Source organism: Glycine soja, chromosome 5 (assembly GCF_004193775.1).
Source record: "Glycine soja cultivar W05 chromosome 5, ASM419377v2, whole genome shotgun sequence".
In the NCBI taxonomy this organism is placed as follows: domain Eukaryota; kingdom Viridiplantae; phylum Streptophyta; class Magnoliopsida; order Fabales; family Fabaceae; genus Glycine; species Glycine soja.
This window is the reverse complement of record NC_041006.1, coordinates 29,777,250-29,849,338: the sequence shown is the minus strand read 5'-3', so window position 1 is coordinate 29,849,338 and position 72,089 is coordinate 29,777,250. Positions and strand designations below refer to the sequence as shown.

At 37.2% G+C, this 72,089-nt stretch overlaps 3 protein-coding genes across 5 annotated transcripts in view; 1 reads left to right on the top strand and 2 right to left on the bottom strand.

Annotated features, from left to right (window-relative positions):
- Positions 1-40,888: 40,888 nt before the first annotated feature.
- On the bottom strand, positions 40,889-41,872 carry LOC114411273. Its single transcript, XM_028375004.1, has one exon. It carries the CDS (start codon positions 41,870-41,872, stop codon positions 40,889-40,891), a length of 984 nt encoding a protein of 327 aa, XP_028230805.1.
- A 21,586-nt stretch (positions 41,873-63,458) lies between these two features.
- LOC114411500 (calcium-transporting ATPase 2, plasma membrane-type-like) lies at positions 63,459-68,454 on the top strand. 2 transcript variants are annotated; one of them, XM_028375159.1, is made up of 8 exons: positions 63,459-63,802; positions 64,328-64,382; positions 64,639-66,298; positions 66,521-66,581; positions 66,690-66,848; positions 67,124-67,295; positions 67,434-67,732; positions 67,907-68,454. In XM_028375159.1, the coding sequence occupies exons 1-8, from the start codon at positions 63,626-63,628 to the stop codon at positions 68,144-68,146; spliced, it is 2,823 nt and encodes a 940-aa protein (XP_028230960.1). In that variant the 5' UTR covers positions 63,459-63,625; the 3' UTR covers positions 68,147-68,454. The 2 variants fall into 2 exon arrangements, with proteins under 2 accessions (XP_028230960.1, XP_028230959.1); XM_028375158.1 differs by having other exon boundaries at positions 64,639-66,581.
- Positions 68,455-69,467: 1,013 nt separating this feature from the next.
- Positions 69,468-72,089, bottom strand: part of LOC114412478 (formin-like protein 6) — a 5,309-nt gene continuing 2,687 nt past the window's right edge. For both annotated transcript variants that reach the window (XM_028376394.1, XM_028376395.1), the window contains 2 exons: positions 70,990-71,231; positions 69,468-70,881 (listed from right to left, as the gene is read on the bottom strand). In XM_028376394.1, the coding sequence (XP_028232195.1) occupies positions 70,087-70,881; positions 70,990-71,231 (1,037 nt within the window). In that variant the 3' untranslated portion in view covers positions 69,468-70,086. The remainder of the gene's footprint in view (positions 70,882-70,989; positions 71,232-72,089) is intronic.

The following is a 72,089-nucleotide window of genomic DNA, read 5'->3' as shown; positions in this document are numbered from 1 at the left end:
TAAATGAAGAAAATATTAAATTATTTTGTCTAGACATTCTTTTAGGATCTGTCGAGTCCTATGAAGAATAAATAAGACCAAGTTTTGAAATTCCTCAATCGCCATAAAAAGAAGAGTTCTACTGCACATACTTGACACAAAAGAAAGTGCTTTCCTGCCGTAATGTTTTTAAATGCCAATGATGAAGAGTGATTTTGCAACATGAAGAAGTACATCCATTTAATGCACACATTTAATGTCCCAACGACCACATTAAGCTTAGGAGAAGAAATATGTACATTTAGAGACAATATATACTTGATTGAAAGAGACCTATAAATACCAAAAGCTTTGAAGACATGAAGTGTGAACTGAAGCACTCATTATTCAAATTATTTTTGTAAAAGGATCTATGTAAATTTTTGTACAGTTTAGAAAAACTCTCAAAACACATTGTTCATCTTAAGAGAAAAAACTAAGTACTGAATTTGTTTATCCATCGGTAAGGCATTAGAGTGTTAGTCATTGTGCAATCAAACCAACAAATCTTCTAATTTGTGTTAGAGCCAACAATTGCTTGATAGGACAAAGAATACTAGTTGTAACAAGTTTGGAGAAAAGCTTGAGTGAGCCAAAAGTGGCCATGAAAAATACTTGTAACTTGTTAAAATTAGTGGAACTTGGCGGTTTACCAAGAACTAGATGTAGTCTTGGTGGTTGAGACGAACCAATATAATTTTTTTGTCTTATTCTTTTTATTTTCTCTTATACTACTTGAATTAAGCTAGAGTTTGAATTTGATCTTTGTTTTTGAAAAACTTTGTTGGTTTTATAAAGATTTGAAACTATCGTCTAATTCACTTTGTAAAAGTATGATATTTGTTTTCTTAAGTCTTACTTCATCATACGATGATTTTGTTGTTTACAAAAAGGATTTAAATTTAGTAAAAATCAAAATTCAACCCCCCCCCCCCCCCCTTTTTGTGATATTTGCCTTTACAATCTAGATTATCTCTTCCTATTGTGAATTTGGACAAGGTTTTTAACAAATACTCATTTTTTGATTCAAGTCCCTTGCATATTTCACATTAGGAGGGGGAAGATGCGAAGATAGTTTTGTCATTGCAGGAAGAGTTTCCTAGTGCCTTTTCAAGTTCTTCATTTTTTTAATTTCAAACCAGATAACTCTTTTTGACAACTCACTATCTTATCCACATGCCCTCTCAAATTTCCCTTAAGAAAATTGATGGTTTGAGATAATTTTTTAGCCTTTTCATGCATCTCATTGAAGGCATCTAAAAGCTAATAATAGTTTTCATCAAGTTCAGCTTCAGATTTGGAAGAACTTACCGTGCTTTCAACTTCACCATCCACCATAAGACAAGAATTTGCCTCTTCTTCATTTCTTGAATCGCTTGAAGTGCTGGAAGTATTCTTGTTGCACGCTATGCGAGCCTTCTTTTCTCCTCCTTGTTGTTTCTTTAGAAAGATTGAGCATTGAAATTTTATATGACTCGGTTTGCCACACTCGAAACAAGTAAAATTATAGGAGGTTGAGTCATTCTTCTTAAAGTTCTTCTTGTGTTGAAAGGATTTTCCTTTGGGATTATTCTTGTTTAAAAACTTCTTAAACTTTTTAACAATTAATGCTAGATTCTCAATCTCAGAACCTTCTACATTTTCTTCATCACTAGATGGTATGGAGGATTTTAGTGATAAGCATCTACTCTTCTTCTGTAAGAAAAATTAGTTTTCACAACACACTTAGCGAAATAAAAAGGGATCTATTTTCAGTTTAAAATATACTACTGCAAAAAAATCAAATGAACACAAACCTGAATATGAGCTATTGGAGTATAAAGTTCTTCAATATTGTGAAGACTCCACGTGTATCCACATCGAGATCCATCTCTGCTATCAACTCTTTGATGAGTGAAACTCTAAAGAGCAAACCCTCTTTCTACTTTTCAGGTATGAAACTAGGCTTGAACTTTTATAGTTTTTGTCTGGAGCACTTTGCTCTCGGGTAGATGCTTCTATTTGTGATGTTAAAAATATATGGATTTAAGCCTTTTTTCAAAGAGAAATAAGGAAAGATTTTATTTAAAATAATTTCATATTTCTTTATCTTTATAAAAATAAAAACTATCTTATATCTTTTATAAAATAAAAATAATTAATCACATGACTAAATATGATAACTAATAAGATGATTTAATCCTGATATGTAGCAATTGAATATTATTCTTATTTTATGGACAACTTCCAAATTTATAAAATAATACTATTTTTGTATTAATTATATTCTTGGTGTTAGCATAGATTATAATAATATTCCACTAAAATATTTATTTGATTAAATTAAATTGTCTAATTTAATTATCAAATAAATTATTTTTCTTTTGCAATGATTGGAACACTTGTTTGTGTATGATCCCATAGGTTCAATACTAAACCGATAGTAAATTAATTATAATCAATCTATTAATCAACCTAGGCGTGTAACAACACTCCTTAACGTCAGGATGACATAAAGCAACATCGTTTACCTTCAATAACCAATAGAAGAATAATGTAATATTTCCTTCCATCATTTACAACTCAAGGTTAACTCTAGGGTATAGTATTATTGTCAAACTCTAATGAGCTAACAGATTTAATCAATGAATGACTTAAGAAACTCTTTTCTTTTTTCATTCGATATTGCCCTAGCCAAGGTATTAATTATTATAGAGCTCAAACTCATTACCAAGAATTGATGGATTCCTTCTTGATTAATCATTAATTCTATAAGTATTTAATCACGTTCAATATTCATTCAACTAGTACCCTAAGGCATCAGGTGTCCGGAATTAAAAACATAATAAATAACTTGTTAATTACTATGATAATCTCATGTCCAAGGAAATTATTATATTTCTTCTTGAGAACTTCCTATTGATATATCAAGGTAATATTAACTATTAGGAATTTTCAATTGAGTCAGTTCGATGATGACATCCACATGTAAATCATTTATATATGCAATTTAATAAATGAGATCTATTAATCTTTATCCAATAAAGTGTTAGACAAATGACCTCAGTTATCTTAAGAAGGGGGGGTTGAATTAAGATACAAAGACTATTCCCCAATTAAAATTTCACTCTCTCTTTTTAGATTAACAATGCACCCTTAACATGAATTACTCAAAAGACAATTCAAAATAAACTTCTTTCAAGCCAAAGATAAATAGCAATAAATAAAAGAAGTTTAAGGGAAGAGAGAAATGCAAACTTGATTTATACTGGTTCGGCCACTTCCCGTGCCTACGTCCAGTCCTTAAGCAACCCACTTGAGATTTTCCACTTGTAAAACTCCTTTTACAAAGTCTGAACCCACATAGGGACAACCCTTCCCTTGTGTTCAGGAATCCTTTACAACAAGAGACCCTTGGTCTCTTAATCCCTTTTCAGAAGTAAGAAGAAGAGAAGAAGAAATCTCTCTTGAAAGAGATAGATTGTACAATGAAGATCAATCAAAATTCCTTATTGAATATGCAAGTGTTTGACCAAGGAATCTTTTTGAGAGGATGAGACATTTCAGTTCAGAAAAACTCTCTTAATCTTTTGAGAGGATAAAACTTTTTGGGCAATAGAAACTCTCTTACAATTCGTGTTTCCAAGTCACATATAAATAGACCTTTGATGGCCATTCATAAACCATTTGAATAGATGTGACTCTTGGAAGTTATTTTCTGAAAATCTCCTCTGGTAATCGATTACAAACTTGTGTAATCGATTACAAGCTTTAAAATTTGAATTAAAACGTTTATTAACTGCTGGTAATCGATTACCAATATTGTGTAATCGATTACACAGTCTAAAATTTGAATTCAAATTTTAATAGCTGTTGTAAACCATTTTTGGCCACTGGTAATCGATTACATCCTCTGGTAATCGATTACCAGAGAGTAAATCTCTTGAAAAAGACTTTTTAACTTAAATTTCTTGGCCAAACCTTTTGCTATTTCAATTAGGAATTCCCTTCCTAAAATACTAGTGATCTTCTTGATGTTGTATCTTGTATTCTTGAATCATTGTCTTGAATTAAACTTGAGAAGCGCATTTTCACCAAATCATCACGATCATCATCAAAACATCAAAGACAAAGGCTTTGCTTCTACATAAAGATCATTACATATATATTAATCTATCCGGATTATCCATATCATATTCACAATAATCTTACGATCAAGAACAATTTAAAATAAAATTATAAGAGACTTGTTTCTCATTTTCATAATTTCTATTATGATAACAAAACTTTAATTTTAATCAAGGACCTTATCAAGTTAACTATTTCATCAAACAATGTAAAAAATGATAAAAATAGAAATACTTTATTGTTGGAATTAGAATTGATTACATGATGTATTGGATCTTAGGCATACATTATTATCTCAACATCTTTTACTTAGCCTCCTCTTCGGCCATCCTAGTCATGTCCATTTCATATTCTCTTAATTTTTTGAATAGCTCAACATGTGTGATGGAGGTAAGATCTTTGGACTCGGAGATTGTCATGACCTTTAGTTGCCGTGTTTTATTGAGGGACTTTAGTATCTTTACATTTAGCTCTTTTTCCTCAAACACTTTCCCAAGGTCCTTGAGATGATTCACTATACGAGTGAACCTCTTTTGAACATTTCCAATTGTTTCTCCTTGTAGCATCCAGAATGTCTCGTACTCTTGAATGACATAATTCTTCCTTGCTCTTCTAACTTTCAGAGTACCTTCATGAGTCACTTGAATGAGATTCCATATCTCCTTCATCGTTGTACATGTTGACACCCTGAAAAATTCATCACAATTCAAGAATGGGTGAATGATATTCATAGCTTTAGAGTCATATTCTACTCTTTTAAGTTCTTCTACAGACCATGATTCAAAGGGTTTCACTATAGTTTTTCCATCAACAACTTGAGTTTGAATTGTGTAACCATTTACCACCACATGCCAAATACCTCTATTAATAGATGCCATAAAAAAATTCATTCAAACTTTCCTAAAGGGATAGTTCGTGCCACAAAACAATGGATGTTTGTTAATGGACGTACCTTCCGCAAAGGGTAATTGATTCCCGACCATATTCAAAAACTTTTGATAAAATCTTGATTAATTTTCAAGACCCTAGCTCTAGATAGCAATTGTTGGAATAACGAGGAATCTAGAAGTGGGGTTGAATAAATTCTTTTCAAAACTTTTACCTAATCATTATTTAGATTCAATTAAGACATACCCCTTTATGTAATTAAGGTTTTCTAAACAAAATTGTTAAGAAAGATTATCAAACAACGAAACACAATGAATACAAGAAAATATGAAAAATAGTGTTTAATGACTCTTTCACATTAATTCCATTACCAAGATTGATACACAAAACTAAGGTTTAGAGAAAGAAAGAACCACATACAAAATTTATATTGGTCCAGTCCTCAAGAGAACCTACATCCAGTTGTTTTAAGACCCCTTAGAACTTCAACTAATAGAAAACCAAGTACAAATCTTATGCACATGAAAATCCCTAAAATTCTACTCTTCCCTTGTTCCCTGCAAGAGAAGGATCAAGAGTTGAAACTTTATCAACTCACACAAACCCTTTATAACCCTAACCAGGATTAGAATCTAGAAAGAAATAAAAAATTAGATTGAATACACCTTGATGTGCAAATCACAACATCTTTAAGCTCTTCCTTTGATTATCAACTCGTGATGAAGAATAAATGAATCTCGATAAACTTGAATCTCTTGAAGAAATGCAGAGTAATTCCTTTAGATGACTCTTAAAATGTGTTTTCTAAACGATAAGATCATATTAAGAGTCACTGATGAGAAAGAACAAGCGAGGGTATTTATAATTTTAACAACTAAAATTGATTTAATCAATTATCAAATATGGTAATCAATTAATTCATCCAAATCCCTTTTTGTTCTGCATTTGTAGAAACGTGGCAATCGATTACAAAATGTGGTAATCAATTATCTTATTTCACAAATAGCTTCTCAAGCTTCTATGGTTTTGAAACAATCGATTATCTAATGTGGTAATTGATTATTTCGACAAATAGAGAGATCCTCAAGTTTTCAAACGCAATCTAATCGATTATTAAATGTGGCAATCAATTATCTCGAGCCATAGAGTCTTCCTTCCTTTGAAATTGGCTTATGTATTGATTACTCAAATTGGTAACCGATTAATTCGATAATTCTTGCCAAATTTCAAGTAGAAGTGAGTTATGTTGCTTGCTCTAACACTTTATAATTGATTACTAAACTTAGTATAGATTATTATTATTATTATTATCATATATACTATATATAAAATATTTTTTAAATTAAAAAATAATATGATTTGGTGAAAGATTGAAACTTTTAAAATGAATGGTGCAACTTGCAATTAAAATAAATGTAATTAAGAGTGAGGCACACACATTCTCAGTAACACTCTAACAGGATGTGGATGCGCCATTTTATATATTTGTTTCTTTTATCCATTTCATATTAGCTTATAAGTTTGGATAAATGATGGATGCCACCATCTCATTGTACAATACTAATTTTGTGTGCTAAATCTAGGTGCATTATAATAAAATGTTAACTTATAAGAAAGACAAATCCTATTTACACCCCTTTAACACTAATGTACTCCCATCCTCATTTTTCTCATCTCTTCTTCCTCTCATATAATTCTATTTTGGAAAAAAGAAAAAAGACATTCCCCTCCACACCTCTCCAAATATAGCAACACATTTGACAAATAAAAATGATATTATTAGCTATTCTCAATCTCTTTAATAATTCTTTCTAACCCAAAGAAACCAAGAAGAAAGGCTCCAAAATTACCTCAATCCATTTTTTGTTTTCAGCATTCATCAATGTTCACACTCTGTTGTAATGAGTTCAAAATCTCTCTTCAACAAGAAGGATGACGCGATGCTGATTTTTTTTTTTGAAGAAAAACATAATTTTATTCCGATAAAGATATCCAAGCCATATGATGTAACCAATATAAGCCAAGCATTAAAAAATTAAGCAAACAATATACATGGTCAAGAAGAAAGAATAATTAAAACTTAACAAATTGGTTTATAAAAGCAAAGCATAACTTACTGGTCCATTATGCCTTATAAGGTGTCCAACAAGATAACTTTGATTTGATTACAAGGTTGTGAAGCAACACCATCCAACACATGAGGTCCATGCACACCTTCTTCCTCTTGACCGCATTAACGGGTAAGGTCGCTGCCATTGAGCCATCACTACTAGAATTTATAGATTTAACATCACACAATTAACATCGGTTTTTCACAAAAACGATGTTAACAAGAGAACGATGGCATTTCCATAAATAACTTGAGTTTATTAACATCGATTTTGAAAAAACCAATGTTAACTAGTTGATGTTAACATCGGTTTTGCCAAAACTCGATGTTAACATTAATTAGTTAACATTGGTTTTAGAAAAACCGATGTTAAGTTTAGAACGTTAACATCGGTTATTCAAAAACCGATGTTAACATCAACTAGTTAACATCAGTTTTTAGAAAACTGATGTTAACATGAGATCGTTAACATCGATTTTTTATAAAACCGATATTAACTAAATAATGTTAACATTAAAAAAATCGATGTTGTGTTATCCATAAAGTAAAACCCCAAACCTTTTTTCTCCCCGCACGCTCAGTCTTGCAAACCCTTTCTCCCTCACCAGCAAGACCTTCCTCGTCGCCACTCACAACACTACAGTTTGTGATCTTTCACTGCTATCTCTTCCTCACCATCAATCCTTACGTGTCACCACCACTAAACCTGCTGTTGGATCAAGTGGCCTCGGAATAATTAAAAAGGGGGGTTGAATTAATTATGAACGTGTCTTGACTAATTAAAAATCTATCATTCTAAATGTTACTAGATTCAATTAAGCTTTTACTACTAAGTTAAGAAAGTAAAGAACAAAAATAGAAACTTTACCAAAAGTAAAAGCGATAATTAAAAGTATATAGCAGAAACTAAAGAGTGTAGGGAAGAAGAAGACAAACACAAGATTTATACTGGTTTGGCCACAAACCGTGCCTACATCCAATTCCCAAGCAACCTGTGGTTCTTGAGATTTCTTTCAACCTTATAAAATCCTTTACAAACCAAAGATCCACAAGGGATGTACCCTTCCTTGTTCTCTTTGAATAACCAAGTGGATGTACCCTCCACTTGAACTGATCCACAAGAGATGTACCCTCTCTTGTTCTCAGTATAACAATCCCCAAGTAGATGTACCCTCTACTTGTACCACAAAGGATGTACCCTCCAATGTGTTGGGACAAAGAATTATCAGGCGGTTAGTCCTTTGAATCTTTGTAAGGGGAAACAAAATATATCTCATGTGGTTAGTCCTTTGAAATCTTTTGCTTAAGGTAAAGGGAAGAATCAAAAGAATTCTCAGGCGGTTAGTCCTTTGAATCTTTTGTAAGGGAGAAGAGAGACACAAAAGAATTCAAGCGGGTAGTCCTTCTGTTCTTTTGGCAAAGGGAGAAGAGAATGAAAAAGATGAATAGCACAAGTTTTTGAACAAAGAACTTTTCTTGGAAGAGAAAGTGTTGATCAAAAGCTTTTAGAAAGATGAAGAGAAATGAATCAGAGAATTCTGTAAAAAGATATTGAAAGATTGATTAAAAGATGTTGAGAGATGATTATTAAAAGATTCATTGCCATGGTCACATATTTATAATCTCTTGATGACTCAAGTTAAAGTTTGTGACTCTTGGCAATTTCTTTAAAACTAGTCACTTAAAAAGTTGTGACTTTTGAAAAAATCTTCAGAAACAAGTCACTTGAAGAATTGTGACTTTTGAAAATGTATTTTTCGAAATCAGTCACTGGTAATCGATTACCATTAAGGTGTAATCGATTACACATCAACAGATGTGACTCTTCATTTTAAATTTTGAAAATTAAAACGTTTAGAAGCTCTGGTAATTGATTACAAGTATTGTGTAATCAATTACACAAGTTTAAAATGATTTGAAAATGTTTAAACACAAGTTGTAACTCTTGAAATTTGAAATCTTAACGTTTTAAAACACTGGTAATAGATTACTATATTCTGGTAATCGATTACCAGAGAGTAAAACTCTTTGGTAATGATTTTGTGAAAACTTCTCATGCTACTCAATGTTTTGGAAAACTTTTATAATACTTATCTTGATTGAGTCTTCTCTTGATTCTTGAATCTTGAGTCTTGAATCTTGATCTTGATTGTTCTTGAATATTGATTCTTGAAACTTGATTCTTGAATCTTGAATCTTGATTCTTGAAACTTGATTCTTGAATCTTTGGAATTTTCTTAACTCTTGATTCTTTGGCATCATCAAAATAACCTTGGAAGACATTGCTTCCACAATCTCTTTCTTTTTGATGATGACAATCTTGAAATCAAGAGAATGCATACAATTTTGTTCTATCGTTCACTCATCCCTTTCTCCCCCTTTCTTTTTGAATTTATGCTTATTTTTAAAATTTTTAAAAAATAAAATATAATATCTTGATTTCTTAAAATACCCATTTTCTCTCTCCCTTTGGCAACATCAAAAAGGCCAAAGTGCGTAAAACATACATAATTTAAAACATACACAAAGCATATTTTGGAAAACAAACTTAAAAGATTCTAAACCATACATGAAGCAAGACATGAATAAAACCAAATTTTATATATATACCACTCAGTCATATATAATCAAAATAACTAAGTCTAAGCATAAAACATAAACATCTAAGTGCAATAAAAAACATCAAGTTCAGTCATAATTTACTAAGTACTAAATACTTAAAAACATAACCAATGTTTAGAGAACATAATGTCATAAATCATTCACAAAAAATAAAAGCATATGTATTAAACAAGTCATAAGTCATTTCAACATAAAACAAATCATTGGTCTAAGTCACTGGCATCTAGAAGTCCTAATTCTCTTCTAATGGTGTAGAAGGAATCTTTGGGTAGTGGTTTTGTAAAGATATCTGCGAGTTGATTTTTGGTATCTACAAATTCTAGAACACAGTCACCTTTTAGGACATGATCTCTAAGAAAATGATGCCTAATTTCTATGTGCTTGGTTCTAGAGTGGAGAACTGGGTTCTTAGATATATTTATGGCGCTTGTGTTGTCACATTTTATGGGGATATGGTCTAATACAATCCCATAATCATATAGTTGTTGTTTCATCCACAAAATCTGTGCACAACAACTACCAGCAGAGATGTATTCTGCTTCGGCTGTGGATAATGCTACACTATTTTGTTTCTTGCTAATAGACAAGATCAAATCCTATGAATTGACATGTGCCACTAGTACTTTTCCTATCTGTTTTGGATCCAACAAAATCTGAATCTGAGTATCCTATTAAATTGTAAATAGAATTTTTAGGGCACCATAATCCCAAGTTAACTGTTCATAAGAGATATCTTATGATCCTTTTTACTGCAGATAAATGTGAAAACTTTGGATTTGACTAAAATCTTGCACACATGCATACACTGAACATAATATCTGGCCTACTTATAGATAAGTAAAGTAGAGATCCAATCATACCTCTATATTGCTTTTCATCAACGCATTGACCGAACTCATCTTTATCAAGGTAGCAACCAGTGCTCATAGGAGTAGCCAAGTGTTTTGAGTTCTCCATTCCGAATTTCTTGATGAGTTCCTTGCAATATTTTGCTTGGTTGACAAAGATTCCATCATTTGTTTGTTTGATTTGTAGTCCAAGAAAGTAGTTTAACTCACCCATCATGGACATCTCAAACTCACTTTGCATGTCAATAGAAAATTCCTTGCACAAAGATTCATTAGTAGATCCAAAGATTATATCATCAACATATATTTGTACCAATAAGATATCATTATCCTTCTTCTTTATGAATAAGGTGGTATCTACCTTTCCTCGAATGAAATTCTTTTCTAATAGGAATTTACTTAATCTTTCATACCAAGCCCTAGGTGCTTGTTTTAACCCATAAAGTGCTTTCTTTAACCTATAGACATGATCTAATTTTTGTGAGTCTTCAAACTTGGGAGGTTGTTCTACATATACTTCCTCTTGGATTAGACCATTTAAGAAGGAACTTTTGACATCCATTTGATTTAATTTAAAATTCATAATAGATGCATAGGCTAAAAGCATCCTAATGGCTTCTAATCTAGGTACAGGTGCAAAGGTTTCTTCATAGTCTATCCTTTCTTATTGGTTGTACCCTTTTGCAACTAGTCTAGCTTTATTTCTAATTACTATACCATTTTCATCGAGTTTATTTCTAAATACCCACTTAGTTCCTATAATGGGGTAGTTATATGGTTTCTCAACTAGTTCCCAAACATTATTTCTCTCAAATTAATTTAACTCTTCTTGCATAGCAACTATCCACTGATCATCTATTATGGCTTCATTAAAGTTTTTAGGTTCTATCATAGAAACAAATGCCATGTTATTGCATAAATCTTTAAGAGAGTGTCTAGTTGTTACCCCTTTTGAGATATCTTCGATGATGTTGTCAAGAGGATGATTTCTTGAAGTTTTCCATTCTTTGGGAAGATCATCATTTTCTTGAGCTATGTCATCTTGAACATCCTTGTTTTCTTCATTTCTCTTTCTTTTTAGATCTCTTTCTTGATTGTGCATATCTTCCAAAGAATCTGCAATATCATCAAGAAACTCTTTTCTCGGAGAGGTAATATTAGTTTCATCAAAAGAAACACGTATTAATTCCTCAATTGTCATGGTTCTTTTGTTGTATATCCTAAAGGCTTTGCTATGTAGGGAATAACCAAGGAAGATGCCCTCATCTGCCTTAGCATCAAATTTTCCTAGGCTTTCTTTTCCATTGTTTAGGACAAAACATTTACATCCAAAAACATGTAAATGAGCAATATTTGGTTTTCTATTGTTAAAAAGTTCATATGGGGTTTTCTTAAGAATGGGTCTTATTAAGGCTCTATTCATAATATAACATGCGGTGTTGACTGCTTCTGCCCAAAAATATTTTGGAAGTGGTGTGTCATTTAAAAGGGTTCTAGAAATTTCTTCTAAAGATCTATTTTTCCTTTCTACTACTCCGTTTTATTGGGGTGTCCTAGGTGCAGAAAAGTTATGTTCTATGCCATGTTCATCACAAAACATTTCAAAATCATTGTTTTCAAATTCACCTCCATGATCACTTCTAATGGAGATAATTTTGAGATTTTTCTTGTTTTGGATGACTTTGGCAAGTCTTCTAAATGCATGAAATGCATCATTTTTATGAGTAAGAAATAAAGTCCAAGTATACCTAGAATAGTCATCAACAATTACTAAGGCATAGTAACTACCACCAAAACTCATATGTAATAATTGTAATGGTTGAGTAGTAGATACAATCTTTTTAGATTTAAAAGATACTTTTGTTTTTTTACCTTTTTGACATGCATCACATAACTTATCTTTTTCAAATTTTAATTTTGGTAAACCAACAACTAGGTCTTTTAATCTATTTAGATGATCCATGTTAATGTGAGCAATTCTCTTATGCCATAACCATGGATCACTATCTTTACTTAGAAAGCATTTATCATTTTCAGATTTTTGTTTCAAATCAATCATGTAAACATTATTTTCTCTTAAACCTATTTGCTCAATATCCTTGTCATGCTCATGCTTGATAATACATTTTTTAGAATCAAAAGATACTTTATATCCTTTATCACACAATTGACTAACACTTAATAGACTATGCTTTAATCCTTCTACAAGTAACACATTTTCAATGGGAGTAGAGGAACTCGTACCTATTTTGCCGACTCCAATGATTTTTCCTTTGTTGTTGTCACCATATGTAACATGTCCACTTTTCTTGGGGGAAATGATTGTGAATTTGGATACATCTCCTGTCATATGCTTGGAACATCCACTGTCAATGTACCACTTCTTCCTTACAGATTCTTCCTCGTTGTTTTCATGAGATTTTGTCATGAGACATAAGTTGACTTGATCTTCATCATGATCTTGAAATGATTTCAGATTTGACCTATACCTGAAATTTCTTTTGACAAACAGAGAATTTAAAGAGGCCATTTATCTTGAAGTTGTTAAACTTTCTACAAGATACCTGCTCTAATACCACTCGTTGGATCAAGTGGCCTCGGAATAATTAAAAAGGGGGGGTTGAATTAATTATGAACGTGTCTTGACTAATTAAAAATCTATCCTTCTTAATGTTACTAGATTCAATTAGGCTTTTACTACTAAGTTAAGAATGTAAAGAACAAAAATAGAAACTTAACCAAAAGTAAAAGCAATAATTAAAAGTACACAGTGGAAATTAAAGAGTGTAGGGAAGAAGAAGACAAACACAAGATTTATACTAGTTCGGCCACAAACCGTGCAAGCAACCTGCGGTTCTTGAGATTTCTTTCAACCTTGTAAAATCCTTTACAAGCCAAAGATCCACAAGGGATGTACCCTCCCTTGTTCTCTTTGAATAACCAAGTGGATGTACCCTCCACTTGAACTGATCCACAAGAGATGTACCCTCTCTTGTTCTCAGTATAACAATCCCCAAGTAGATGTACCCTCTACTTGTACCACAAAGGATGTACCCTCCAATGTGTTGGGACAAAGAATTATCAGACGGTTAGTCCTTTGAATCTTTGTAAGGGGAAACAAAAGATATCTCAGGCGGTTAGTCCTTTGAAATCTTTTGTTTAAGGGAAAGGGAAGAATCAAAAGAATTCTTAGGCGGTTAGTCCTTTGAATCTTTTGTAAGGGAGAAGAGAGACACAAAAGAATTTAGGTGGGTAGTCCTTCTGTTCTTTTGGCAAAGGGACAAGAGAATGAAAAAGATGAATAACACAAGTTTTGAACAAAGAAATTTTCTTGGAAGAAAAAGTGTTGATCAAAAGCTTTTAGAAAGATGAAGAGAAATGAATCAGAGAATTTTGTAGAAAGATATTGAAAGATTGATTGAAAGATATTGAGAGATGATTATTAAAAGATTCATTGCCATGGTCACATATTTATAATCTCTTGATGACTCAAGTTAAAGTTTGTGGCTCTTGACAATTTCTTTAAAACTAGTCACTTAAAAAGTTGTGACTTTTGAAAAAATCTTCAGAAACAAGTCACTTGAAGAATTGTGACTTTTGGAAATGTATTTTTCGAAATCAGTCACTAGTAATCGATTACCATTAAGGTGTAATTGATTACACATCAATAGATGTGACTCTTCATTTTAAATTTTGAAAATTAAAACGTTAGAAGCTCTGGCAATCGATTACAAGTATTGTGTAATCGATTACACAAGTTTAAAATGATTTGAAAATGTTTAAACACAAGTTGTAACTCTTGAAATTTGAAATCTTAACATTTTAAAACACTGGTAATTGATTACTATATTCTGGAAATTGATTACCAAAGAGTAAAACTCTTTGGTAATGATTTTGTGAAAACTTCCCTTGCTACCCAATGTTTTGGAAAATTTTTTTAATACTTATCTTGATTGAGTCTTCTCTTGATTCTTGAATCTTGAGTCTTGAATCTTGATCTTGATTGTTCTTGAATCTTGATTCTTGAAACTTGATTCTTAAATCTTGAATCTTGATTCTTGAAACTTGATTGTGAATCTTTGGAATTTGCTTAATTCTTGATTCTTTGGCATCATCAAAATAACCTTGGAAGACATTGCTTCCACACCTGCAACTGCTCGACGAGTTGGGGTTTGTCATTGCCGCGAGTTTGAGCATACGTTGGAGTCTGAGATTAGCGATTGAGGTACGTGGTTGCTTTTTTTTTTTTTCTCATTCTGAGCATTCCCTAGACTTTTGAAAACTCTTGTGAGCATCTACTGAGGTATGTAGCTGCTTCTTTTTTTTATTCTGAGCATCTTGGACTTCTGAAAACTCTTCTAAGCATCATCTTCATCACTCACTCGAAGATACAATCCGTTGAGGTACATGGTTGGGAATGTTGTTCACTTAGGTTTAACTGTGAGTACTTTAGGCATTTTGATGAATTAAAATGAACTACTAAAATGAATTCATATACTGAAGGAAACCTAAGTGATTAGAGGATATGAAGTTTTTTTCACTTAAATGTGAAGTTTGTTTAAAGAATAATGTTTTGTGCAGGACTTTGAAAGAACCTACAGAAGTGAAGGCACTGGAATTCCTTAGTTTTATACTGGGGATAGCACCATTACACTAGTGCCCATTTTCAATTACTGAAACAACAGGAGTGGCAACACTATTTGAATCTCCAAAGCCTTCTTGCCAGCTTCAATTTTGGTGTTTCGGGTTTATGAATTCTATGGTAGTTAATAGGAAGAATTAGAATGGGTTTTGCTATATTGATTGAATGAATATTTAGTGATGCCTTCCAAAAGAAATCAGATCTAGGAAGGTGTAGAGAATCAAAGACAGACATAAAACTAAGAAAATAAAGTTAGACTGCACATATGGGGTTCTGTAAGCATCCACCCAAGGCTTGATTATGTTTCACAATTTCTTTGTTACCCCTTCTGCCTAAAATAGCTATTATAGTTCCTTTGCCTTTATAGCCTCAATGGAAGAACAGGACTTTGAATGCTGCCTAAAAGCATTGAAAGGAATTAGGCTTATTGCTGCGGGTGATCTCATTCAACCTCCTAGATGTTGTCTTCCCTACTTTTGACCAGAGTTTCATAGTTGTTGGATATTACGAGTACTCCTCAAAGTCAAGGACCACTTGGAATGCTTGCTCTAAAAGTTTATCCTTGCTTGATGCAATAATCTCTTTGGGTCTCAATTGTATATCTTCAACACCTGTCTACCAAACTTTAACTAAACCTAGGTTCCATCCATGCTAATCGTTAGTCTTGTCAAACCACTCAAAACACACCATGGAATGTGGAACCCATCTTCACCACCTTAATAATGTCACCAGTTTTATGGATATCTAAACTATTCAATTAGACAACATCATCATCATTTGTTGCTATTCTTTGCCTTAGGCAACTCTTGTTTCTTGTTTCCTTTATACTTTCTCACCATTATTTGCTTCATTAGTGGTGTTACTGTCATTGACCTAATTACCCTTATTTGTAGTTTTATTTTTGTTGCATATATCCTTGTTACATGATTGTTCAATGTGTTGTGGTTAATCGTACTAGTGGAACGACCCTGAAAATATTTTCTGAACACTGCATTTACAACATGTTGCTGCTGCTGCAATAATTTTTCTGTGGCTCTTAAAATATTAAAAAAAAAGGTGATATGGAAGTGCCTATATGCCATTCAATGTTGTTAGTCCATTTTTTTAGTGTTTCGGTTAAATTAATGATTTTCCTTTAGTATATGAATTCATTTTAGTAGTTCATTTTAATCACTTAGGTTTCCTATAATCTATGTCTTGTTAAGTTGTTTATAATATAGAGGATTAGAGGATATGTTGAGTGCACAAAAACTGATACATTCTTAGTTGTCAATAGAAACTGAAAAGAAAAACACTTAACCATCCACCTCTATTTTTCAAATTAATTTATCTTTGTGGGTTGAATTTTGAATTTTGTTCACAACCTAGATAGCCCCCCCCCCCTCGATTATGCCTGAGAGAAATAGTTAATTCATCTCACTCAATGTATTTAGCTGGAATATATTTCTATGATTATTATTACAAGTTCACCAATGATGCATTGAGGGAGAGATTATATCATTATTGGATCATCCTTTTCTTCCAACACTATACACCTCATTTCAGGTAAATATAACATATCTATGACTGAAGTGTAAAGTTTGATCTAGATATTGTTGTAGCATACAACCTATAATATGTTGAGCAGTATTCTCTTGTCCACTAGAAATGAGGATGAATCCTTTTTAACAATTAGTAATTGATGAAAAGAGTTGTATCATCTTTTTATTTGTACCATGTCAATTGGAATTGCAAGTAAAATACTTCTAGAAGACTCTGACTTGTTTTACTATCTTAATATGACTATTTGTTTGTTGCATTCCAAAATATATATGACATAATAATCTAGTAATTAGTCTAATAATTAGCTTATTCAATATTTTACTCTTCATTAGGAGTTCCTCATGCATGACTTGTCTTTGAACATGATTTATTTTGAATATTCCTATCTACACTGGGCTACAATTTCTACCTCATTGTCTTGATACTTGTGTATTGGAAAGAGGGGAAAGGAAAATTAGTTCTCTAAAGTTGTAGGATTTGTTTTCTCTGAGATGACAAGCAACTGTGCTAAAACCATTATGGGTTCTCTTATTGCTCTTAATAACTTATAAGAATGGTTAGTTATGTGGCGCTATGGAGGGTTGAAATATATTAGTTATTTTTGTTGAGTAGTGGATGACTTCGGTGCTACAGTAGGGGCTTTTTCTATCTACAGCTAATGAAGGATGATTTGAATCTTTTTTCGTAAGTATTTACTATGATATTAATGGAATATACAGTGAATATAGTTTCTTTGTTAACAATAAAATTAATCCCCTGTCTCCCCCCCCCCCAAAAAGCCACTGTGAATGTTGGAGAGTTGTTGATACTTGGTAGGTGATTTATAACCTGCAAATACGTATCCTTAAAATAGATATCTGAAGGTTGCTTGTAGAAATTCATTTGTATGAGAACATCTAGTTGTTGACATTTGAGAAACATACATGTTCAAATACCTGAGATCCACTTAGTTTCATTACCCTCTGACTCCCTTGAAGCACCCTGACAGTGAACACATGTTTTTTCAAAAGTCAAGAGTCATTGTTCATTTCATGTAAAGTCTTACTTGATATATCCAAGTTTCTCATATATCTCACTTTGCATTCAAATATTTAATTTGTAGGCACTATTTGTCTTGTTGTTTGCATCGTGATCACGACATTCGTTGTTGGACATTATACTGATCATCATCACAGGTATGAAAGTGTTTCATGAACTTTTGATGGTCATTTTTGTTACCAAAGATTTTCTACATTGTTGTTTGTGATCAATGACCAATGACCAATGCTTTATATACAAGTTATGTTCATCATGAGTGAACCTTAGATTCCCGTTTGAGATTGAATACAATGACTATTGCAGACAGTTTGCATTAATCGTTGTATTGAATCTTGAATTGTCTGTTTGGACAGTTTGGGAAGAGTCATATTTTATGGTAGATTCATGCGTTAAGGTTAAGATTATTTTGTTGAATTTGATGAAATTTCGGTACAATGCATTCCTAGTTGTTCTTTGAGTGCATACTTGATTGTCGGGGAATTAATCTCACCACTTTCATGTCGTGTACTTGGAGATCAATGCAAAATGCTGCCAAAATTTTGTCAAATTTAACAAAAAAACACTTAATTTAACTGTGGATTAGAGAGCATAGCATAGCATAGTGTGCTGTGGATTTTGGTTTCACCTTAGAAATATTTTTCTTTTCGAATTTATTAATAAAATATTGATTAATTTAAATTCCGTGTTTTCCAATCTAACCCTCCCCTGAACTTGAGGATTGGGCAGGGTGGGCGTCGTCGGAGACGGGGGAGGGAGTTGGATTTGGAGCCGGTGAGGCCGTCCATGTTGTGCGGCATGTGTATGGTGCTGTGAAGTAAGAAGGGGTAAATTTGGTAATAGACCAAAATTTAAAATGATTGATTAAATTAATATTTACACAGATGTCAAGTTTCTATTGACTCGGTGGATAATTCAACCCTCTTCAAGTCGCACGCCGTAGCATTTCTCTTTTATTTATTGTGGAAATAGAAATGAAAATTGAGGGAAGTTGTGTGCTACGGCTACGCGCTACTTTGGTTACAAGTGAAGTGAGTGAGTAATGTGAGAGAGGTTTCTAAGGTTTTTGATTCGGTAAATGTTTAATTTGCTATTTTTTTTCTTCTAAACCACGTGTATTATGTATGGGAATCAATCTTATTTGAGACCCATGAAATTATGAGTGATATAAAATCTTTTATCAAAGTATTAAATATTGTTATAGTTATCATTAATTTCTGATTAAATTCAATTAATTTATATAACAAAAAGTTGATTTGAGTAAGTGTTTGGTGGTCAAGTGTTTCTTCCTGAATGGGATAGGGCCACACCTTTAATGAAAAAGTGAGATTTTCATGCATCAAATAACTTTGTGAGTATCACAGAGTTATTATTTAGATGGATCAAAGTTGGACGAATGAAAGTCGCATGAGCCCTGCGTATGAGGAAGGCATGGAACAGTTCTTGCAATTTGCTTCCGAAAGAAGTCGACCGGATGAAGATGAATTTTTTTTTGTCCTTGTATAAATTGTTTGAATGGGAGACGACAAATACTTGACGACATACGGGAGCATCTGTTGTGTGATGGGATTAAGAAGAATTATACAATGTGGATATGGCATGTGTAGAAGCAAGCTTCATGATGATGAACCAAGAAATTTTGATGATGCCAAAAGCCCAAGTGACTGATTCAAGACTTCAAGATCAAGCATCAAGAATCCAATCCAAGATTCAAGATTCAAGAGAAGAAATCAAGAAGCAACAAGTCAAGACTTCATATAGGATAAGTATTAAAAGAATTTTTCAAAAACCAAATAGCATAGTTTTGTTTTACAAAAGAATTTTCTCAAATTTTCTAAAGTTACCAAAGGGATTATTCTCTGGTAATCGATTACCATTTAGCAGTAATCGATTACCAGTGACCAGATTGGTTTTCAAAATGTTTTCAAATGATTTGTAACGTTCCAAAATGATTTTCAAATAGTGTAATTGATTACACTATATTAGTAATCGATTACAAGTGAACCTGAACGTTGGAATTCAAATCCAATTGTGAAGAGTCACAACTTTTCATAAAATACATTGTGTAATCGATTACACCATTGTGTAATTAATTACACCATTGTGGTAATCGATTACCAGTGAATAGTTTTGAAGAAAAAGTTAAGAGTTATAACTCTTAACATGATTTTCTCAAAAGTCATAACTCTTCCAATGGTTTTTTGACCAGACATGAAGAGTCTATAAAAGCAAGACCTTGGCACGCATTTTACAAGCATCCATCCAAAAAACACATATCTCTTCTAAATCTTTTCTGACCATTGCCCATTGTTTTTCTTTGCAAAAACTCTTGTAAAAAATCTTTCTAAACTTCGGTTTCAAAACTTTGTTTTTCTGCAAGTGGAAATTCTGCAGAAAAAAAAGTGTGCTATCTTTTCTTCCTTCTCCCTCTTGCCAAAAGATTTCAAAGGACTAATCGCCTGAGAATTCTTTTGATTCTTCCTTCTCCCTCTTGCCAAAAGATTTCAAAGGACTAACCACCTGAGAATTCTTTTGATTCTTCCTCCTTCCTCTGAACAAAAGATTTCAAAGGACTAATCGCCTGAGATATCTTTTGTTTCCCCTTACAAAGATTCAAGGGACTAACCGCCTAAGAATTCTTTGTCTTAACACATTGGAGCGTACATCCTTTGTGGTACAAGTAGAGCGTACATCTACTTGGGTTGTAATACTGAGAACAAGAGAGGGTACATCTCTTGTGGATCAGTTCAAGTAGAGCATACATCCACTTGGTTGTTCAAAGAGAACAAGGGAGGGTACATCCCTTGTGGATTTTTGCTTATAAAGGATTTTACAAGGTTAAAGGAAATCTCAAGAACCGGTGGTTGCTTGGGGACTGGACGTAGGCACGGGTTATGGCCAAACCAGTATAAATCTTGTGTTTGCTTTCTTCTTCCCTACACTCTTTACTTTTCCGCTGTGTACTTTTTATTTCCGCTTTACTTTTGCCTAAGTTATTGTTTCTATTCTTTACTTTCTCATAACTTAGTAGTAAAGCCTAATTGAATCTAGTAATATTAAGAAGGTTAAATTTTAATTAGTCAAGACACATTAATAATTAATTCACCCCCCTTCTTAATTATTCCAAGGCCACTTGATCCAACAACATGGTGAATTGACATACATGCAGAGTGGGTCCTGTTGCAACCTACCCTTTGGCGGGAGGGCGACGCGAGGCTCACGTGTGCGTCTTCCAAGGAAGGAAAATGCGCGGAGTCACCACCAATGTTTATTCAAGGAAAACGTTAAAAAAAACCCAAAAGTGGTCTACGAATTTTAAGAATAAAAGGTTCGAGAGTTATTTACATGTGGGGAAGGTATTAGCACCCCACGCGCCCGCCTCAAAGGACGACAACCTTTAGTCCAATGTACGAAATCATGACTTCAATCTTTATTTTATTTTCCCTTTTTTATGCTTTTATCTTTTTGGGGTCAACAAGAGCGGGGCTCTTGCTCCTACGTATCCTCAATTGCGATGAGGAACTCAGACCTACGTAGTTCTTTGAAAGCAAGAAAGTTATGCGGAGTGTTGATTTTAGACTTTTAAACGGTTCGTGTTGACCAATAAAAGTAAAAAGACCGTTAAGGCATTGTACCTTTGAACATATTCAAACAATTTTCTTGTGGACAAAAGCTTGATTATGAGTTGATTTTAGCTTTGGTTTTGCTTGATTATTTTCCAACTCATTAAAAGAGGACTTACGAAGCAAATGACCGGTTGAAACTCATTTTTTTCAATGGCTAATCGAGGTTATAACACGAAAGATCGGTTGGAATTCATTTTAACAGTGATTAAACAAGATTACAACACAAATGATTGGTTAGAATTCATTTTAACAGTGATTAAATGAGATTACGACACAATTAATCGGTCGAAACTCGCTTTAAATAATGAAAAAAATCACTGATGGTAGAAGAATGAAGATGAAGATATGTAAAGCAAGGATGGACCCCTAAGGGTGCATAGAATGAATTCAAAGCTTCAAAAATAGAAACTAACCGGCCGAAGAACGAAGAACGATGAAGAATGATCATGAAACGTTACGGAAGCGCCTCAACTTTGATTTTTCTTCTTCTTTCTCCTTCTTCTCAATAATTTTTCTCAAATCCTCTTGATTTCAAATGTCGGGCCCTTCCTTCAGCCCCCCTCACGCCTATTTATAGGAAATCAGGGGTGGAGGTTGCATAGCAGCTCGCCCAGGTGAGCTGCTTGCTTCCTCCAAAAGTAACCTACCTCGCCCAGGCGAGCTGGTTACTTCATCCCTAAGCTTTCTAGTGGGCCCAGGGGCTGAAAATGTCCCAAAAGTGATCATTTTGCCCTTTTTTTTGAATATTTTGCACATTTCCTTTCGAAATGTCACAAAATCCTATGGATTGCACGATAATTAATGTTAAGCAGCTCAATTTGGCTGGCGAGAATTTAAATGTTGGCAAATGATCGTCCCCGGACGAAATTAGCCCCTCTTTTCTTATCTTTTATTGGAGATAAAAGAGAAGTAAAGATAAAGACACTAATTTCGTTTCAGCGATCTCATCATCCAATCGGCCACTAGCGAAAGCCCAATCAGTGAAACCTTTCAAAAAGAAAGAGCATAAGAGACATTGGGTATATCAACAAAAAACCTTGAAGTCTTGCAATGTAAGGGAGACATCGAAGTCTCGAAAAAAGACTTTGATAGTCTTAGAAAAGATAAAGAGTAGAAGATATGGTTGTCTCTGCATGCCAATGTTCTTGATTGCCTCTGGAAGGCAAAGAAGATTGTAATAGTCTTGAAAACAATGAAAGTGGATGACCATGATTGTCTCCACATGCCAATGGAATTGATTGTCTTTGGAAGGCAAAGGAGACTGTAATAGTCTCAAAAACAACAAAATCGGGTGACCATGATTGTCTCCACATGCCAACGAACTTGATTGTCTCTGGAAGGCAAAGGAGACTGTAATAGTCTCGAAAAAATGAAAGCGGATAACAATGATTGTCTCCACATGCCAACGGACTTGATTGTCTCTGGAAGGCAAATGAGACTGTAATAGTCTCGAAAACAACGAAAGTGGATGACCATGATTGTCTCCACATGCCAACGGATTTGATTGTCTCGGGAAGGTAAAGGAGACTGTAGTAGTCTCAAAAACAATAAAAATGGATTGTCTCCGCATGCCAACAAACTTGATTGTCTCTAGAGGGCAAATGAGACTGTAATAGTCTCGAAAACAATGAAAACAGATGACCATGATTGTCTCCGCATGCCAACGGACTTGATTATCTCAGGAAGGCAAAGGAGACTGTAATAGTCTTGGAAAGGTAGAGGTGCAAATGACCATAATTTTTCTCTGCGTGCCAACGGACTTGATTGTCTCTGAAAGGAAAAAAAGACTTTAATAGTCTTGAAAACAATGAAAGCGGATAACCATGATTGTCTCCGCATGTCAACGAACTTGATTGTGTCTGGAAGGAAAAGGAGACTGTAATAGTCTCGAAAACAATGAAAACGGATGACCATGATTGTCTCCGCATGCCAACGGACTTGATTGTCTCTGGAAGGCAAAGGAGACTGTAATAGTCTTGGAAAGGTAGAGGTGCAGATGACCATAATTTGTCTTTGTGGGCCAACGGACTTTATTGTCTCTGGAAGGCAAAGAAGACTTTAATAGTCTTAATTGAAAGACATTGAAGTCTTTGAAAAGAGGCAGATGACAATAACTTGTCTCTACGTGCCAATGGACTTGATTGTCTCTGGAAGACAAAGAAGACTTTAATAGTCTTGATCGAAAGACATTGAAGTCTTCGAAAAGGGGTTGATGACCATAATTTGTTTCTGCGTCCCAACAGACTTGATTGTCTCTAGAAGGCAAAGAAGACTTTCATAGTCTTGATCAAAAGACATTGAAGTCTTCAAAAAGAGGCAGATGATCATAATTTGTCTCTGCGTGCCAACAGACTTGATTGTCTCTGGAAGGCAAAGAAGACTTTGATAGTCTTTATCAAAAGACATTGAAGACTTCAAAAAGAGGCAAATGACCATAATTTCTCTTTGCGTGCCAACGAACTTGATTGTCTCCAGAAGGCAAAGAAGACTTTGATAGTCTTGATCGAAAGACATTGAAGTCTTCGAAAAGAGGCAGATGACTATAATTTGTCTCTGCGTGCCAACGGACTTGATTGTCTCCGAAAGGCAAAGAAGACTTTGATAGTCTTGATCGAAAGACATTGAAGTCTTCGAAAAGAGGCAGATGACCATAATTTGTCTTTGCGTGCCAACAGACTTGATTGTCTTCGGAAGGCAAAGAAGACTTTGATAGTCTTGATCGAAAGACATTGAAGTCTTCGAAAAGAGGCAGATGAACATAATTTGTCTCTGCGTGCCAAAGAACCTGATTGTCTCCGGAAGGAAAAGAAGACTTTGATAGTCTTAATCGAAAGACATTGAAGTATTCGAAAAGAGGCAGATGACCATAATTTGTCTCTACGTGCCAATGAACTTGATTGTCTTCGGAAGGCAAAGAAGACTTTAATAGTCTTTATCGAAAGACATTGAAGTCTTTGAAATGGGGTAGATGATCATAATTTGTCTCTGCGTTCCAACAGACTTAATTGTCTCCGGAAGGCAAAGAAGACTTTGAAGTATTCGAAAAAACTTTGATTGTCTTGATTGAAAGACATTGAAGTATTCAAAAAGAATCAGATGACCATAATTTGTCTCTAGAAGGCAAAGAAGACTTTAATAGTCTTGATCGAAAGACATTGAAGTCTTCAAAAAGGGGCAAATTACCATAATTTGTCTCTGCGTGCCAACGGACTCAATTGTCTCTGGAAGGCAAATAAGACTTTATTAGTATTGATCGAAAGACATTGAAGTCTTCGAAAAAAGGCAGATGACCATAATTTGTCTTTACGTGCCAACGGACTTGATTGTCTCCGGAAGGCAAAGAAGACTTTGATAGTCTTGATCGAAAGACATTGAAGTCTTCGAAAAGAGGCAGATGACCATAATTTGTCTCTGCGTGCCAAAGAACCTGATTGTCTCCGGAAGGAAAAGAAGACTTTGATAGTCTTAATCGAAAGACATTGAAGTATTCGAAAAGAGGCAGATGACCATAATTTGTCTCTACGTGCCAATGAACTTGATTGTCTCCGGAAGGCAAAGAAGACTTTAATAGTCTTTATCGAAAGACATTGAAGTCTTCGAAATGGGGTAGATGATCATAATTTGTCTATGCGTTCCAACAGACTTAATTGTCTCCGGAAGGCAAAGAAGACTTTGAAGTATTCGAAAAAACTTTGATTGTCTTGATTGAAAGACATTGAAGTATTCAAAAAGAATCAGATGACCATAATTTGTCTCTAGAAGGCAAAGAAGACTTTAATAGTCTTGATCGAAAGACATTGAAGTCTTCAAAAAGGGGCAAATTACCATAATTTGTCTCTGCGTGCCAACGGACTCAATTGTCTCTGGAAGGCAAATAAGACTTTATTAGTATTGATCGAAAGACATTGAAGTCTTCGAAAAAAGGCAGATGACCATAATTTGTCTTTGCGTGCCAACGGACTTGATTGTCTCCGGAAGGCAAAGAAGACTTTGATAGTCTTGATCGAAAGACATTGAAGTCTTCGAAAAGAGGCAGATGACCATAATTTGTCTCTGCGTGCCAAAGAACCTGATTGTCTCTGGAAGGAAAAGAAGACTTTGATAGTCTTAATCGAAAGACATTGAAGTATTCGAAAAGAGGCAGATGACCATAATTTGTCTCTACGTGCCAATGAACTTGATTGTCTCCGGAAGGCAAAGAAGACTTTAATAGTCTTTATCGAAAGACATTGAAGTCTTCGAAATGGGGTAGATGATCATAATTTGTCTCTGCGTTCCAACAGACTTAATTGTCTCCGGAAGGCAAAGAAGACTTTGAAGTATTCGAAAAAACTTTGATTGTCTTGATTGAAAGACATTGAAGTATTCAAAAAGAATCAGATGACCATAATTTGTCTCTAGAAGGCAAAGAAGACTTTAATAGTCTTGATCGAAAGACATTGAAGTCTTCAAAAAGGGGCAAATTACCATAATTTGTCTCTGCGTGCCAACGGACTCAATTGTCTCTGGAAGGCAAATAAGACTTTATTAGTATTGATCGAAAGACATTGAAGTCTTTGAAAAAAGGCAGATGACCACAATTTGTCTCTGCGTGCCAATGGACTTGATTGTCTCTGGAAGGCAAAGAAGACTTTGATAGTGTTGATCGAAAGACATTAAAGTCTTCGAAAAGGGGTAGATGACCATAATTTGTCTCTGCGTGCCAATGGACTTGATTGTCTCTAGAAGGCAAAGAAGACTTTAATAGTCTTGATCGAAAGACGTTGAAGTCTTCGAAAAGAGGCAGATGACCTTAATTTGTCTCTACGTGCCAACGGACTTGATTGTCTCTTGAAGGAAAAGAAGACTTTAATAGTCTTTCACTAAAACACCAACATGCTTAGCAAAGAAACAAACCTCCATACTAATCAGAGCAACATATATTTTTGAAGAAAAACAATGTGACTACTGGGGAAGGAAAACATGCTGATAGAATTTCTCATAACCACAAATGAGATTTGGGACATTTGCATTTCATCTCTAAAAGAACATTAGAAGAAAGCACTGGGTCCAATTGTAAATAGAGGAAAACCGCTCATAGTGTATAAAATCTCGCACAGGAAAGTGTTTCATCCTAATTCCGAACCACAGACATGTCATGATTTGACTTTGTAAGTCATTTCCTATCAAATCAAAGATAATATGTGTAATCATGGATCAATAGGACTTTTTAGAAAGTTGGATTTTCGTGGGAACTTCTGCTTTTGGGTGTTTTGGCCTTTTCCTTTTCTGTTTTTTTTCTTTGGTTCGACGCGGAGCGAGAGCGGACACATAGATTTGGTTGGTAACTAAGAAGGTGATTGCTTCATGCATCCCTCGGGTTTTAACCAAGTTATTGTTACTATTTCCCTTCTTTTTGCTTTTGACAATTCTGCACATTGTTCAGACATTGTCTGGTACAAAGAACCTCTCTGTATTTTTTTTTTCTTTTTTTTTCTTTTCTATTTTTCTTTTCTACTTTTCTCCAATCTTTGATTGGTTGACTTTCTTCCTTTCCTTTTTCTTTTCTTTTCTTTTGAAGCACATTTATAACCCAAGGTAAAAGAAGCTTTTTTTTAGAAGATCCTTTTGTTCTTTTCATGCAAAACTGATCATAGCACACATCCATGTGGACACTCATACATAAAGCTTTGTGGCCATGTAAACACTAAGGCTTAGGGTTTGTTTTCCCTCATTCAAATCAACCCAGTGTTTCCAAACAATGCTCTTTTATCAAGTTACGCACACATCCAAGTCCATTTAGGCCTTCGGGAAAAACCGTTCATTGCATTCACCCTTTAGGCGCACCCACATTTTTTTTTCAAAAATCTTTCTATGTCTTGACCCATGAATTTTCCATAGAAAACTGACGGTCATTTTCTTTCAAAAGCATGTTGGCTTTTAATCTTTTTTTCTTTTAACTTTTTCTTTCAATCAATTTCTTTCAAGCAAATTTCTTTTCTTTCTTTTTTTTGTTAGAAAAGGTTTGTAACCCGGGCAAAGTTGGTAACTGAGATTATACTTTATCTAAAGGAATAAAAGGCGTGCGAATGGAAATACACAAGACCCCCTATTATTTTTTATATTTTTTTTGGCGTTTCATACAAACTATTGCAAAGTACATACGACAATATGCTAGAAGCGGTAAAATTAATCAAAATGAGACAACAAATTACTGAAAGCAATAACATAATGTTCAGTTTTATCGTAATGTGACAATCAATAACTGAAAGCAATAACATCAAAGTTCAGTTTTATCAAAATGAGATAACAAAATAACAACTGAAAGCAATAACATCAAAGTTCAATTTTATCAGAATGAGATAACCAAATAACAACTGAAAGCAATAACATCAAATAAAGACAAAATCACTATTTTTGGCGACCCCGACCGTGCGACTTTGCCTCCTCAAGTGAAGAAATCCAACACATCGGCCATATCGTCATCCTCCTGAGCTCCTTCGTCGTCCCCAAGGGCCCCTGCGGGTCTTGCTCGTGTCTCAAAATCGGCCTCATCTCCAGGCCAGGCAACTGTGGCCCCGAACTGCTCGGGGGTAGGCCAAGGGAAAGGACTGGGGTCCTGACTCTGCCGATGCATATTGTACTGGTAGAATGGCTTATTTAGTTGCACCTGGCCCCTGTGACTAGCCACCTGCTGGCTAGTCACATGCTGCATGTATGTGTGCATCTGGAGTTATATCCTTCGCAAGTGGAAAGAAATAGACCCCAGGGATGGTGTCTCCTATAGGGGAAGCGGCGGTGCATCTGCAGCTGGCTGCTGCTGGTCCTCCTCTGGCTGCTACGACACCTGACCCTACACCTGCCTGAGCATGCAGTACTTCTCAATGAAGGCTCTGTTAATAGGAGGTCGGATAAGCTTGGTGGGGTTGACCAATACTCCATAGAATTAGCACAGGCCTGTGATCAAAGCAGGAAACCCCAGGGCCCTGTTGGACTTCTCCGGGTCCACCGGGTGTCTAGGAGGCTCTATCCCTGCAAATTGATACATAGCATCTAAGATCAGCTGGGCAATATGTACACTCACCTGAGTCAGAATGGCGTAGACCAATTAACACTTCGGTAGGGGGAGGTTCTAGTTATGGTAGCTGGGGAGAATGTTGCTAAGCAGCAACATCATCCAAATCTGTGTGAGGGTGGTCATGCTGGTGCGCATGATCTGCACCCGTCTCCCTGCTACGCTCCGAGCAAAATCCTGCCCCAGAATGCACAGCAACTGGTTGATAGCCTCTTCATCAAAGCCTGAGGCCTGACTCCTCCTTTGGCTAAACTCACAGCGTTGGCCCTCCTCCAAGACCAATGGATGCCCCAGAAACTGATTAATGGCATCCTCATCGAAGGGGATCCACTGGCCTCTCACCCAGGAGCATTTGTCTCTAACTTCCTCCTCTGTAGGCTATGTGTTGGCATAAAACTCCATGACTATCTCTAGGTTGTACTTAGCCATGGGTGACACCAACTGAGTCCATTGCCTCCGGGCAATTTCCTCTTGAAACTCAATATACTCTCCGTCCCTCAGCTGGACTCACCTCTCCTTGAGGAACGACCAACCTTTAATGGCCTCAAATCATCGCTGGTGTTCTTCACTTCAGAACCTGTGCCCATCAAACTCCATGTCCACCTGTGGGGCCGCATTGGAACCTTCTCCAGCGGCATCTTTCTTGGACCTCTTGGCTGAAAGCTTCTTTGGAGCCATTTCCCTGTGAGGACACACTTGCAAAGTTAGTTTTCAAGGAAATACCAATCATTACAAACAAGAGCCAAACAACACTTAAATGGTGCGAGCGTCAACATGCAATTTAGAAAACAATCACATTGGGGCACGCACTATTTTATGATACATGCATTTACACATATATTTTGTTTTTTTGTGAAAAGAACTTATGATACATAACCACATGTATATATACATTCTTTTGAAAAGCACTTTCATGTTACCTACTGTCATATACACATTTTTTCGAAAGGCATTTCCATGTTATATATTCAACACATATACATATCTTGAAAGACATTTTTGTTATCTATCCAACATATATACATATATGTTTTTGAAAGGCATTTCTATGCCCCCTATCCAACATTTTTTTTTTGAAAGGCATCTTTTATGCTACCTAACCAACATACATACACATTTTTGAAAGGCATTTCCTATGCTACCTATCCAACATACATACACACTATTGAGAGGAATTTTTCATGCTACATATCCAACGTATACACTTTATTGAAAGGTATTTTATATTTTTTTCATGTTACCTATCCAACATATGTACTTTATTGAAAGGTATATTTTTTTATGCTACCTATCCAAGATACATACACACTATTGAAAGGCATTTTTCTTTCATACTACCTAGGTGCAAGGTATTCATCATGAGGTAGCAAATTCAAATTCTAGTTAAAAAACCTCACAAACATGTTCTCATATTCATGCATTTTTTACATTCAAGACCAAAAACTTAGATTCCTAGGCCTAAGTCATGTTTTTTTGGCACTTTATTCTAGCTTCTACAAACTGTCCACACACTCAAAATGGCAGCCATATGTGCACAAATTCGTTCCACAAGCCCAATTTCACAAAACCACACGCAAATGCCATTGAGGCATTTCCCCGAACACTTGGTGGGTGCATGTTTAAACATGAAAAAATGAGGAACGGGGGCAATGTGACATGCCCATTCATTTCAGAATTCAAAATAGGCCTACGGCCATCCCTTACAACCCCCCAATTCAAGCAAACAACCATGGATTTACATATGAATTGCTTCACGAATTTTGCAAAAGATAAGCAACTAAAGCACTAAAGTACCACAATGGGAAGCAAAAACTTGAAGAATAACAAAACTTACTTGTAGGGAAGAACCAAAATGCAACAAATGAAGGCAAAAAAGTGCAAATGAAGACCTAGGGTTGTTGGTTTCGTGAATCCTGTGAGCCTTGGTGTTCTTTGAATGTGGGGGAAGAAATGGCTTCACCCCTCCCCTATTTATGTTTCTGGTTTAGACATGCTCGCCCAGGCAAGCTAACCCTGTCTTTTTTTTTTTTGCCATGTTCATTATTATTTTTAAACTCCTATGGTTGCAAATAAACTAGGCACATTCAAATATAATTCAAGAAACAAATAAATAAAAGCATGAATCTTAAAGAATAGAATTAGAGATACTAGGCTGCCTCTTAGTAGCACTTCTTTAACGTCTTGAGCCGGACGCGGGATGATGATTTGTTGATCACGGGCCTAGCAACTGCTCGTACCTGCCCCTAAGCTTTCGAATAAAGGAAATGGAATCATGCAGAAAGTGTGAAACAAACCACAAAATACCCATATTACCTTTCACTTGCCCTTGTTCCAATTTTGGTGTGATATTGATCACTACTCAAAATGGATTTCCATTTATCCTTCGATTCACAGGACGACAAGATGCAGATGCAAATGCATGCATGTTTATGATTAAACATTTAGTGCAACAATTAAACAAATGTTATTTGTGTTCAATTTTACTTAAACGCTTACGGCACCCCATTCAATGAGTAAAATTGAAAGTGTAGGTTATCAATAAGTAAAAACCCAACACAAGAAATTAAAACGCAAATCATCTTTCCAATGTTTATTAATGTTGCGATCAGGGTTTACAAAGGATTGAAAGACTTTGGGAGATCCCAATGAGTGTTTGGAGAACAACCATGTATTGAACCCTTTAGCTGCCCCAAGTACTAAGCATAATATCGTTTGACGATATCGCAATTAACGGGCAAAGGAAATTCTTCATCGTCCATGCTGGCAATGCTCTTCCCGAAAATGCCTTCTTCACGACAAAAGGTCCTTTGTAATTTGGAGCCCATTTTCCCCTATGGTCTTTCTGAGCTTAGGATACTTTCTTCAAGACGAGATCCCCTTTGTTGAACTTGCATGGGCGTACCTTCTTGTTGAAAGCGTTCTTCACCCGGCTTTGATATAATCGTCCATGGCTCATGGCGGCCAATCTCCTACCTTCTGTAAGATTCAGCGAATCAAAATGTGTTTTGGCCCATTTCGACTCTTCCAACCCTGACTCGGCCAGAATTCTCAAAGAAGGGACCTCTACTTCAAACGACAACACAACTTCCATCCCATAAACTAAAGAGAGTGGAGTTTCCCCAGTTGATGTGCGCACCGAGGTTCGATAACCATGTAGCGCGAAAGGGAGCATCTCGTGTCAATCCTTGTATGACATGGTCATTTTCTGAACTATCTTCTTAATGTTCTTATTAGCAGCCTCAATTGCCTCATTCATCTTGGGCCTGTAAGGCGTGGAATTATGGTATTGGATCTTGAAATCCTCACACATTTCCTTCATCATTTTGTTGTTCAGATTGGTGGCATTGTCAGTGATAATCTTCCTGGGCAACCCATACGACAAATTATCTCTTTCTTGATGAACCTGACCACCACACTCCTTGTCACATTGGCGTATGAAGCAGCTTTAACCCATTTGGTGGAGTAGTCGATTGCAACCAAAATGAAGCGATGTCCGTTCGAAGCCTTAGGCTCAATAGCTCCAATCACGTCTATTCCCCACATGGAGAATGGCCAAAGCGCTGCCAAGACATTCAAAGTCACGGGTGAAGCACTGGCATTATCCGCGAATGCTTGGCACTTGTGGAATTTTCTTACATGGATACAACAATCATTTTCCATGGTGAGCCAGTAATACCCTGCCCTCAGAATCCGGGCCATGGCATGTCCATTGGCATGTGCTCCAAAGGACCCCTCGTGAACTTCCACTAGCATCTGCTCAGCCTCCCTAGCATCCACACATCGGAGCAAAACCATGTCATGGTTCCTCTTGTACAGAATGCTTCCACTCAGGAAGAAGCCGGCTGCTAACCTTCGTAATGTCCTCTTGTCGTTGTCGGAAGCCTCCTGTGGGTACTCCTCATCTTTGATGTATCGCTTGATATCAAAGTACCAAGGTTTACCATCTTGTTGCTCTTCTATCAAGCAGCAATGCACAGACCTGCGGTGACATCTAAATTTGATGTACAACAAGTCCCCATGCGGGGTCAGCTGAAACATGGATGCTAGAGTGGCAAGCGCATCGACCATTTGATTTTCCTCTCTAGGAATGTGGTGGAAGGATATGTCATTGAAGAACTCTATTAGCTTTTGATGTAGGCCTGGTAGGGTATCAACTTATGATCCCTAGTCTCCCATTCTCCTCTCAACTGATGAATCACCAAGGCTGAGTCTCTATATACTTTGAGCAAGTTGACCTTGAAGTCGATTGCTGCTTCGATCCCAAGGGCACACGCCTTGTACTCGACCATGTTGTTCGTGCAGTCAAAGCCCAACCTAGCTGTGAAGGGTATGTATTGATCATCGGGGGTAAGCAAAACCGCCCTTACTCTATGGCCTAGTGCGTTGGACACGTCGTCAAACCACACTATCCATTTGTCCCTATCTTCATCCTCCACCTCCTCCTCGAACAAGGTCATGATGTCCTCGTTTGGGAATTCTGGGTGCATTGGTTGGTAGTCATTGATGGGTTGCTGAGCTAGGTAATCTGCCAAGGCGCTTCCCTTTATCGCCTTTGGAGTGACATAAACAATGTCGAATTCTGACAGCAGAACCTGCCACCGAGCGATCCATCCAGTGAGAGCAGGCTTTTCAAATATGTACTTGACTGGGTCCATCTTGGATACCAACTAAGTGGTGTAGCTCAGCATGTACTGCCTTAGACGATGGGCTTCCCGCACCAAGGCACAGAATGTCCTTTCAAGCAAAGAGTAGTTCATCTCAAAGGTCATGAACTTCTTGCTTAAGTAATAGATGACCCGTTCCCTCTTCCCGAACTCATCGTGCTACCCCAGCATACACCCCATCAACTCATCCAACATAGTCATATATAGAATGAGGGGTCTTCCAGGCACTGGGGGCACCAACACAGGAGGATTCATAAGGCATCACTTGATCTTTCTGAACGCCACTTGGCAGTCATCGTTCCATTGGACGGACTGGTTCTTGTGTAATAGCTTGAAGAGAGGCTCACAAGTAGCGGTTAGCTATGATATGAACCTCGCTATATAATTCAGGCATCCCAAGAAACCTCTAACTTTCTTCTCGGTGCGTGGTTCAGGCATTTCAAGGATGGCTCTTACTTTGTCTGGGTTCACCTCTATCCCTTTCTGGCTTACGATAAAACTGAGCAATTTTCCCGACTTGACCCCAAAAGTACTCTTGGCGGGATTCAATCTTAGTAGATACTTACGCAGCCTCTCGAACAACTTCCGCAAGTTGACGAGGAGTTGCTCCTCGGTTTTAGACTTGGCAATCATGTCATCGACATAGACTTCAATTTCTTTGTGCATCATGTCATGGAATAATGCTACCATAGCCCATTGGTAGGTTGCCCCAACGTTCTTAAGCCCGAAGGACATCACTTTGTAGTAGAATGTCCCCTACAGGGTGACGAAGGTCGTCTTTTCCATGTCCTCCGGTGCCATCTTTATTTGGTTGTAGCCCGAGAACCCATCCATGAAAGAAAACAACGCAAAATTAATTGTGTTATCTACAAGGACATCGATGTATGGTAAAGGAAAGTTATCTTTTGAATTGGCTCAGTTTAGATCCCGGTAGTCCACGCACATTCGCACTTTCCCATCTTTCTTAGGGACTGGCACAATGTTGGCAACTTATTTCGGGTATCGGGCGACTACCAAGAAGCCAGCGTCAAATTGCTTTTTCACCTCTTCCTTTATTTTCAAGGACATCTCGGGCTTCATCCTTCGCAGCTTTTGCTTGACTGGGGAACACTCGGGATTCAGAGGTAAACGATGTTGCACGATGTCGGGACTTAAACCTGGCATATCTTGGTATGACCAAGCGAAGATGTCTTGGTAGTCTCGTAGCAGAACTACCATTTCATCCTGGATATGTGTAGTCATGCCCGTGCCAACCTTGACCTCTTTCTTTTTCTCGCCAATACCCAAGTTTACGATTTCCGTCTCTTCTTGGTGTGGCTTCATTTCCCTTTCTTCTTGTTCGACCATCCTTCTTAGCTCTAGGGGAAGCCCCCAATCTTCATCTTCTTCATCCTCAGTTTGGTTTACTAGCTGCTCAAAATCGGCGTCTGGGTCCTCGGTATTAGTACCTTCATAGGACTCATTGTCGGATCTGTACCATTTGATCGCAACAAAAATAAACAGGCAGACGAATGAGAATGGATGATAGTGCAAGAACAAATGAAGGAAGATTGTATTTATATATATTTGATAGCAAAAGACAAGCCCAAACAGGGGGAAAACCCTAAAGCCTAGGCCCAGCTATAGGGCTTGGACTAAAAAATTACATTATGTTCGCCACGGAAATTTCGGGTTGCTCGATAATTTGCCAGTTCCCTAACTCGAACTCTGGGGGACACAGCCGTACCCAATTTGATTGCTCTTGAGGGACTTCATTGTGGATCATGGCGAACCGCCCTTCACACATCTAGCTCGCAATGATGAAGCTTTTATTGATGTGACATAAGGGAATCCCTTTCACTTGCGGTCCTTGCGACTAGCCCATGCTTCTACCCCTCCTTTTTGGGGCACTTCTCCTCACGTTGGCGCGTGTAGGCTTATATCCTAGCCCGAACCTTCCATGATTCTCTTTGAACTCTACCAAGCTCGCCATGCCATCGCCGTTCCGACCCAAACCCTTTTCGGGCTCATACCCATGCCTTAACATTACACGGGCTACCATCAAAGCGACATCGGATGAGCACAGTTGCACCGGGGGAGACTCGACATAAGTGTTACTTACCACTTCCAAAGCTTGAAAGGATGTCTCTAAGGACTCCTCCATGGCTTCCACATATGGCGTAGAAGAAAGACAACTTACAAGAATGTCTTTCTCCCCTGAGACTCTGATTAACTGCCCTTTCACCACAAATTTCAACCTTTGGTAAAGCGTTGAAGGGACTACCCCGACTGAGTGAATCCAAGGCCGGCCTAAAAGGCAGCTATAGGTCGGGTTGATATCCATCACTTGAAAAGTGATCTGGCATGTGTGGGGTCCAATCTGAATTGGGAGATCAATCTCACCCCTTACGTCCCGGTAGCTGTTGTCAAAAGCCCGCACCACCATGGAGCTCGACCTCAGGTGTGATATGTTGAAAGACAGTTTGTCCAATGTACTCTTGGGCATGACATTAAGTGACAAGCTGTTGTCGACAAGCACCTTGGCCACGATGTGGTCCAAACACTTGATGGACATGTGCAAGGCCCTATTATGTCCCCGACCCTTGACTGGTATCTCTTCATCGATGAAGGTGAGGTAATTGATGGCGGTAATATTGTTGATGATGCCCCCGAAGCCCTTCATAGAGATGCCTTGGGCTATGTGGGCCTCGTTCAAGATCTTGACCAGAAGTGCCCGATGAGGCTCCAAGTTCATGAGTAGTTCCAACAGGGAGACCCTAGTTGGGGTTTTATTGAGCTATTTAATTACCTTGAGCTCGCTTTGCTGGATGATCTGAAGGAACTCATTGGCTTCTATAGCGGATATGTTCTTTCTACTGAAGTCCTCCTCCTCTCCCCTAGCAAATCTCCCAGTCGGGATCTCCTCATCCAGAATCGGGCTTGCCTTGTCGCTTTCTTTCATTCCCACCTTCGCCTTTCCCTTCGTGTCCTTGGACCGCACCAACGGGTCAGGTGCCGTGAAGATTCGCCCACTACGGGTCATACCGCTTGTGCCATAGATGTTAGTAACTTTGGCAAAGGATAGGTCATCTATGATGGACTCGTCCTTCCTTCCGTCGGGCTTTTGGGGGGCGTACCTCCATAGGACCGCCTTGTCACTCTTGTAAGGGAAAGGGACAGGCTTCTTACTTGGGACAGGCTAGAAGCCTCGGGGCTTTTGGGTGGCAGCATCTCTGGTGAAGTGGATCACCAAAGGTTTGGGCTTGCTCGGGCTTTTGTCAGTCGATTTCATGCACACATGTTGCTCCCCCTTGCTTGTGCCACCAACTTAAAATCGGCCTTGATCCATTATCCCTTACAGGAAATCCTCTGCCAGGGGGTATACCCTCTACATCGTGCGCTGCCCCCAGGTGTATTATGCAGGTATCCCCCTCCCCCCCATCAAAGCAAATGATGCCCGCCTCGTGCAGCGCCTTCAATATAAACCTCTTAGAGGTTACCGCATCTTTCATTTGCTTCGGTCTCTGAGGTCCGTACTCCTCCACCGCATTAACCGCTGGTCCCCCATGATTGGCAAGAAGGTTTGTCTTTACGTTTGGACCATCTTCTTGGAACGTCATCCAACTTGCGTCAATCAAACTTTGGACCTTATGTTTGAAGGCCACACATTGTTTTATCGAGTGCCCCGGGACACCCCCATCGAGGGGACGGAGACTGGAAAATCTTCCTGGGGGTCACCACCGCCATTTGGTTGGCGATCAAAGATGGTAGCAAGTCTGCGTACGGCATCGGGATGGGAGCGAATTCCGCAAGTTTCTTTACCTGAAAATTCCTTCCCGAATTGGAACTTGTGCTTGGATTGGAGTTGTCGGCGGGGTGAGGTTATGTAGAAGCTGAGTTTTGAGTGGGGGCCCTTTGTGGTTGAGCGGGTGCCCTTTGCTGGACGGGTGCTGGATTGGAGGGGTTTCTGATGCTGGCCGAAAAGCTCGGTTGATGTTGGGCATATTGGTAAGTGTTGTGAGGGGTTTGTTGGGGCTTCGGCCAAGTAGGAGCTGAAGTCATGACGTGGGCTTCTCCTTCCTTCTTCTTTGCCCCACTTGCCCTAAATCTCCTATTGCTCGTTCCAGAAGGGGTAACATAATCGAACATCCCTCTTTTCAGGCCTACTTCGATCCTCTCGCCTGCAAATACTAAATCTGCGAAGCTAGAAGGCATATATCCCACCAACTTTTCGTAGTAGAACACTGACAGCGTATCCACTATCATAATGATCATCTCTCTTTCTACCATGGGGGGTGCCACTTGTGCTGCCAAGTCCTTCCACCATTGGGCGTACTCCTTAAAGGACTCATGCTTCCGCTTGCTCATATTTTGCAGCTAGGTTATGTCGGGAGCCATGTCGGTATTGTATTGGTACTGCCTAATGAAGGCAGTAATCAAGTCCTTCCATGTGCAGATACGAGAAGCCTCCAAATTGGTATACTAGATGACCGCCGCTTAGGCCAAACTTTCTTAGAAGAAATGCATTAACAATTTCTCGTCCCTGGAGTATGCCCCCATTTTTCGACAGTACATCTTCAGGTGATTGTTGGGCAAGTGGTCCCCTTGTATTTATCAAAATCTGGTACCTTGAATTTTGGGGGAATGACAGCATCAAGTACCAAACACAATTCTGCCATGTCAGTGGAAGGGTAATCACCAAACCCTTCAACATCCCTTAATCTCTCCTCGATGAGATCAAGTTTCTCTTTCCCTTCCACTGCTGGAGGCGGCCCCCCTACTGAGAAATGCAGCGGTTGTAGCGGGCGGGGTTAAGGAGCTCCTACGGTATTGGGTTGAGGCATAGCATTAAATGCCGATCCTTGGTGGTGAATGTGGGGTACAGGTCGAAGTCACCTTGAGCATGCTCCCGAGGTTCTTCACGGGCTCCCCCTATAGGCTGGGGTTGCTGACCCTTAAAGGTAACGGGAACAACGTGATTAGCATTCTCGTTAGGCATGTGCATGGTAGGTGGCGTATATTTGGGGGGGGGGGGGGGGGGTAAACCATAGGGGTAAGCATTCTTATTATGCCCCACGTGTGGACCGCCGGTGCTGCCCAACACCTCTCTTCCTTGACCTAACACGTCCGGGATGGGTTGGTTTGCTTGGTTTATGGCGGAGGGATGGGTCGGGTCTGCCTCAGCGGCGGCACTAGTGATGGCTGCTGCGGTCGTGTTGCTTTCTATCATTCGCTTCATGCTTAACATGGCCTCAATCATGGAGGTCATTTGTTCCTTCAAGGCCTTCATATCGGCCTTCATTTGTTCTTGCACCTCTTCTATGTCACCCATGACTCTAGTTTTGGAATGGGATCGATAGGGGTGCCTTAAAGCATGTTTAGTTATGGTGTTTACTGCTAAAGAACAAAAAATGTAGTGAGTAATGCGACAAAGAAATAAATATGAATGCATGATAAAGATAAGTTGTCGAAGTATTGGACTCACGCAGAACTTTGAGCAAAGACATAGGATTGAACCAAACTCATTTTTATTAAGGAACAAAAATGTTCATTAAAGCGAAAATACAAACGCCTTAACAGTTGCTAATTATGTGGGTCATCAAATCGATCAGGTGCTGACAATAATTGAGGAGCCCATGAACTTCCTCGGGAGCCGAGTACACGTCCGCCATTGTCTTGGCTTTGGCTAGCAGTCTGGGAAGCTCTTAACTTCCATTCAAGGTGAAAGTGAACCTATCCATCCACATCATTGCTTCTTTGTGTAATGAATCTATTACCTTCTCCCTTGCTTCCCTTTCTGCTTGCAGGACCAATACCTTTGTATACTCATCCTCTAGCCTTTGTTCATGGGTTGAAGCTAGATTTAGTTTCTCTCTATATTGGTCAATGATGGCCCACATGTTTCATTCCGTCCTACTTAATTGTTCAGACAAACTCCTCTTTGACCTTTGACAAGCCTTCAACTTGTCCTCTAATATCATGCCCTCGACTCTTGACTGGTCTCTCTTGGCCCTTCAAAGCTTGAGCTCACTGTTGCTGTCGCACAAAGCCCTGTTGGATCAAGTGGCCTCGGAATAATTAAGAAGGGGGGGTTGAATTAATTATTAGTGAACCTTTACTAATTAAAAAAAAAAACTTATCCTTCTTAATGTTACTAGATTTAATTAGGCTTTTACTACAAAGTTAAGAAAGTATAGAACAGAAATAGAAACTTAACCAAAAGTAAAAGCGATAATTAAGGTGCATAGCGGAAATTAAAGAGTGTAGGGAAGAAGAAGACAAACACAAGAATTTATACTGGTTCGGCAACAACCCGTGCCTACATCCAGTCCCCAAGCGACCTGCGATCCTTGAGATTTCTTTTCAACCTTGTAAAAGCCTTTACAAGCAAAGATCCACAAGGGCTGTACCCTCCCTTGTTCTCTTTGAACAACCAAGTGGATGTACCCTCCACTTGAACTGATCCACAAGAGATGTACCCTCTCTTGTTCTCAGTTACAACAACCCAAGTAGATGTACCCTCTACTTGTACCACAAAGGATGTACCCTCCAATGTGTTAAGACAAAGTTCTCAGGCGGTTAGTCCTTTGAAACTTTGTGAAGGGGAAACAAAAGATATCTCAGGCGGTTAGTCCTTTGAAATCTTTTGTTTAAGGGAAAGGGAAGAATCAAAAGAATTCTCAGACTGTGTCATTTTGAATTCTTTGAAAAAGGAGAAGAGAGACACAAAAGAATTCAGGCGGTTAGTCCTTGTCGAATTCTTTTTGGCAAAAGGAGAAGAGAATGAAAAGATATAGCACACTTTTGTTTTCTATGAAAGAACAAGGTTTGGAAACCAGAAAACTCAGAAAGCTTTTGGCAAAGGAAGAAGAAGAAGAAGAAGTTCAAAAAGATGTTCAAAGAGATTCAAAGGTTGTAAAAGTATATATGAAAAGTTATTGAAATGCAAGTCAAGGTCTTGCTTTTATAGACTCTTCATGTCTGGTCAAGAAAAACCATTGGAAGAGTTATAACCTTGAGAAAAACCTGAAAACCATTGGAAGAGTTACATCTCTTGATTTTTATTCAAAACTTATCACTGGTAATCGATTACCAAAACCATGTAATCGATTACACAAAGCATTTTATGAAAAGATGTGACTCTTCACAATTGAATTTGAATTTCAACATTCAGATACACTGATAATCGATTACCAATATATTGTAATCGATTACACCATTTAAAAAACAATTGGAATGTTGCAAATTCAGTTAAAAGCTTTTGAAATCAAACTTTGCCACTGGTAATCGATTACAGGAAACTGGTAATCAATTACCAGAGAATAAAAACTCTAGTAACTTAAAAAATTTTGAGAAAACTCTTTTGAAAAACAAAAACGTGCTAAGTTTGTTTTTTGAAAAATCTTTTCAATACTTCCCTTGTGAAGTCTTCTTGATTTCTTCTCTTGAATCTTGAATTCATCTTCTCTTGAATCTTGAAATCAAACTTCTCTTGATTCTTGAATCTTCTTGATTTCTTCTCATGAAACTTGAAATTTATCTCGATCTTGAACTTGTTGTCTTAATCTTGAAATCATTCTTTGGGCTTTTTGTCATCATCTTTTTCATCATCAAAACTACTTGAATCAACTTGATTCATCATCATGAAGCTTGCTTCTACAAGCCCCTCGGAACTTGTTTCGGCCCCATTCTTCCTTTCGGGCCCTCTTTGTTTCCCGTTCCAATGCTTCGGCTATGGCCATATTGACGTCTCTCAGCTCGTTGCACTCTTTTTGGACTTTGATTGTCGTCGTCTTGAATTTTTCCTTGACCGTTTGCGCCCTTTCAAGTTGGCCTTTAAGGCTTGCACCTTTTTGCTCTCCTCAGGGGTTTCAGCCTCTTCCTCACTTGAAACCTTTACCTTTGGAAGCCAATCTAACTCTTGCGTCCAAGCCTTCAGCCACTTGTAATAGCCGCCAACGATCCCATTGTTGTTTCCCCTAAGCTCCTTATCCTTTCTTTGCACCGCACTCCATGCCTTTCGGACCCTTTGAAATATCATTGCATTGGGGTAACTGAAACCCCGTGCGATGAAGGGCGTGATACTTTTTTCCGATGGCACCCCTCTCATGGGGTAGCCAAGTTGTCTTATGACAAGGACGGAATTATAATTGATACAACCCCTCATTCCCATCAAGGGGATGTTCGAGAACCCCTCACATGAGGACAAAACCCCAACTCTTCCTTTCTTCCATCGGGGGAACCAATTAATGGATGCCCCTACCATACTAGCCAAGAGTTGCTCCCAATTTGCCTTTCCTTTCTCAGCGCACATGCGGTGACCTTGCAGGGCATAGACAGGTCTACTTTCATGACGAAAGAGGTGCGAGACCAACCATACATAAAGAGCGGGTGTGCAACAGACAATCATTGTGCCACTCTTCTCACATCTTCGTTCAAGTATGTCATAGGCATCGGCCAAAATAGCAATGGTCGGGCTTTCTTTGCTATGGTGATAAGCAAGGAAGGCGTTGATCGCTGCTAAATCCACTAGCCCATCCACATTTGGAAAAAGGATGACTCCAAATACCAATAGCGCCAAGACATCAACAAATGAAACCCATTCACCTTGATCCGCCAAAGCCTTCGCTTTCTCCTCCAAGTGCTTCCTCGGTATTCCGACCACCCCATTTCTATTTTGTTTTACTCGGTCCAATTCTTGCGCCGATATTTCGAATACCTTGGCTATTCTCGCCATGGAGGGATAGAACCCACAAAAAAGATATAGCTTTCTTCCTCCTAGCAGACATCCCAAGATCTCTTCAAACTCTTCTACAATCGGTACTAACTGAAAGTCCCCAAACGTGAAGCATCTTAGTGAGGGACGCCATGGCTTCAACAGAGACTTCTATCATAGCCAGATCCTAGATCTTTCCATATGTCTTGCGTAAAGCTTGACGTTGGAGTTGATCCATCAATTACCCCAATTATTGCAAACTGGCAACCTCTGGGCTTTTAATTTTGACGTGATAGAACCTTTTCTTAAACAAGGGTGCTTGATTTGATCCCATGTTTTGCTAGAATGAAAAATTCTATTTGATCAATACTTCGACACCCTATCACGGAGGAAATATGATGAATGCATGAAGGAATGCTTATGTTATGCATGACACAAATGCATTTTACAGACACGAGAGCCCGGAAGATTACCTCTTCTTACCCACAAGGCATTGAGCATCATGGTTCATTTATAGTCATTACCATGGTGCCCCATGCATGCATTTAAGAAGGTGATGCGGACCTTCCGACTTCCCATGACAAAATGACGAGACAAATACAATGCATGAGTGACGATGCAATACATATATACATGCATGAGAGCACGTGGTTGATAGCGTGAAACAGAAACATACTAGACGGACAAGCATGACAAGAAACATACTAGACGAACAAGCATGGTAACACCATCAAATAATGCCGAAACGACATAACCATAGGAGAGACGCACACAAACATGACAATACAGAGATATGCATGGCAATATCAAGGAAACAACACGTAGCGTGTTTGCTTCATACTACTATTTCAGGAACCTAATGGGGGGAACTAAAAGCTCGCTATTTAGTGATAATTCCCAAGGTGGTAGCATCTAGATTGCAAAGGTTTCTAGAGATATCATCCTCTTTGATATCAAACATTGTGGCGGTAAGGACTACCAACAACAACGTATCATCAAAGAGAAAAACTCTAGATGAGGTTTCACTGTCATCAAGCAAGTCGGAGACTTAGCATGACCACAGATTCACCTCCACTTCCTATGTTCCCATTGATCTGGGTATAGGGCCCTTAACAACTCACAGTGTGTGCATAAAAGTTTAGGTGTCATGCGTTCATCAAATGAACAAATATTTATCAATGCATATATTAAATAAACAACTACACAAAATACAAAAGCATCAAAGGAGTTATATGCATACAAGAACATAAAAGAAGGCAAGGGAAACCAACAAAAGAGTGAGTCATGATAAAGAATGCACACAGATTAAAATGGCCCAACTCTCTAAAAACTGTCCCCAGTGGAGTCGCCAATTGTCGCAACCTACCCTTCCTTGGAAGACGTACCCGTGAGCCTTGCGTCGGCCTCCCGCCAAAGGGTAGGTTGTGACAGGTCCCAATCTGAACCGTTTGATGTAGAAATGGGAGATCGCTTAGAGGATATGATTCATGATTTTGGACAAGAGTCTTTTTAGCAAGCATATGCCTCTATGTATGATACATTGCAAATTGATTCAAAGAAGTCTTTGTATCCGGGGTGTAACAATTCCTTGACACTGTTGTCAGCGGTGTTAAGACTGGTTAATGTGAAGGTTAAATATGGGTGGAGTGACAAAAGCTTTAGTTCACTGCTTCAAGTAGTGCACGATATACTTCCAGAGGAAAATACATTGCAAAAAAGTTATTTTCAGGCCAAGAAGATATTGTATTTGACAGGTATAGAGTATCAGAAGATTCATGCTTACCCTAATGATTGCATACTGTACAGACATGAGTTTGAAGAAATGCACAAATGCCCTAGGTTTATGGATCACGATACAAAGTGAAGGATGATGACGAGTGTGGTAGTGACGAAAATTCAAAGATGGGCCCCCAGCGAAGGTGTTGTGGTATCTTCCAATCATTCTAAGGTTTAAGCGTCTGTTTGCTAATGGAGACAACGCTAAAGACCTTACACAACATGCAAATGGGAGAAACTGCGATGGAATGCTCCGTCATCCGGTTGATTCCTCCTAGTGGAAGAAGATTGATCGTTTGTATCTGGATTTCGGCAAAGAGGCAAGAAATCTTATGCTTCAACTTGTCACTGATGGAATGAATCCATATTGCAATTTAAGTACTCAACACAGTTCGTGACCAGTTTTGCTAGTAATTTACAACTTGCCTCCTTGGTTGTGTATGAAGCGAAAATACATGATGTTGTCTATGATGATATCGGGCCCAAGACAGCCCTAAAATGACATCGATGTTTATCTCAGTCTGTTGATTGAAGACTTCACAATGTTGTGGGACAAGGGAGTTTCAGTGTTTGATGGGTTTCAAAATGAGACTTTTGATTTGCGTGCAATGCTTTTTTACCATTAATGACTTTCCAACATATGAGAATTTGAGCGGGTACAATGTTAAGGGTCATCATGCATGCCCCATTTGTGAAGAAGACACAAGCTACATACAACTGAAACATGGTAGAAAAATAGAATACACTAGGCATCGACATTTTCTGAAACCTTATCACCCTTACCGGTGATTGAAAAAAGCATTTAATGGAAGTCAAGAGCATAAAAGTCCACCAATACCGTTAATTGGTCACCAGGCCTTTCAGCAAGTTCAACACTTGAATACTATATTTGGAAAGACCCAAAAGAAGGAAAAAAGTAACACTTGCATATGGAAGAAAAGGTCGATTTTGTTTGATCTTCCGTATTGGTCCGATCTAGATGTTATGCATTGTATTGATGTTATGCATGTAGAGAAAAAATGTATGTGATAGTGTCATTGAGACGCTCCTTAACATTCAAGGCAAGATGAAAGATGGTTTGAATACTCGTCAAGATCTAGCTGAGATGGGTATACGAGCCTAATTACATCCAAGGTTTGATGGTAAAAAATTATACTTGCCTCCAGCTTGACATACTTTGTCCAAAAAGGAGAATATGAGTTTTTGTTAGTGTCTGTGTTGTGTCAAAGTTCCACAAGGATACTCTTCAAATATTAAGAGCCTTATGCAATTGAAAGATCTTAAGTTGGTAAGCTTAAAGTCTCCCAATTGCCACGTCTTGATGCAACAATTGTTAGCCGTGGCCATATAAGACATTTTGCCTAACAAAGTCCGGCTTGCCATAACTCGGTTGTGCTTATTCTTCAATGCCATATGTAGTAAAGTCCTTGATCCTTTCAAGTTAGATGAGCTAAAAAACGAGGCTGTCATTATATTGTGTCAGTTAGAGATGTATTTTCCTCCTGCTTTCTTCGACATCATGGTTCACTTAATTGTTCATTTGATCAGAGAAATCAAATGTTGTGGTCTTGTTTATTTGCGGTGGATGTACCCGATTGAGCGATACATGAAGATCTTAAAAGGGTATACAAAGAATCTACACTGTCTAGAAGCATCTATTGTGGAAAGGTACATTGCAGAAGAAACTATTGAATTTATTTAAGAGTACATTGAAAAGGCAAAACCTGTTGGGCTTCCCGAGTCTCGGCATAACGAAAAAGTGAGAGGTAAGGGTTTAAGAGGACTGCATGTTATCACTCCAAGTGTAGAAGATTTGCAACTAGCTCATTTGTATGTATTGAATAACAATAACGAAGTTTTGCCATACATACTTTGCCATGAAGGTTTAGTGAAGGAAAGTAATCCAAAAATGTCAAAGAATAGGGTGTTGAAAGAGCATAACAAAACTTTCCTAAATTTGTTCAAAGATACAATCTTTGGTGACGATAATGCTTCTGTAACGTTAAGAAAGCTAGCAGATAGGCCTAAAAGAAATGTTATAACTTTGCAAGGATACGATATAAACAAGTATTCCTTCTATACAAAAGCACAAGATGAGAAAAGTACAATGCAAAACAGTGGGGTTACCCTAAGGGCTGAATCTCAACACTTCGCTAGTGTACATGATGACAATCTCCATGTAGCTTCCATTCCTTACTTTGGTTTCGTTGAAGAAATTTGGGAGCTTAACTATGTCAAATTTACTGTCTGTGTTTTCAAATGTAAGTGAGTTGACAACAATATCAGTGTGTAGACCGATGATGTAGGATTTACATTGGTAGATCTTAAGAAACTTGCTTACCAGAATGACCCTTTCATCATGGCAGAACTAGCTAAACAAGCTATTTTATGATCATTTTTAAAATTAGTTTTTTCTTAACAGGAAAATGGCTACACCACCTAGCTCCCCTCCTCCTCTTCCTCCTACTGATTCAACATAGCATTCACCTTCTACCATGAAGAGGACAAGAAAAATGACCCGATTGAGATCATTGGCTACTAGATCAGTTGGGGCAGAGAGACCCATGGTCCATGTGGATCCTGCAACTAGGAAAGCCGAAGGTCACCACAGAAAGAAGTTAAGAAGATATTTAGGGATTGTCGCTCGCAATATGGTTGAAGTGACATACGAGAATTGGAAACAAGTCCATGCTGCCTAGAAGGATTTGATATGGGAGGATATTCAGGTATTTTACTTAAATGTTGCATGTTGTTGATTAACAATAAAATTGTAATTTACTAACAATAAAATGTAATTTTCATTTTTCAGGATGAATTTGATATCCTTGAAGCAGCTGATTTGAAGACGGAAAAGAAAATACTTCAGATCGGGGGGGGGGGGGGGTGGAGACAGTTTAAGTCTGATTTGACGTTGAAATGGGCACTTGCAGCCTACAAGGACGGTGTCGATGACACTGTTTGCGAAAAGTACGACATTAACAAGGAGAAGTGGACTCAATTTTGTTAGAGCCCCAAAGACCCTTCGTGGGAGGTAACTTTGTGATTTTCATTATTTTAAACTTTAAATTTACTCATTATTTCAAGTAATAATAACTTTGGATAATGTTTAATTTTTAAAGGATGTACGAAAGAAGGCACAGGCCATTCAGAAACAAAACATTGTCCCTCACGTGTTGTAACACCCTGATGTATATATCTATATATAAATAATTATGTTTGATGTTTGATTGTATTTGTTGTATTATTTTATCCGTAATTATTTTCAAGGAGGTTAATTTAGTTAATAGAGGGATGTGGATAGATAAGGATCTAGCTTCTCAAAGAAGCCCCTTGAGAAAGCTTCTCAAAGAAGCCACAAGGAAGCTTCTTGAGGAAGCCTCTTAATAAAGCTTCCTGAGGAAGCTACATGAGCTGCCTCGGTAAAAACGCTTTCCAACCTTCATTAACCGTTGGATCTTCTCGAAATTTGGTCTGCAGCTTTACAAGACACTTGTCCATGATCTGACCGTTGGGATCTTCGAGAAGATGTCTGGAGTGTGATATTTCCATGTCCGAGACCATTTCTCACTTGAGCGTTTTCAGCCCTTGCTTTCGTGTAGCTTAGGAAAAACACCATTTCTTCTTCTTTCTTTCATCCAAAACCATTTCTAACGTCCCAAGCACTTTCTCCATCACCCACAACCACCATTAGCCACCACAAACCGCCGTTGTTTGCCGTTGCAACCCCACACTGAGAGGAACCCTTAGACTGAAGCGGAATCTTCCAACTTGGCTCGCGGTTTCGGTAGAGAACGAAACCCTAGTTTGACCTTTCGTTTTCCTTCGAGGTAACCATGGTTCTACGCTGTTTCTTGTTAGTTTCAGCTTGTCTTTGCATCTTTTCTAACTTTGGAACCGCCATTGCATGTCTTATGCTTCCTTTGAAAAACCTTAGAGAAAGAGACTTTGTAAACGTTATCTTTTCATGAAATGCATGTTATTTTCGTAACCTACACTGAACCCCGGTCACATTGGCGTGGTCGGAATTTCCAAATGATGTTCCTTTGTAAAACCCGAAATGCTCTCAGCTCTTTCATGTAGTGATGTGGGTGTTTGACCCAGAGCACTGTTATTAGCTTTGTTTTCTGAAATCCATATTAAGTCTCCTTCGTTTTGGTATGGTAGAGGATTGCATGGAACCGACGAGCGGAAAAGAAAAAGACATCTCCAAGTGGCGTGACGAGGAAATTGCGGGTAGCTCACGATAGGTGAGGGGAGTTTATTATAAAATTGACCATTTTAACACCATAGTTAGGGTCAGGGAACCTAGCTATGAGGATATCTGTCTATCCCTGTTGCATGCTGATTTTTCTTCAAAGAAAATTACGTTTTAACTAATGGGATGCGATAAAATTGTTATTGATATGCATGCTGGTTTTTTTTCATGAGAACCTATGTTTTTGACAAATGGGATGTGATATATATATATGTGTGTGTGTGTGTGTGTGTGTGTGTGTGTGTGTGTGTGTGTGTGTGTGTGTGTGTGTATTGTGATGAATGATATTGTTTTTTTTTTGTTTGATTTGTGTTGTTTGAAGACCTGTGAGTGTGAATCTCAAGCATGAAAGAAATATATATATGTGTGCGAAATGCAATTTGTTGTTGATGTCACTATTAAGGATTTTAATTGATAAGTGATGATAATGATAATTATGATGATATTGATTTGAGATGACGTTGTTAATAAAGGCCATGTCAACATGAATTGCTATTATTGATGAATATGTGAATATGAAATGAGGTTGCTGTTGTTGTTGATAACGTCATTGAGATGAGATGATATTTATGTTGTGAATGATATGGAAATGGAATGTTGATTGATGTTGGAAATGCATTGGCACTAACTTTTGGCCATGTTCATACGTTGGATGTTGTGTATGTTTGTGTAGGGCACTGTGCACTGACTTTCCAGGGTCTTTGGCACTAGCTTTTGGCCACGATCATACGTCGTATGGAGTGTATGTCATGGGGGGTAGAGTGCACTGACCTTGTTGGATGGCCTAGACGTGGGTAACTAGCGTGGTTAAAGAACCTAAGCATTTCTGAGGGGATGCTTAGGCGCTTTAATTGGTGCATGGTCTTTGGCACTTACTTTTGGCCGTGATCATAGCTCATACGACACAGGAAATAAAGTAACTATGGCCAAGTGTACTTTGTACTAGGGGGCTTGTCACGTGGTAGGGAACACCTTTGGGCTCCCAGACTGATCACCTATGGGAAGAGGGTTGTTACGTTCACACCCGGGTGGTCTCGACAATCTCAGCACAGTTCCCTAAGTGAGAGTGTCGTGTGGACACGCTTAGGCTATTTCCTAAGATTTGGTTGTTGTTAGAACGTACCACATTGTATCTAAGTGGTTGAGTCAGGTGCATGCATCATTATGTGCAGTCTTGATTGGGTCCATGGATGAATGATGAGTAATTGTTGGATTTGGATGATGAATATTTGTTGGATATGAGTGTTGAATAATGAATGTAGTGTGTGCTCATCATGTTTGCCTATGTTCCTTGCTAATTGTGGTTATTTGGAATTGGTATTGGTTCTTTTCATAATAAACTCACCCTTGCAATTTTGTATCGTATGGTTGATACCTGTGATGATCACAAACATTGTTCGTGGGAGCAGAATGACAGTAGTAGGGTGCAAGAAGTAAGATTCTGGTGAGGAGCCGCCGAGTCGACGTGATGACGTTGGTGTTATTTTGGGAGAGAATTGTGTTTTGTAATCAACTCCTCCGTAGTTGGTTTTTAAGTTTTATTTTGTTGAGTTAAAGATGTAAAACTGAGATTTTAATTATACCTATGAATAGATTTAATTTTCGTTTATGTGTACGATGTGTATCGAGTTACTGTTTCTATATAATTATGTATATTCACTTAAGTAATGGTGTGTTGTTGGATGAATGTATATAGGACGAAATTACTTCTGTTTTCATAAGCAAAATTAAGGGAGTTCTTTTTATAAAAATTGAAATTATCGTATGTTAGAGTGTTAATATCGTAGCGACGAGGCGGATCGTTACACGTGTTTTCTCGCGGGGGTTATGAATTTCTAGAAAAACAAGTTGATGCAGGAGAAGAAAAAGAAACTGTAACGACCCGCCTCGTCGCTACGATATCAACACTCTAATGTGCACTAATTATAATTTTTATAAAAAGAACTCCCTTAATTTACTTATGAAAATAGAAGTAATTTTTTTTTGTCCCAACATACATTCATCCAACAACACGCCATTACTTAAGTGAATATAAATAATTATATAGAAACAGTAACTCGGTACATGTCATACACATAAACGAAAATTAAATTTGTTCATAGATATAATTAAAATCCCAGTTTTACATCTTTAACTCAACAAAATAAAACTTAAAAACCAACTACGGAGGAGTTAATTACAAAAATTATAAAACACAACTCTCTCCCAAAATAACGCCAACGTCATCACGTCGACTCGGCGGCTCCTCACCAAAATCTTACTCCCTGCACCCTGCCACTGTCATTCTGCTCCCACGAACAATGTTCGCGATCATAACATGTATCAACCACACGATACAAAATTGCAAGGGTGAGTTCATTATAAAAAGAACCAATACCAATTCCAAATAACCACAATTAGCAAGGAACATAGGCAAACATGATGAGCACACACAACATTCATTATTCAACACTCATATTCCAACAAATATTCATCATCCACATCCAACAATTACTCATCATTCATCCATGGACCCAATCAAGACTGCACAAAATGATGCATGCACCTGACTCAACCACTTAGATGCAATGTGGTACGTACCAACAACAACCAAATCTCAGGAAATAGCCTAAGCGTGTCCACACGGCACTCTCACTTAAGGAACTGTGCTGAGTTTGTCGAGACCACCCGGGTGTGCACGTAACAGCCCCCCTCCCATAGGTGATCAGCCTAGGAGCCCAAAGGTGTTCCCTACCAGGTGACAAGCCCCCTAGTACAAAGTACACTAGGCCACAGTTACTCTATTTCCTGTGTCGTATGAGCTATGATCACAGCCAAAAGTAAGTGCTAAAGACCATGAACCGATTAAAGCGCCTAAGCATCCCCTCAGAACTACTTAGATTCTCTAATCACGCTAGTTACCCACGTCTGGGCCATCTGACAAGGTCAATGCACTCTACCCCCCATGACATACACTCCATACGACGTATGATCGTGGCCAAAAGCTAGTGCCAAAGACCCTGGAAGGTCAGTGCACAGTGCCCTCCAAGAACATACACAACATCCAACATATGAACGTGGCCAAAAACTAGTGCCAAAGACCCTGGAAGGTCAGTGCATAGTGCCCTCCACGAACATACACAACATGCACATGCCAATGCATTTCTAACATCAATCAACGTTCCATTTCCATGTCATTCTCAACATAAATATCATCTCGTCTCAATGACGTTATCAACAACAACAGCAACCTCATTTCATATTCACATATTCATCAATAATAACAATTCATGTTGACATGGTCTTTATTAACAACGTCATCTCAAATGAATATCATCATAATTATCATTGTCATCACATATCAATTAAAATCCTCAATAGCGACATCAACAACAAATCACATTTCGCACACACACACACAGAGATATATGTATATATATATATATATATATATATATATATATATATATATATATATATATATATATATATATATATATATTTCTTTCATGCCTAAGAGATTCACACTCACAGGTCTTCAAACAACACAAATCAAACAAACACAACAATATCATTCATCACAGTACATATATGTATATATATATATATATATCGCATCCCATTCGTCAAAACATAGGTTCTCCTGAAAAACCAGCATGCATATCAATAACAATTTTATCGCATCCCATTAGTTAAAAACATAAAATTTTTTTCTTGAAGAAAAATCAGTATGCAACAGGGACAGACAGGTATCCTCATAGCTAGATTCCTTTACCCTAACTATGGTGTTAAAACGGTAAATTTTATAATAAACTCCCCTCACCTATCGTGAGCTACCCCGTCGGTTCCTCGTCGCGTCACTTGAAGATTTCTTCTTCGTCCTTGATCGTTGGTTCCATGCAAGCCTCTACCATGCCAAAACGAAGGAGACTTAATATGGATTTTCAGAAACAAAACTAACAACAATGCTCTGGGTCAAACACCCACGTCACTACATGAAAGAGCTGAAAGCATTTCGGGTTTTATAAAGGAAGCGCAAAACATGCAATGGTGGTTCCAAAGTCAGAAAAGATGCAAAGAAAAGCTAAAACTAACAAGAAACAAGCGTAGAACCATGGTTACCTTGAAGGAAAATGAAAGGTCAGATTAAGGTTTCGTTCTCTACCGAAACTGCAAGGCAAGTTGGAAGATTCCGCTTCGGTTGAAGGGTTCCTCTCGGTGTGGGGTTTCAACGGAAAACAACAGCGATTTGTGGTGGCTAATGGTGGTTGTGGGTGATGGAGAAAGTTCTTGGGACGTTAGAAATGGCTTTGGAAGAAAGAAAGGAGAAGAAATGGCGTTTTTCCTAAGCTACACGAAAGTAAAGGCTGAAACGCTCAAATAAGAAATGCTCTCGGGAGCGGAATCTTCGCGCATACGCCAGACATCTTCTCAAAGATTCCAACGGTCAGATTGTGGAAAAGTTTCTTGTGAAGCTGCAGACCAAATTTCGAGACGATCCAACGGTTAACGAAGGCTGAGCAGCGTTTTTACCAAGACAGCTTCATGTGGCTTCCTTGAGAAGCTTCATTAAGAGGCTTCCTCAAGAAGCTTCCTCGTGACTTCTTTGAGAAGCTTTCTCAAGAGGCTTCTTTGAGAAGCTAGATCCTTATCTACCCACACCCCTTTATTAACTAAATTAACCTCCTTGAAAATAATTACAGATAAAAATAACACAACAAATATAATCAAACATCAAGCATAATTATTAATAATATATAGAGATATATATTAGGGTGTTACATAAACAACTGGAGGAAGCTGCTAAATCTGGAAATACTAACACCGTCATTGATCCTCCATCTCCCATCAGACGACACGCGAAGTGAAAGATGACCCGCACTAAGAAAACTGGCCAAATGACATCTGAGGCAACAAAGGATTTTGCTAACAAGATTGTTAGTCACTTTCAATTGTCAATTACAATTATTTATGGTTATTGTTTGATTAAGTAAACCAATAAATGTATTCATTATAGGATTCCTTGGAGGAGCAGGCCTCACAGGGTTTCTTTGTCGCCCATAGACGTCAGGGTGTGCTGACTGCTGCCATTAGGCAACCAAAACACCCTGGTTGTGTGCGTGCTACTGGAGTTGATGTCACGATCAAACAATACTTTGGATCGGCTCCAAGGACCTCCCACATGTCTTCGTCCATGGTTCCTGAAGACTTGGAGAACTTAATGCAAAAAATCAGGGACCAACTGGAGGAGTCGATCACTGAAAAAGTGACTCGACAACTAATGTTGTCCTTCAACCAGATGCAATCCCAATTTCAATCGTATATGCAATCACAGGGACTCGCACTGTCTCTTGAGCCTGAGGTTGGTCCTTTAGCTAGACACGGGTGACTCAGAGAAATGCGGGTTGTATGTCAAAGAAAATCCTCCCGCCTTGTTGCCCTAGGAAGACTTTATGAGGGGTCGACAACCGTTCACAACATCCCTTTTCACAATGATCAAGTCAAGGTTGGTGTTGAGGAAGTTAGAGATGCAGATGCTCCCATTCCTACACCCACTCAAGAGGTTCAGTTAGTGAGGCAGGCACATAACACCTTCGTTGTTTGGCCAACACATCTTATTAAGCATTTATCATAACAGGTATTTCACTATCATTAAATATTTTTTTTCAATTGAAGTGTTCACTGTCATTAAATTATGTTAATTAACTATGTTGGATAAACAGGGAGTTGTGGGACTGATAAAACTTGCAGATAGGCCAAATCATGATGTCGATGATCCCCTATATCTGATGACATTAACCATCCCACAGCTTTTTCTAAAGTCGTTGCAGGTTATGCGGGATGCTACCGTGTTTGGGGTGTTTAATGACAACTTCCCCTTGTACATAAAGCATGAAAATCTATCTAAAATAGCACACGGTGGTCAATGTTTTAGCATCTCTGTTATACAATTGTGGATTCTGTAAGTCACTTTACATTATTGTTTATTACCTAACTTATTGTTTTAAATTCATACATAATTTACTTTATTTTAATAACAATAGGCATATGACTGAGACAAGTATGCGAGTAGGGAATGCTGATGTGTATGGATTTCTTGAGCCACAGTCCATATAGAGATTTAGGCAATCGCAATTTGAATCAAAAAGTTATATTAAGAACTGGATGCAGAATTCAAAGAGGGATGTGTACCTAGGAGCCTACTTGAATGAGTAAGTTAAACTGAACAAATGAATTTAAATAATGTATAATAGTATAATAACTTATATTGTTCTCCACTATAGTGCACATTGGCAAATGGTCATAATTTTGCCTAAGGAAAATGTTGTCATCTGATTTTGTTCATTGCATAATAGGCCAGACAACTACCTGAAAGGAGTTATTAACAGGTCAGTTATATTTTTCAATACATTTACATTAGCATTATTCAGGAACATCAATATTTTAATTGCACAATACACATCCATGTTTGTATTGATCAGTGCTTTGAAAGGATTTGACAATACTCCACAAAGTAAATCCAAGGCTACTGCTAAGTGGATTGTTGTTAAAGTAAGCCATTTAAACAATGATTCTAGTTATATTTTAATACTATGTAGACTAATTTGAACTTAACATTGAATATCTAAATTTTATAATGTATTTAGTGTAATAGACAAAAAGGAAGTATTGAGTGCGAGTATTACGTCATGCACTGGATGTCAATTGTAATCTTAGGAAGTTTCAAGAATAATTGGAAAACAGTAATTGTTTAATTCAAACGTATTTCATTTTTTTATAATTGGTATTATATTATTAACTTATGCTTTATTATATCATGCAATATTTCAATAATGCTAGACCATTGGAGCCAGAGAGATTGAAGGTCCTTCGCATCCAATGGGCAAACTACTATTTGAAAGTTAAAAATGAAACAATTAGTATTTAAGTAATTTTGCAATTATAGTGTAGTTAATTTACATTTTTTACAATTAATTTTATACGTACATTAAATATTCTTTTAATTCATAGTAAATATTCAATTTTCATGGAATTTCTGCTAAAAACTATCTGAATGTTGTGGTTCTGCTTTTAAATTTGCAGGTTAATTTGGGATAATTAAAAAAACAGACAACTCATTAAAAAATTCCAAAAAACATCGGTTTTTACTAAAAACCGATGTTGATGTTTACAAACAACATTGGTTTTCAAAAAAACCAATGTTAAGCTGCACTCACAAGATCGATTTCTATAAAACTGATGTTATTGTTGAACATACAACATCAATTTTCGGTAGATGTTGTTGGATGACAACTAACATCGGTTTTTACAAAAACTGATGTTAATATACAAATACAATATCGATTTTCGCTAAAAACTGATGTTGTATGTATAAGTTAACATCGGTTTTGGTAAAAACCGATGTTGATGTGAAGATATTTGACTTTTTTTTTAATAATTCTTACTATATAACATCGGTTTTCTAAAAAATCGATGTTGTCATTTTTATGTTAACATTGATTTTCCAAAACCGATGTTGAAGGTCCTTAATAATCGATGTTAAATTCCTATTTTCTAGTAGTGCATTGCAAGATCTATTCTTTAACATTGGAGATCTCCGATATATGGCTTGCATTAGTACTAAATTATAGGGTGTTATATTTTTGGGAACGTGAAATATAATTTTTTCTTATTATACTTCTTTTGACATGTTAACTTAAAGTTCATACTTAAAATTCTTTAGTTGAAATTTTTTGTAATTGTTTAGTTTCTTTTTATATTTCATTTTATGGTTGACTTTCTCTCTTATGCTCTCTTATAGGAGATGATAGACTGTTATGTTGTGACTTGTGAGTACTCTGTTATATGTAGTTCTTAATTGGCTTTGATGGAAGAAACTTTTTAATTTTAGGAAACTACTAGCTAGATTGGAGCACGAGAACAAAAATCTGGAATTAATATTAAGAAATACATTGTGCAAAAACAATGGTGTGCCAGTACATGGTTTACAATGTATTATTTGAAGATAAAATAGGATCAAATAATAACAAGTAGCATAGAAAATACATGAGTTTGAATTAGAAATAAATGTCTAGTATGTTAAATCAACAAAACAAATTGTAAATAATGGTTTAAAAATATGGTTGAAACCGGGATGTGATTCAACAATAATGTAGAAATAAAAACATGTTAATCATATGGCAAACCGGGAAAGAAAAATCTTTATTCAGTAGAGATTAATAGAGATAAGGAAGAGAAGGTGGAATCTAGATTTGTGAATCATGTCTATACACTAATGCTAAATTCCTAATAATTTGCCTACTGACTAAAAATATTTGTACAAGTGTAAACAATTTATATTGTTATTTGTATATAATATGTTATTTGTATATAATTTTCTCTCGTGTATTTTTAATACTTATTAACATTTTTTAAAACTTTTGTTTTATTGCATTCAATGACTTACATCATTTTACGCATATGTAAGCAGTAAATTTATGAAATATTTTTGTAAATTTCACAAATTAGGTGTCTTTGAGGGAAAATGAACATTGGGGAAGTTGAAGTTGAAGAGAATGACTACAAAGATAGAAATAAGGATAAACCTTACTTTGTTTTGTTCTGCATAATGATGTTTTTAAGTATTTAGTTTTTGCCTCATTTTTTGTTTCCTTGTCTTGCTAATGCTCTATAGACTCTTCTTACTTCTCAAACTAACAACATAGACTCTTAAGTTTTTTTGGTAATTTGGCTTTGGTGGATGGGAATTTTTAATGTAATGAATGATCACTTTTGGGATATTGTGTGTGTGTGTGTGTGTATGAAATGTACTGTCTTGCTCTATTCCACTCAAATATATTTTCCAATGTTGGAAGAACTAGAAAAATATCTATTGTGTTAACTGTTTCTTTCAAATGCAATGTTGTAAAATATTGAATCAAAATCACAGATCATTTTAATTATTTAAATCATGCAACAATTTACTTTGCCCATCATTCCCCAAAAGCAATAGAGACCACTAACCAATGTTATCAAACTGGAGAGTTTACGTAGACTCGTGAGAGTTCCATAAACTCGACTTGTGGACTCAATACGTAGACTCATAAAAGTTCACTTCATATAAAAATAATAACAAAATATCTATAAATAACATACTAATTAAACATTTCAACAATATAATAAAACAAAATAGTAAATCATAAATTTCACCATACTTAAATAACCAAGTCTAGTAATGCATCACTACTAGATAATAACTTGCAAATGTTATAGTAGTGGTAGATCATTCCCATTGAGAGTTTGATGTTATTAAAGGTGAGAATTTTTGTATTTGAGACTAACACACTAAATGAAGGTATGTTGAACAATAAACAAACAGTAAATAACCTAAAATGACTTACATCTTGGTCTAATTTTTTTAACTTGTTGACTCGTTGACTTGATAGTAAATTCGAGAGTCTACCGAGTTTACTTAGAGTTTATAGAGTCTACCCAAAGTCTACTAAAAAAAGAGTTTACTCAAGAGTCAACTCATAGTGGGTAAGTGAACTCGTAAACTCGTAAGAGTTAGCGAGTTAACTCGAGAGTTTGATAACCATGCCATTAACAATTTTCATGCAGAGTACCAGTGCCATCTAAGGGAGCAATAAGCAACTTTTTTTCTAATAATTCCAATTCAGTTTTTTGAATGAAGGAATGAAATTCTCAAAGTCTCCCTAGTCCTAACCATTTGATGTTTCTTTTACCAGTCACTTCTAAAAGAATCATCAGTTCCAATCATAGACAAGTTTTTAGTGTCTCATTTGAGCATGCAACAAGCCATTATTCTTACCTATAAAAGAAATGTTGGATATCAACCACAATGCTACACTATCAAACTGGTTGGCTATCTTCTTTGTGATAAAACATACAAGTCTCACAATCTTTCAAATGGCAGAGAGCCAGGTGACAAAAACATGAAGGCAATTTTAGAATTCTTTGAAACAACTGCGGGTGAGTTCAAAATATCCTTAATCACAACACGCGAAGTAATCTCCTCGTCGATGTATTCTCTTGCATGTTTAATGCTTATGAAGTGCATTTCTTAATGTTTAATGCTAGTGATCCTTAAGTATTTGCTGGTGCAACTTTAAGAAACAAATCAGTATGATGGGCATGCCTTTGAATTCAAAAGGAATATATAAGCCTTTCTAGTTTCTAGCAATTGATGTGTCTTTATTAGTGGTTTGAACTCTATTCAAGACAATTCCATATATCAAAATAAATGCAGGCTATGGCTTGAAATTTACAGAAGTGAGTGTGACTATTGCCTCTGAAAATCTTAAGAATCAAGTAATCAACCATAGCGAGAAATAATGATGAACATGTATTTACGTTTTCTAGCTAACACAAAAACTACCTCACCTAACTTTTGCTATATGAATAACATCTTATTTATGCTCTCGAGTAAATGACTAGCTTCCCCATAATGATGATTCAATCATAAGCTCTCCGGTGCATAAAAAAAGTCATAAGCTCTTCGGTTGGTGGTGCTAAGTTAAAGATGCAGTTGCAACCTAAAGGTACTAGTATAGTGTCCTAGTACTACTGCAAAATGAGTATTAGGTGCAAAAAAAAAATCTATTAGTGAGACCAATTTACATAATATATGTCTCACTACACCTAATTTGACTACAGGGAAGCCAAATTCAATGTGATGAGGTACATATAACTACCTACCAGTGTGGTATATGGCTCATAGTTAGTTGTACTCTTTAAGCATATGATTAGAAATTTAATTTTCAGGTATGTGCATAAAAAGTTAGTCCCTTAAATAAGTCTGTGTGTGTTGAGAGATTTGGACTTTTGACCAAGAGATATCTTGGACACAAAAATATAAAAGTATATATTATACACATTACCAATATTTTTTTTATATCTTTGATCTTAATATTTTACCAATGCACATCTTTATTCTTTTTTTTTTCTAGTGATCATCGATGCTAGTATATCATAAGCTCAAAACTATTTCCAAAATAATTTGCAATAGCTTAAGCATTTTCTATTTTTCCATATCCACTTGTATCTAGCAAGCACACAAACCATCCAACATAAAATGATATTCAAACAGAGGAAAATATGTTTTAATGATTCTATTTCTATATTCTCACTACAACAATTAAACTTATACTACCAACAAAAAAGAGCTTTAACTAATTATATGTTTACCTTTAACTATGCACTTCAAATTTGCTCCAATAACAATGGCAGCCTCAGATTCCCTAAGCACCCTTTTCTAGTCACTAAATTGTTGCCCATCAGCTTCTCCAACAACACCAGGTTCTACTCATTAGACTAAACGCTAGAGAGACATAGGTGCTACCCAAAATTTGGAATACGCGAGGAAAGGAGGGAAAATAAAAATGAAATTAAACGTGAGGAAAACAAACCAAAAGGGAGATGTGATGAAAAGTGCCATCGTGGCAATGACACGGGAGCTCGAGGCGCAGGGGCAACGACACAGTCAACATCGATGAGAGAGTAAAAGGGTTCGAGAGAGGGGGGTTTCGAGAAAAGAGGGTTTCAACTTTCAAGTGAGCTTGGGAGACAGAGAAAAGGGGGTATTATTATCAAAACCTCAACGTTGGTTTATAAAAACCCTAGTTAAGGTATCTTGAACAACATCAATTTTAAATAAATTGATGTTAAGGAGTATTGACATAATGTCCTGAAATTTCAATAACTGAAAATATATGTTTCATATATTTTCGTGTTATTTAATTATTTGATTAATTTGGATTAGTTGAAGCGTTGTGTGAATTATCCTTGTCTAACTGCTTGGTGTGGCTGTTAGATTATGTGGTGTCTGATTGATCCGGGTTGGAATAGCTCGCTCAACGGCATTGGCTCGCTAAGCGCAATTCTTTCCAGAGGAAGTAATTCACTTAGCGACACTAGCTCGCTAAGTGTTATTTCAACCAGAAGAGAAATTTCACTTAGCGTGAAGTGTCTCGCTTAGTGCCAAAAGTGAAATTTCACTTAGCGAGACGAGCTCGCTAAGCGGGATCTATAGATTATAAATATGTCCATCAACGAGAAAAAAATGTGAGTTACCCTTCTTCTTTTTTCCCAAACCCTAAACCTCATCCTCCTCCACCCACAACCACCGGTGACCGCCACGAGCCGCCACTGCTTGCCGTCGGACCACCGCACGTAGTAGAACCCTATAATCAGAGCAGAATCTTCAAAACCCAACTCGAGGATTCGGTAGAGAACGAAGCCCTTGACCCTTTCTTCACGATTTCTTCAATTTAACTGTGATTTCTATGCCTTCTCCTAATTAGTTTGAGCTATCGTTGCATCTGTTGTGATTTGGGTACCGTTATTGGATGTTTTTACACTTCCTTTGAAAAACCCTTGAAAATGAGACATTGTAAAAGTTGCCTTTTTTATAAAATTGATTTCATTTTTGTGACCTTTGCTGACCCCGATCACATTGGCGTGATAGGAATTTCAAAATGACGCCTCATTGAAGTGGACCCCAAAAACACCATTTTATCCCTTTGAAATTTGAGTGGGTATTTGACCTCGAATGTTAAATTTGACCCTGTCTTTGAAATCTATATTGAATTGTCTTCAATTTGGTATATAGAGCTCTACATTTAGACCAAAGGTCGCGAACCTAAGATATCTCAGAATAACGCCGCAAGGAACTAACGTAGAGATATAGATAGGTGAGGGGAGTCTATAGTTTTTTATAGCATAGTTGGGGTCAAGAAACCCAATTATGGGGTTGTATGTTTGCCCCTATTGCATGCTGGTTTTCAAAAAAAACTGTGTTTTAAACTAATGGGATGCGATATATTTGTTATTGACGAATGAAATTGTGAACAATGTTGTTGTTGTAATGATTGGAATTTTGGGGAAAAGTCTTAATTACAGAGAAGACTCTGCCCAAAATTTTATATATGTTCTTCTATTTACTTCTTTATTAAATTTTAAATGGGCATAAGAATTTGTTTTGTATACCATAGTTCTCCTCTTTAATTTAGAATTTTTCCTAAAATATCAATCTCGTGGTATTATGAATCATTATTATATGTGATTTATGTTGTCTGAAGACCTGGGAAATATGAATCCCAGGCATGAGTTTATATGTATATATATGTGTGGGGGGGGGGGGGAATGCGATTGCTTGTGATGCTGATGACATTGAGATGAAATGATGTTGATATTGATGATGTCATTGAGATGGATGTGTTTATATGTATATATGTGGAATGTGATTGTTTATGATGTTGATGACATTGAGATGAGATGATGTTGATATTGATGATGTCATCGAGATGGATGTGTCATGTGTATGTACATTGGGGGTGCAGTGACCCTGTTTGGATATCCTTGGAGAAGGAAATTGGTTTAAAAATTATAAGTCTCACTAGAGAGGAAAAGGGATTGCTTAGAATTTGTAACTATCCAAGGTCAGTGCATTCTTGGAGCTATGTTTTATACCGCATAATTGCATGGAAATAGTATAAACTTTGTTAGTAAGTACTTGTGTTTTTTATGAGGAAAACTGCTGGTACTTGGGAGCATATCACTTTGGTTTGGAATTCCCTTGAGACTCATGCTAATCAACATTTGGGGGGGTGGGGGGGTGGGTGGCCTGTGCACGACAGGGTGACCTCGATAGTTGCTACCTAGTTTTTCTAAGTGAGAGTGTCATGAAAACACGCTTAAGCTATTTCTTGTTGAATGGTACCACATTGCATTTGAGAGTTGAGTCGGGTGCAAACATCATTCCAAGCATAATTGATTTGAATTGTTGAAAAGTTGACCACTAGTTTGTTAAGTATATGTTGAACTGATGGAGATATTTAGAATGATTGTGATTATTTGTTATCATTTTCTTTCTAATTATGACCATCTGATATTCGTTATTCTTTTACAATAAACTCACCCTTGCAATTTTGTACCGTGTGATTGGTGCCTGTGATTATCTCTAACTTTCGTCCATGGGAACAGATAAGCAGCAATAGGTGATTTTGGAGGGAGATTCTTTATGTTAGAGTCACCAAGCCAACGTTATAACGTTGGAGTTCTTTTGGGAGAGTTGTGTTTTGTTATCAAACTCTTCCTTAATTGGTTATAGACACATATATTTGTGTGTTATTTTATGAATGTATATCTCAAAAAATTTACCACCGTTTTTCATAATCAAATTAATAGAACTTTCCTTTAAAATGGAAATGTCGTATTTTAGAGGAGTGATATCGAGGCGATGAGGCAAGTCATTAGAATTGACAACATTGGTTTTATGAAAACCGATGTTAAGATTCCGATATCAACATTGGTTTTTAAAAACCAATGTTAACGATGATCGTCACGTTTCGCGTGTTTATTGGACATTAATTTTGTGCACCTAATTAACATCACCCTCCAATAAAATCACGACACGTGGTCAAAGTCCAATAAAAGCACGACACTGGCGGTCAAGGTAAGCAATTAACAATCAACGTCCAATTTCGGGGTTGGGGATTGAAATAACAAGATTGCAAAAAATGGGAGACTAAATTCGTGAATTAAATTATAGGGGACAAAAATCGAATTCTGAGACAAATAGAGGGACCAAATTTATAATTTAGCCTTTTAATTAATTGATGACAAATATGTTTTTTTTTAGTTTTCGTCTTGAATAAGATATTGTCTTAAACTTTTGTAATGGTTTAAATCGTTAAAAAAAAAAAAAAACTCATATAAAGAACCATGATCATAAAGTAAATGTTGTACATTATCCAAATATATAAGCAAGCATCATACATCATCAGTACCAAATACAATCATCCTAGTACAAAGGAAATATATCATGAAATAAAAAAAAGTAAATTGAATTAAATTTATCTCATAAGTTAAAATTAACTTATACATTTCAATTTTAATAAATAAATAAATAAATAAGTTTTATAAAAATTTATATAGATTGAGTTTAAAATTATAAAATAACTTAAGTCATTTGATCTTCTTTAAAAAAAAAAAAAAATTTCTCTCTCATACAAGTAAAATTAAATAAGCACAATTTTTTATATAGAACGACAATACCAAAATTTAAACTTTATTTTTTTGTACTGGTTGTGTTGAAATTAAAACCTACCACCTTATGTTTATTACTACTAGACCAAACCTACTGATTCACCAAAATTTAAACTTAGACCTTATACAAATGATCTAAATCCCCGCCACTGGAAGCAACCCTAGTGGATTAATTAATAAGCTTAAGCTTACTTTATACAATAACCTATACCTATTTACAGGAGCTACAACTACAAGAGCCGAATGCTGCATTCTATATTTCGTAATTTTTGTTTTATGAAAAAAGACTCAGTTGACCCCGCCCAATTCGTTCATCCCCACTTTCCCGAAATAACAGACAACAGCAGAAGAAACAGACCGTTATTCATTCTCAAAGACTACAAAATTTCGGATCCTCACTCGTTTCGTTTCTCTCCTCATCTCTCCCCTCTCCATTCATTTTCCTTTTGAGTCTAACTAACTACTAAGAAATAGCAACTTTGCCTTTTACGAGGTTCCCACCTCATTCATTCTGTACGTTCCCTTTCTTCCCATGAAACTGCATACAAACCAAACCTTAACCTTCATTTTTCCAAGAATGTTACCACCCGGTTGCTGTTACAGTGTTACTGCATATTAGCATGCCTTTCTTAACGTAAGCCCCAGGTTCGAAAAAAGTTGAATTGATAACAGAGAAGGCATCAAAGAAGGAAGAGACAAAGAGAACTAAAAGGGTGATGGAGAGTTATTTGCATGAGAATTTTGGAGGAGTGAAGTCCAAAAACACTACTGAAGAGGCTCTTCAGAAATGGAGGAAGGTATGTGGGGTTGTAAAGAACCCCAAACGACGTTTTCGATTCACTGCCAACATCTCCAAGCGCTCCGAAGCTGCTGCTATGCGTCGTACCAATCAGGTAACCAATCTCTGTATTTTTATTTTTATTTTTGTCTTGGGTCAAAGACCATGGGTGTCCCCCAACCCACTGGTCAGAAACTAACCCCGTTCATGGTACGTAACTATTGCTAGTCCAAGGCAATTTTGCACACAGTGGAAATCGAATACGGATTTTCCCACTAAATAGATTGATTTCACACATGTGAACTCAGCGGGGCCCTATAAGATTGCACCAACCCTTTGAGTTTATCTCAGTATGTTTTTTTCCAACATATTTGGATTTTGGAACCTCAAGTGGATAGATTTCAATACAGGTGATGTATCTTTCAATATAGATTTCAAATGGGTGGATTTCAGATATATTTGTAGATATGCAAATTCATTACAAGTCTGATGATTTTGCAACAGTGTAATAAACTATTTTTCTTTTGACAATATTTGTAATTCCTAAACAATATGATTCATCTATTCCCTCCTCAAAGTAATACCACATAGATTGTGAGGTTGATATGGATTCTCAAAGGTTTATTTGTCCTTAATGCAGGAGAAGCTAAGGGTTGCTGTTTTGGTTTCCAAAGCTGCATTTCAGTTTATCCAAGGTAAGTTTCTTTAGAATTATTGGAAAATCTAAAAATTTAGAGTAAATAGTCCATGTACTTGAGTTTGTGTATCATCATCTAATCACAATTTTGTTATGTACAAAAGTTTGTTGATTTCTATAATAATTATTTAAGTCATAATTACCATAGTTTCTAATTGGTTGACAATGTAAAAAAAATTATCCTAAGTATATAAATTAAACTCCTTCATTTAAAAATATATTTGCTTACCTGTGAATTGTGATCATACCCGCAGGTGTTCAACCAAGCGATTACGTTGTACCTGATGAAGTAAAAGCTGCAGGTTTCCAAATCTGTGCTGAAGAATTGGGGTCTATTGTTGAAGGCCATGACGTAAAGAAGCTCAAGTTTCATGGTGGAGTAGATGGCATTGCAGGAAAGCTTTCAACATCAACCACCACGGGGCTTAGTGGTGATTCTGAATCACGGCACAGGAGACAAGAGCTTTTTGGAGTGAATAAATTCACTGAAAGCGAAGTTCGGAGTTTCTGGATTTTTGTTTATGAAGCCCTTCAAGACATGACTCTCATGATCCTAGGAGTGTGTGCTTTTGTTTCTCTGATAGTTGGCATAGCAACAGAAGGATGGCCCAAAGGTGCTCATGATGGACTCGGAATCGTTGCAAGTATCTTACTAGTAGTCTTTGTGACAGCAACAAGCGATTATCGCCAATCGTTGCAATTCAAGGACTTAGACAAGGAGAAGAAAAAGATTTCCATTCAAGTCACAAGAAACGGTTACAGGCAGAAAATGTCAATATATAGTTTACTCCCTGGTGATATCGTGCATCTTTCAATTGGAGACCAAGTCCCTGCAGATGGTTTATTTGTTTCAGGATTTTCTGTGTTGATTGACGAGTCAAGTTTAACTGGTGAGAGTGAGCCGGTGATGGTGACTTCCCAGAATCCTTTTCTTCTCTCCGGAACCAAGGTCCAAGATGGATCTTGCACCATGTTGATTACCACTGTTGGGATGAGGACTCAATGGGGCAAGTTGATGGCAACTCTGAGTGAAGGTGGAGATGATGAAACCCCATTGCAGGTGAAACTGAATGGAGTAGCAACAATTATTGGGAAGATAGGACTCGTCTTTGCGGTAATTACCTTTGCAGTTTTGGTGAAAGGACTAATGGGCCGCAAACTCCAAGAAGGAAGGTTCTGGTGGTGGTCAGCAGATGATGCAATGGAGATGTTGGAATTCTTTGCCATTGCTGTTACAATTGTTGTTGTTGCTGTTCCGGAGGGGTTACCATTAGCTGTGACATTGAGCCTTGCATTCGCAATGAAGAAGATGATGAATGACAAGGCCTTGGTGAGGCATTTGGCAGCATGTGAAACTATGGGATCAGCCACAACTATATGCAGTGACAAGACTGGGACACTAACCACCAACCGCATGACCGTGGTGAAAACATGCATTTTTATGAATATCAAGGAAGTGACTAGTAATGATTCTAGTTTGTCCACTGAACTCCCAGATTCTGCTTTGAAAATGTTGCTTCAGTCAATCTTTAATAACACGGGAGGAGAGGTTGTGGTTAACAAAAAGGGTAAGCGCGAGATCTTGGGGACGCCAACTGAGTCAGCACTATTGGAGTTTGGTTTATCACTGGGAGGGGATTTTCATGCAGAGAGACAAACATGTAAAGTTGTTAAAGTTGAGCCATTCAACTCCGAGAGGAAAAGAATGGGTGTGGTTTTGGAGATCCCTGATGGAGGTTTAAGGGCTCATTGTAAAGGCGCTTCTGAAATCATTCTGGCTGCTTGTGACAAGGTGATGAACTCAAACGGCGATGTTGTCTCCATTGACGAAGAATCAAGTAATTATCTGAATAGTACAATCGACCAGTTTGCTAGTGAGGCACTTAGAACTCTTTGCCTTGCGTATATGGAATTGGAAAATGGGTTTTCCGCAGAAGACCCTATTCCTGTTTCTGGCTACACATGTGTAGGAATTGTTGGTATCAAAGATCCTGTTCGTCCCAGTGTTAAGGAATCGGTTGAAGTGTGTCGTTCAGCAGGAATAGTGGTGAGAATGGTTACCGGAGACAATATTAATACTGCAAAGGCCATAGCCAGGGAATGTGGGATTTTAACAGATGATGGCATAGCCATTGAGGGTCCAGACTTTAGAGAGAAGACTCAGGAGGAATTGTTTGAACTGATTCCCAAAATTCAGGTGCTTCATACACTTGCTATATGAATAACAATATTTGATTGACTCAATTCTTGAAGAGGGAAATCGTTGGTGCTTTAAATAATATATTGTGGTTAATTTTGTTTTAAGGTTATGGCTCGATCCTCACCTCTAGACAAACATACACTGGTGAAACACCTTCGTACCACATTTGGGGAAGTTGTAGCTGTAACTGGTGATGGAACAAATGATGCCCCGGCCCTTCATGAAGCTGATATCGGACTTGCAATGGGAATTGCTGGAACTGAGGTGAGTGAATTGCAATGATAAGCTTGGTAAAATAGAGAATGGATCCATCTCATTTGAGATATTCACATGTGAAGAGAGCATCCTATTTAAGATATTTGTTTCATTCTGCCATATGAATATATCATGTGAAAGTCTATTTATGATCAATTACCGGTCAAATATTTGAAGCCAAAAAAAGAGAAAGGGAAATGGTAACAATAACGCACCTCAATTTGATCAAATGACCTTAATCTTCTAAAACAAGGAGAATGGCTAATTTCATAATTTGTGTGCAGGTTGCTAAAGAAAGTGCAGATGTCATAATTCTGGATGATAATTTCTCCACGATAGTGACAGTAGCCAAATGGGGACGTTCAGTTTACATAAATATTCAAAAATTCGTACAGTTCCAGCTTACTGTAAATGTGGTTGCATTACTGGTGAACTTCTCATCAGCATGCATGACAGGTTAAAACATTATGCCTAATTAGTCTTACATGCATCCTTTCATTCATTTTTCATTCTGTTCAAAGTGCAGTGGTAAAATGTGTTTATAGAAAATAGAAAACTTTTTATCTCACGATTTTGCGTGTATTTGATCTTCAGGCAGTGCACCCCTCACAGCTGTTCAACTTTTGTGGGTGAACATGATAATGGACACTCTAGGAGCACTTGCACTTGCAACTGAACCACCAACTGATGATTTAATGAAGCGCACACCAGTGGGGAGGAAGGGTGAATTCATCAGCAATGTCATGTGGAGGAATATCTTAGGACAAGCGTTGTATCAGTTTGTGGTGATATGGTTTCTTCAGTCAGTAGGAAAATGGGTCTTTTTTCTCCGAGGCCCGGATGCTGAAGTGGTCTTAAACACACTTATTTTCAACACATTCGTATTCTGTCAAGTAAGCCTTCTTAAAAACATTTTAGTAGCCTAAGGTTCATATAACCAATTTGCTTAGGCAGATGCATTAGAAAATGAATTGGCAACTGAGGAAAGATTCAATTATATTACACTGCAGTTTGGCCTGCAGGGTAAAATTGCCTTACTAGATGTTTGGATTGGTTTGGTTATGCAGGTTTTCAATGAGGTAAACTCTCGTGAGATGGAGGAAGTTGATGTATTTAAAGGCATATGGGATAATCATGTGTTCATAGCTGTCCTCAGTGCGACGGTTTTCTTTCAAATCCTAATAGTCGAGTACTTGGGAACCTTTGCCAACACAACACCTCTCAGTCTGGTACAATGGATCTTTTGCTTAGGAGCTGGATATGTGGGAATGCCACTTGCAGTTCGCTTAAAGCAGATCCCCGTCTGAAGCATGCATGTGAAATGTTAACGGATATCCAGTTTTCAAACTGAAGTTTCAGATTTGTTATGTTACAGTGCTTCGAGGTTCATTCTTTTGTACATTCACTAATAGGCTGGGTATTGGTCGAGTTTTTCTCAGGTTAGAACCAGAAATTGAGCAGGAAAAATAAAAGTTGAAATCTGGAGTCTCGTCGCCATTATATACAGTTAATCTGGTATAAGTGACTATCAAATCACCGCTTAACCATTTTATTTAGTACACATTGTTTATTTTGTAGGCTAGAAAACAAAATGTAAACCTGGACGTTTTTGCAGAGTGGATAATGTTGACTCCTTTGATGATTAGACTGAATATGATTGTACAAGTTGCTTCCAAATATTACAGCGTATTTCTTGTTGTAGCTAACATGTAATAACCTCAATTACTTGCCATAACACAATGAATTGAACTCACTGAGATTTTCTAAAACAACAAATTGTTGCTTTTGTGGTGATTTCATCCCAAAAGTGGTTTCTTGCCGTCAATCCAAATACAATATCAGTTACTTGAGATAAAATTGATATTTTTGTTTGCTGAAAAACTTGTGAATATCAATAACTTGTCTTGCAAGTATTGTAAAAACAGTAAGAATCAATCAACTTATAGCTTTGGTCTAACCAATACACATGTATTTTATTTTTTTCTTAAAAAACATATGCTTGATTGTATCTTTTTAACTGTTTTCATTATATTATTGTGAACTTCTAAATGCTTTTATCATTAAAACTGTTTCGCATAATTTTAATAAAATTAAAAACTATTATCCATATATATCTCTGCACTTGCCAACTAATAATGAGAATAAAGAGGATGACTAACCAATTAGAATTGGTAATCATAGCTAAATGGGCAGAGTGCGTACATGCATGCATGTGATCTTGATCTTCAGGAAGACGAGACCACAATCAGATGGTGGAGATTTGCAGCTAGCTCATTAAGGATCTGGTAAGCTTTATTTATCTTCTAGCAGTCTCTAACTTGTTCATGTTTCTACAGGAAACTGGTGCACGTAGTTTAAAGACCTTTTCCTCTTTCTTTTTTTTAACTACGGTTCCGGATAATATGATTTATATAAGCTTAATTGCTCAATGCTGCATGTGTTAATTGTCATAGCTGTATAGGATGTGTTGTGTAACTTTCCAAGTAGCATTTCTGATTTCATTTCCTGGTTGTTTCTTCGGTTCACTGCAACATTTATTTTTAACATTTTACTTGAAGAGTTGAAGGTGAACTTGTAACGTGCATTGTAAGTTTGTAACCTCTCATAGATATAAGCAAAAATCATAACCTTGTAAGTCACCAAAGTGTACATCAAATTTCATGTAATACAAACTTCCTGCCTTACTCTGCTACTCCAAATATCAATCAATTAACAGAATACAAGTTATCTCTCCTCCCCCAAACCAACATATACATAATGAATTGCCAAAAAAACTGCTATTTATTATTAATAAATGATTCAAAAAATACATATAAAATAGAAACATTCTATTATATGAAAATGTGTGGGACTCTAATCTAATCAAACCTATCTTAACTAGGGGATGTGAATTAGACTAGAATTAACAAAAGATATGCTTATCTTGCACTAATGCACTTCCCATTAAAAATTCATTTCATGTTGTTATGAAACTGAGTGTAAGTGGTAAACAAGCAACAGATTCGGTCAACAGTTTATTCTCTCCCCCACCATGCCTGCAAGTGTTTGATGTTCAATCTCAAGAAAAGCTGTCCTCCTTCACTATTGCTTATGAATTGGATTCTCTTGGTAATGGTAGAAATCCTGTTGAAGTTTATACCTTTGGACCTAACGGCAGAATGGGGGCAATTAACTTAAATTTGGGAAAACATTCATTTTAATTTCACTGTTATCCTAAGACACTGTTATTCCTTTCATATTCACAACACTAGGGGGATAAGCTTTCCTCATCTGAACTTCTATCTTGTCTTGCATGGTACTTGTTGAGAACAGGTAACGATGCACTTGCGGCTATCCTGAAGGATCTAGCTGAACCAATCACAGTCCTATCCTGCATCCTTCCCACTTCTTTGCAGACTTGATCCAAACTATTTAGAAAGTCTCTTACAACCATAAAAATTCGGAAAGGGTGCGCTTCTTCCTTTGCTGCATCCCCGTGAAAGTATTCTGTAACTTCTTTCACAAGGAACAAGGCCTTTCTCTCATCAGCCTTGATCCTAACAATTTCCTCTTCAGCATCTTTCAGAAACAGTGCAGTTGAGTTAAAGAAATTCCCGTGCATATCCGGCTTTCTACATTGCAAAACTAATCTCACTTTGTCAAGTCCAATTTCAAGCTTTGAGACATAGCTGCTTAAAACATCCGAGTCCATTCCTGCTGCCTTTTTGACATTTCCAAGGTCCCTACTCAGTCCAGCCACAACCTGCAATCCTTTCTTTCTGAACTCATCCTCGCTGAATTGGGAATTCGTTTGGTTTTGAACATTGCAGTTTGCAGATTCACCGCCTGTTCCTTCAGATCTAATGATCTCTTGGACCACAAAGTGGAGCAGTGTTGTCTTCCCATCTGTGCCCTTTATGTCTACAAGTTTTAGAAGTGTGTCCAGTTTGAAAGATATAGCGCCACCGCGATTTGTGCCAACATTCATTCTGTTTCCTGTCCTTAGAACAGCTTCAAGAAGTTTGAGGAATAACCGACTGTTCTTTAATTCCTCACTTGCCACCTGACAGATATCAACAACTGATTGATTAGTTTTTAAGGAGGCAGAACAAAATGCAATTGAAAGCAAAAACATTGAAGATAAAAAGGAATGAATATAAGCCAGCCATACGTCCAGGGTCTGAAAGGACTTCCTAAGGTAGTTAACTTCAGTTTCAAAATTAGCTCTGTACAGCATAGCTTCAATTCTTTTAAAAGCTAAAGGGATATCAAGCACTGCTTTAAGGAATCTTTCTGCAGAGCCAAGTCTTGAGAGGTCACCATCATAATCTTTAAGTTTTATTTCTTCCTCCTTTGTTAGAGCCATCTTCACTAGAGTCTCCAATAGCTCACTTCCTAAACCTTCAGGATTCCCTGTGTTATTCCAAAAGCAATATCACCAAGGATGAGTTTTGCTAGGTCGAAACACTGGTTGCAGATAAGCAATTAGTTAAGATAAAAAGAATGTGTATGTCACGGAAACAACCAAAGATATCAGTTCATTTAAATATCTATCTTCATATAATTCACATATTTTATAGTTTTATTACTTATATAAAGTATTATCAACTGGAACACTGAAAGTATATTATGGCAAACTAGATTATGGGTAGATCCTTTCAGATATTATCGTCTCTTCTGATTTTGCTTCTGATTTACACTTATATATGTCATTTGAGGTGGAGCCACAAAAGCTCCTCTAATTCTTCATCAATATATTTATATTCAAGTTTATAAGTATTTCTTGGAATTATGGCACGTGGACTGTAACTCTGTAAGGAAGCTAAAGGGAGAGTTGCTTGTTAATCTTTAGTTGATTTAATGCAAGTTAGATGACAAAATTTGCGGAAAACAGAACAGATAAAGGAACACTGGCACAGAAGCAAGAGAAAGATAAAAAAATGATATACTTAAGGAATAAAAGACAAGAATATATTTGGGTTACAAGAATGGAGTAAAAACGGTCAAATGATCTGTCTTTATGATGACACAATCATGGCTCATCATGAAACAGGGATGGCACTGCTTTTAGGGAATGTTTGACGGTTACAGCTAAAAAAGACAAAGCTAGGTAGTAGTTGATAAGGATTGTTACAGTAATAGGCTGGTCCATTAAGATGGAAAGGGAAATATCAAGTTCAATAACTTTGATTCCTCAGAAAAAAGAAGGAACAGAAGATTTTGATAATGAATGTAAGATCTTTCTCGGTTTGGCCATTGCTCAATACTTGT

What these genes read in the sequence shown, in the direction of transcription:
- LOC114411273 (XM_028375004.1), bottom strand. Translation starts at nt 41,872, where the DNA reads ATGGCGAGAATAGCCAAGGTATTCGAAATATCGGCGCAAGAATTGGAC.
- LOC114411500 (XM_028375158.1), top strand. Translation starts at nt 63,626, where the DNA reads ATGGAGAGTTATTTGCATGAGAATTTTGGAGGAGTGAAGTCCAAAAAC. An exon ending in CTATGCGTCGTACCAATCAG is followed by an intron (nt 63,803 to 64,327) that starts GTAACCAATCTC and finishes TCCTTAATGCAG; the next exon opens with GAGAAGCTAAGGGTTGCTGT. An exon ending in ACACATTCGTATTCTGTCAA is followed by an intron (nt 67,733 to 67,906) that starts GTAAGCCTTCTT and finishes TTGGTTATGCAG; the next exon opens with GTTTTCAATGAGGTAAACTC.